The sequence below is a fragment of the Channa argus genome, chromosome 3, assembly GCF_033026475.1.
Source record: "Channa argus isolate prfri chromosome 3, Channa argus male v1.0, whole genome shotgun sequence".
Classification (NCBI taxonomy): domain Eukaryota; kingdom Metazoa; phylum Chordata; class Actinopteri; order Anabantiformes; family Channidae; genus Channa; species Channa argus.
This window is the reverse complement of record NC_090199.1, coordinates 25,756,570-25,828,658: the sequence shown is the minus strand read 5'-3', so window position 1 is coordinate 25,828,658 and position 72,089 is coordinate 25,756,570.

Sequence of the window (72,089 nt, the reverse complement as noted above, 5' to 3'; positions counted from 1 at the left end):
CAGCAAATTAACAGTTATTCTGTCTTGTTGCTACAAATGAAACCCAAGAACCAGCTCTGGGAATGTGGGAATATTAACTAAATCATCAAATGTTAGTGTTAACATGGAATTTGTTTCTTTAAGCTACTCAGTATTGCTTTTAGCCTGTAAATATTAGGCTGACAGGAATCTTTGCAGCCGTGGTCACACGCTGCCTGACTTCAACTGTGTTTCTCTCTGTCTCTCCACCTTTTGTTCTCACCCTCTGGGTTTCAGTCAGAGTTCAAGCAGGTCATTAGCAGAGTGATTACAGTGGGAGAGATGGCACCCATTAAGGAAATGTGAGTGTGTGTGTGATCACCATGTAAATGTGTGCATGCATGTGTGTGCCAAACTATGATCACAATGTGTGTGTGTGTGTGTGTGTGTGTGTGTGTGTGTGTATCAATCACTCTAGTGTGGGTGATGACGAGGAGCTGTTTGTCTTTCTCATAAAAGGGAGAGGGATCAAAAGGCCTGCTCTACCAGCTGGACCTTCAATCACTCTGGGACAGCGTGACTTTAGAACCCTGGGCAGCTGGAGCTCTGGGGACTAATGGTGTGTGTGTATGTTTTGAATCATTTTAATCAGATTCTCTGCACAATTGCTTTTTAAAATTCCATGTTTTAAGACAATTGCAGTTGTTTGGATCTTTATACTTTTTTCTATTAAAGAAACTCATTAAATTGTGCATTAATGAAGCAAATGCTAAGATCTGGGAACACTGTAAAACTGCTACAATGAAGTCTGATACATCAGGAAATATATCAAGCAAACAGGTAGTACTACTGTATGCACTAATACATCTGAAAATTCAATGTTTTTTGTTATTATTTAATAAATCAACAGTGTTCTTATTAAATTAATTAATCTGATGAACATAAAAATGTTTACTCAACTGAAATTGAAAAAAAAAAAAAAGATTTCAATGTATAAAAGCAGCCAGTTTTTTGATATTGACAGGTTTGTTTTTTGTGTCCTGAAAGGACAGGATTTGTCCCATCAGACCCCCTTATGTTACCGCATTCCCAGATCTCAGCAATGAACCTCTGCGAGCACAAAGTCACAGTTACTGTAACTGATAGAGATCATTAAAACACAAACTACACAGACTACAGCGCAGATCCAAATAAACACACATTACTTTGCAATTCTAACAGGTAAATGAGGTGAATTTACAGAATAGTAAAGTGATGAGCAGTGTGGTGACTGCATTCCTGCCCCTCTTAAACTTCTTCAAAGATGGTAGAGAGATTGACGCAACATCTAAATGTTTGTGTTTATATAAGCAGCTCTGTTGATACCTTGTACGTGCAGTTCTAGTGGAGGATCGAAGGGTTATAAAGCCTTCTACGGATTTGGAACATGTTTGAAGCCAAGAATCAAGAGAAACGTTTCAAAGCCAATTTCAAAACTGCATGGTCACCAAAGTAAAACTTAGAATAGTAAGAAGTTGGTGAAAGCCTTTTGACCCTGCAGCAGTGATAGCTAAATGCATGGAAGCAGCTTGGGAATGGTTTCAGACACATTCTTTAGACAGCCTCAAAAAAGGTTGCCTCTTTTTTTTTTTTTAGTTCCTTTGGAATCTGAATGATATTTCAGTCAAAAGGCAAGAGCAAAAGCCTGTGGTTGTGTGGGTGAAATCCAGATACCATCCAACGTTCAAAGCCTTGAAATACATATGCCACACAATGTTAAAGCATTCCTTTTCACAATTTACAATGCATAAACATGATGGTTTACAGAGGCCCAGGGTGATTATTTGCACAGAGGTCTAGTTTCAGCTATTTCAGGTTTTCTTGAGCCTGTCCCGCAAAGTGATTCTTGAAAGTGTTAAACCGCAGGCCCCCCAGCCTTGGTGAAAACAAAACACTGACTGTTTAGATTTGAAATATCCAATGAAGATTGTCCAGACAGTACAAGCTACAAACAGAAACTCACGCCTTTACACAGCAAAAATTGTGGAGTGTGGAAATTCCAGGGTTAAATGTTTCCGAGTGGATTCGAACTCCCAAAGAGACATTTTAGACCATTCAGAGTGATGTCTTTGATGTTGGACTTTTTGGACGGAGTCGATCATGTCAGTGTTAGCTCAACTTTTTAGAAATGTAATTAAACAGCCCTTAACAAGGTTTTAACGCCAGCTTGAACATTAAGTGAAATTGATCATTATAACGGATGCTGTGATTTCAGCAACTGAACAGACTCTTACAACAACGCTGATATTTCCTTACCAAGTCTCTAGAGAGAACCAGCTTTTGGCTCGTCCATTCAGGGGTCGCCAGATTGAGTTTATAAGCCAGATGCCATTCCTGCTGCAACCCTCCCATTTTATATCCAGGCTCCGGATGAGCACCAAGGTCACTTGATGGCTGTTGGGGGGGCGGATTCAAACCCGCAGCTCTCTGTATCCCAACCAATGCTCTACCACTAAGCTACCAGACCCTCCGTCTCTAGAAATCTCATAATAACCATGTTTCAGATTTGTTGGTTGCATGAAGCACAGTGGTGGTAGTGCTACTGCGTAGAGGCTACAAGGTCCCTGGTTAAAATCCACCTGCTGGCTGGCAGGGAGTTTGGATGTTCCCCTTTATAGAGAGTCAAAGTAACACGTAGTACAACAGAATTGTCACCAGTGGTATTTTTCCAAATCCCTTTCGGTGTTACTTCAAAAGACTAGTGAGTAATAGTCATGCAGCTAATTAAGACTTCTGGTCACTACATTTTTTTTTAATGTTTTCTACTAGAGGGCCACAGTTTACAGCCATCATTCTGTCTAAAAACTGCACTTCAAAATCCACCTGGGGCTCATGAAATTTAGTCATCACGTCATCTTTCCCTTCACTGCTATGACACAGGAACACAGTCACGGAAGTCACGGCTCTGTTTGTTGTTGTTACAGTGACCAGCTTCCTCGGCTTCAAGAGTTAACTTTGAAGGTTTGAATTTTCACTGTTTCATAAGTGGAAGAAGAATTTCCATTGAACTATTTTGAAAATGTTAATTTAACTCTAGAGAGAGTGGTGCTATGAAACCTGAAAGAAATGTTGAAATCAACCCTGGGAGTCAACATTGGACTTTTGCTGTGAAATTATAAAGACGTTTATGCAATGAGTGACTCTGTCCCTTTTACACATTTCTGATTTTTATGAATGAAAGAAGTCTGCTTGATATAAAAATGTAGGCATTTTCTGACAGCAATACTCCATTTCTCATCACAAAGACAGCATGTGAATCCCATACTGTGAAACGTGAAGTCTGACAAGTTTCACCTTCAAATTCAACTCTGCTCTGGGGTCATGTATTCATGGCATCATCTTTATGCATACACAGAACATGAACTTACTGTCAGCAGCTCTGATAACACAAGAGAGAATGCGCCAATTTCTAATTTTTCAAAAGCTGTGAAAAACCTAAGCAGAGCAGCATCTCCACAAGGGCCCCACTGATGTATCTTGAAAGGCTGTGACTTCTCAGTTTGCATTTGATTCGGTGTCTTTTTAGCAGCCACGCGAGAAAGCCAGTTATGGGAAAACTGCAAAAGGGAGAGACAGGACGAGCTCGTGGTCCTTCAGAAGTCTTGTCAAAAGCCTTTCCTTTCTATGCTTTGTCCCACCGATATTCATCTTGCCAGTTGAAAAGTGAAGATGGCAAAAACTTTTGGCTTAAAAAGAACTTTGCAACTTCTAAGAGACACCTCGCAAAAGGATTGAGTATTTGAAAAAAAAAAAAAAGAAAGATTGAAAAGAACCTGAAACAGTAGGAATGGATGGGAGTTCCAGACTGAGAGCTGTGTTGAAGAATCAGATCCTGCTTTTTGGAAAATGGAGCATAGATGAATATGGCATTGTCGTCTGTTGAAAAGAGAAGCCAGGAACATACAGCATGTATTGATTCTTGCATACTTTGTGTGCCCACATCCCTCAAATCAATTTGATGCATCCTAATAAACATATACTTTCCGTATATCCTCCATCTGCATGTGCCCTGTGGCCTGCTGTGTAGGAAATGAAATGGAAAACTCAGTGTCACCTTGTGTTTTCAATGTGTAACTCACATGGCTGCAGGTACTGTCATACTGAAAGATTCTGCATGTTTGCACAGCAGATTCCTGGCTGGAAAACTTTACTCACAACATTTATATCACAATTTTTGAGCTTTATTTCAACTATTTAAATTGTCTATGAATATTCTCGAGTGCTATTCTAGAAATTCCCAATTTTATTGAATACTCTCATGTTTTCCATACATTTTTCTCACATACCTCCTAAACAGGAAAGAATCCCTGTGTGTGGGTGTGTGTAAGACATACAGAGATACATATAATAGAATGAGAGATACTGTGTGTGTATATATGTGTGTGTATGTGTGGTGATGTGCTTATGTTTATGCATTACCTACAACCATCAGCCTCAACACCTTGTTAGACAGAATTCTTTTCTCAACTGTCATCCTGCAGCGCGCTGTTAAAAGAAAAGTTTAATAAAGTTTGAACGCCATTTATTTTATCTCACAGATCACTGGGGCCTTTCAAATTTTACCGAGCAAAAACTTTCACTCCACATCTTTTTTACCTCAACTCTACTTGTCTCTCAAAAGAAAGCTGACTTCATCACCGCACCTCCAGAGTTTGACGAAAATGAACGCTAAGCTCTCGAATTCCTTTCTTTCTCTTGCTCAATGGCAAAATGAATAAATGATATTCCTTTCTTTAATCGACACACTCAGCAATAACAAAGAGACTTTGAGACACTTTGAGGACACCTAACGATCAGAAGCATCAGGAGGTGCTCTTGGTTTTTGGTTGACGGACAGGCAGATCAAAAAGCGAGCCCCTTAAATGCTTACCCACTTTAGAATCATCTTGCTTTTTCCCTCTTTTCAGCGCAAAGTGGGAAGAGAGAATAATTGTTTCATCTTCACTCTCTTCTCCAGTTTCAAAGTTATATTGCCCGTGATAAAACGCTCTGTATTGACGACTTCGAAGGTGCCTTGTCTCTTGAAAGAAGTGACATTTTATCTATATATAGTGTTAGAGTGTGCTTCAATTTAACTTTGTCTGGCGCAGAGCGCGTCTTCTGTTGATGTGGCTGACAGCTGCAGGTTGAAAGACATGGGGAAACTACTAAAGATTCAAATGAAGTTTTGCCATGACGACAAGGGCTTGATGTATGATAATCAATCGATTGGGTAGAAAATATGCTTGCTGGTGGAGAGAGAAAAAGAAAAAAGTATGAGTGACAGAAACTTGTCAGACAGCACTCCTAGAGACATAAAAAAGTCACAAAGTTTGCGTTGCCACACAAGAGCCCAAATCGCATGTGGTATATGCTACAAAAGGGTTGACTTGAAACGCGCTGCATTTGATATAAAGGAAAAGAAATTGGGACAATTCTCCATATGGTGTGGCAGCAAGCGACAATCTTCTTTTTTTTTGACAAGGGAGGGGGGCGAGCTTTGTCTCTGTGACACCTACAGTGAATTCCTGAGCAAATTCTCCTGTCTGAGCCTCTTCCATCCTTCAAAGGACAGGGGCCATAGGACGCTGAATTTACATCATAAAAGAGCCTGAACTGTCTCAGCAAGTTAAGGTATAAGGTGATCAAAGAGAGACATCAGATCTAACAAATCAAACATCAATATCTAATAGAGCAGATTGTGAAAGACAAGACATCTGCTAAAAATATTCCTTCACTATAGTTTATCAGACGTGCAAGTTTACCACCTTGAAGCTGCTCTCTAGGCTACCTGACATGGAGAGTTTGCGTAAAACCACAACAACAACAACAGGGGCTCCTCATTTTAGCTTTTAGCTCCACATATGAAGCTTTCGAAACGCAGTAAAAAAAAAAAAAAAAATCAATTCCAGATGTGGATCCCTATGGAATTCCAGCAAACACACACTACCACTCAACCATGTGGAAGTCTCATATCTGTCAAAAACAACAGGTTAAGATGAGTAAGAGAGCAAATTCAATCACCAGTGAAAAAAAAAAAAACATAATCCCCACTACTAGAAACACTTTCATCTCCTAAATTTGCAATTGTTATTAAGTATTTCTGGGCTCTACTCTATACACAAGCTCTTAATTACATGCTGTTAATGCGCTACACTTGAAGATTTTAATCGTGTGCCTCTCTGTTAACCAAAAGAGATCCGCATCATTAAGACTAAACAAACATGGGAGTGTCATAAAAATTTAAAGCTCGCAGAGGAAGCTGATGAGGCACAGATGCCTTTTATGTTGACCATCAGAGCCACTTTTGAACTCAGTGTTAGAACAATAAATCCATATATACTAACAATCACGCTCATGTATACAATCTCTGACTCATATTTACACACACAGACGAGATGTGCTCACGCTGACACACACAAGGAGCCACGTTATCAGCAAATGTGATTAACGCTGTAAAACGATTAACATCAGGGTTATTTATTCAAATCTAGACATCAAACACATTCTTTCCCCGTTTTAATCTCCACAGATCACACAAGTTACTGTCAGGGGAGAAAGGCGCCTTCCGATCAGCTCAGCGTCCAGAGCCAAACAAGGCCCCGGCTTTTAGCAAAGCTCTCTCGCTCTCTTTCATCATTTACAGATGGAGCGTGCCACGCCGGCACCATCCTCCGCATGAACAAGGCCGCTCACTGTCAGGGCGACAATGGACAGTAGTGGCAGAGTCGGCAGTGGACTCATTGTGATGGATGATGTCACTGACATCAGACCCTGACGCTGCCAGACACCAAGCTGAGGGTCAGCAGGTCGAGAGTAAGGGGCGGATGGCACAATGGTAACAGTGAAATGGGGCCGTGGGGGTCGAGGAGCTGAGGGCACATGAATGCGGCCAGTGTGTCTGTGTGTGTAGACCTGAAGGAGACGCACACCCATAGATAAGCAAAATATACACAGTCATGCATCGAAAACTATGAAGACTAGAGCTTTTCAATTACTGTCTCATGGTGATGGTGTCTGATAAAGCAGTCATGTGGCTTTTAATCACTGTATAACATTTTCTTTCTGCACAACCATGCAACAACATTATTGTCACCTTATTTTACTCTCACCTTGAACAAAAGCCACTGTCATAACCATGAGCTATTCAATATATTTATTAATAACACATACACATTCATGTAGTGATAAAACCGTGCAACAGATATTTTCATGTATTTATTGGCTTTACCATTGTTTACACACAGTACAGAAAAAAAACAAGATGATTTTTCCTTCCCTCTGTTTCTTGGAGAAGACACAATTTAATCTTGATTTTGAGTTTCCTTTTGAAAAAGTGTCAAATGCTCTTTTTAAGTCAGTAAGGGGCCTCCCCTGTGATCCAGGCCCCCTAGTGGCATTTTACTCCATTCTGCATTTCTGAGCGAGTTTGAAAGTTGGTAATTTAGCTTTTCCTCGAGCAAGATTTTACAAAAATCCTTTACTTTTTACTGTATTATGTTTACATTTTTATGTTGAAAGTATAAACTGGTTTAACCTAATCGGGCTATGTTTTTGTTTTGTACCTAATAAGGTATTTTAATGAACTTTTTTCTAGAATACAATAATAGTAATTTTTACTTACAGAATACTTGAAGAGTTGATTTTTACCTGAGAATAATATAACAGTCCCCCCCTACAAATTGTATCCACCAAAATTGTTCGGATGGTGGCAGCTTTCCATAACATGAACAATAGAGTTCCTTAACTCTATAGTAACTAAACAAGTACGTCTACTGTTGCTTGGGTCAAGGGGTCAGGGAGTTTTGTGTCAAGTGTAAGAAAACAAGCCATGTCAATGTCACACTTATGTAATCAAAGAAAATTAGGGACTTGATAAATGTTGCAGAGAAAATCAACGATACAACCTGGGAGCCTGGGGTTTAAACTTTAACTCAAAATATTCAAATAACATACGACGGGCTACGATGAAAAGGCAACTTTGGATTCCATTATGGAACTTGTAGGAGCTTTGCTCATATAAGGATTCAAAGTTTATTACTACATTTGAAGCATTATTTTATGCCAGATGTGAGCCCCACAGATTTATAGAAGTGAAATACTAAAAGCAGTTGGCCCAGATGTTAAATAGACTTTACCCTCTGAGCTCCCTAGAACAAAGTCCATGTAATGTCTGATTGAGCCCATGTGTGACCAAAGCAGGAAATTGTCTTGAGAATTCCCAGCATGAAAGTTGGCATGTCGAATATGTTTGTTTTAAGCAAATGACACTTTTTCAAGTACTCAAAACAGAAGACTTTGATTTCAAGACTTTTTGTTTCATGTCATGCGTCCTACATGCTCTAACCAGGCGCCACACCATTCCTAATCCAAAAAAAGCGTTGGAACAGGTGAGACCAAGTCTGACAGAGCCCTTCTCATGGGGGAAATGTACAGTATATAAAAGTGAAGTCCAGATTATATGTGGACCTGATTTCAACTGAAAAAATTACTTTGGACACCATCCCTTCAGAATCAAGAACTAATTTTGACGCTTGTTTGCTGATTGTCCTCTGTTGGATTAACTATGTATATGTAAACCTGTCATTTTCTGCTTAAATCTAGTATGTAACTTTTCAAAAATCTGTACATGCTCCAAAGCTTGTCTTAATAAGATGCTGTGACCTTTTGAATAATCACTGGCAGCAGTGCAGTGGTACTTGCAACTTATAGTTATATACTTTTTTTGTAATGTAAAGTTTGTGTATAACAGAGTGTAGCAGTACAGGAAGATTGATTTTGGTTTCCATGTTAGCTTTGGTTATTGTAGCTTTAAATAAAATACTGTATTAGCTAAGTGAGGCGATTCTAATTGAGTTTTCTTTCCACCCATGTTCAGTAACGACATTCTGCTGTGCTCAAGCCACCAAAGGCCATAGATCCCCTCAAGATGTGAAACAGTCTTTTTCTTCTGTATCTTCTGATTTATAAATTGTGAGAGACGCTTCTGAAGATGTTGTCAACACTACAAATAAAATACAGAGTGTTTCTGCAGGCTACCTGTCTGGAGAAGGCAAGGCACAACATATCCAACCACCCACTCACTCTAAACCATCCTCCCTCCTTCCTGTGCTCTGCTAGGGCTGCATAATATGGAAAAAACTACACCAGCCACAACATTAATACCACCGGATGATTTTAGTATAAAAATATGCTTATGGGTTTACCGCCTGTCCACCTACAATTATTAAAATCAGCTCCACCTTTAAACCTTTTTTTCAAATTAAATACTGTACATGTTTTGCCACGGGGGGCTGGTGGCTCATTGGTAGAGCTTTGGGTTTGGATGCAGAAGGCCGCTGGTTTGAATCCCACTCGACTGGGTGTGGCCTCGCCCAGGCACCAAGGGGCACCTTGTAGTGCACCAAAGGGCACGAGTCCAGACAAAATGGAAGGGTTGCAGCAGGAAGGGCATCTGGTCTAAAAAGCCGCTGTGCACATTTTGCTAAAATAAGCACTGTTTTAAAAAAACATTTGTACTTTAAGTAAAATGTAAAAAATCTGTTTAATACTTTTATTTTAGTGAAAGGTTTGAAGTGGTACTAGTAAGGGGGATTTTCTTTGGCCAATACTGATAGCACTGTTACTTGAGTATTAGGTCTGTGTACTTTTACAATCTCTGCACACAGTGTATCAAACTTTGCTGTGTATGGGGCTGCTCTGAGTGGCCATGCTGACCCGGAGCCTTTGTAAAAGGAAAAAGATATAAAACACTGCCACTTCATCCAGTGTGACAATGAGTCTTCTCACAGTTAAAAAAAAAAGTCATTTCAGCAAATCAGCCTAAAAAACAGGTTTATGTAAAAAAAAAAAGATAATTCTTGTCAATTAGGAATAAAAAAGGAAGTAGTGTCACTTACTGTAGCTTTATAAGCTTTATAAGTTCCATACAAATAACTAGGTACTGGAACATGTGACTGACAAGTGTTTCTTGTTACTCAGGTGTGTCCTGTAGGATTTATTGTTCAAATAGTTACTAACTCTAAACCTAATAGATAACTCTTAATAACTCTAGTTTTAGGTAACTCTAGCCTTAGGGTTTATCTGTGAAGACTGCATTTGTTTAAAAAAGATAACAACATGAAGAGCACAGAGTCTGTTTGTGGGAGAGAAAAGAGAGCAAAACAAGGCATTGCACAAACATTGAGCATAGACAATACAACAATTTTAACATCGTGAAAAAGAAAGAAACCAGTACAAAAACCCGCTTTCTCGTCCCCCCAAAAAACATGATGACAGAAGCATTATTAGAGTGGATAAAACCCCGAAGGAATCAGTAAAGTCACCAACAACCTCCACAGCAAAGTCATCAACACTGACTGTTCAAATACTTTTGGAAGTAACTGTAGCTGCTACAAAAGTCTTCATTCCAATCATGTATCTTATTTTATATTCAACTGCTTCAGCTGTACAAGGTATCTCAGCTAAGGAAGCACTATGTGTACGTGTGTGTGTGTGTGTGTGTGTGGGGGGGGAACATCAAAACAGTTTTAATTGTGGCTAATCCTGGACTCACATTATGTTCTAATGAGAAATCTTTGGTGGAGATGCTCCAACCCAATTTCCATATGTGATCATTGAACTCTTTTCTTCACGGGCTCATATCTCTGTGTGAATAATCAGCTTTTAGTGTTTTGGCTTGCCAATAAAAAATAAATAAAAAACAGAAATATGATATATATGGTCTAAACACATGGTGAACACCCCCACATGCACACATACACACATGCACTTGTTTATTTATTGTAATATGGTGATACTGTATCCTTCCTCAGTGTAATCTAATGTGAATTTAAGATGTGTTCTTTGCTTTTTTTTTTTTTTTTTTATCTGCTATTTTGATTTTTTGAAAAGGAACATGAGGCCTAGGACGCCCATGTAGGTCAAAAACAAATCCTGTGCCTCAAGCTGGGAAGCCAAAAACTTCTTTGAGCATCTGAGGGAGAGGAGCAGGAGCACTGAGTTTCTTCCAGGTGCTGCTTTTCACAGTGGTAATCCTGCCACGGCGTGACTGTGATTTTTACAGAAAATCTCTCCAAACAGGGCCCAGATGGTGGGAGGTAAAAGCACACACATACACATAAAACATATTCATTCACAGATACACGCACACACACACATGCACACATACACACATGCATGCACACACACACAAACACACATACAAGTGTATACAGACACACTTTTGCCTAAGTACAAAGCTTGCACACACAAAAACACTCAGACTAAAGGTGAGAACTGACTTGTAGCTCTTGGGTGGTCTCTGGGTAACGACGAGGGCAGGCGGGAATAAAGCCCGTTGGTTACGTCGAGGCACAAGTTTGGGACTGTTTCATTATGTTCCTCATTTATACACATGTGGAATTTCTGTGGCTAAATAAGAACTTGTTCCTTTCTAAGTTTAGCTCCCATAGCTTACAGAGGCCTTTCTTAATGACAATGAGTCAGGACTGTAGCTATATAAACCACCTCCTCAGCTCGGTTCCTACTCTCATTTGCTCTGTTTGTGGAGGAGTTATCCAGTACGTGTCCTAATACACGAGACACCTCTGCTTTGTAGTGGTGTTGGTCCAGCATGAAGATCCTGGCTGTGGTTAGCAATGTGGAGGATGTGGATATGGAGGACGTTTGAAATAAAGAGATAAAAGAGTTAATCTTTTTGCCGTTTCTAAACCGATTCTCTCCATAGCGCCCTGTTTATGTACAAAGAAAGAAAGGAAAAAAAAACTTGCTCCATCTCTTCCAGCCTTTCTCCATCTCTCCCTTTGTGTTTAATGTGGTTACTGGAACAACAATGTACATTCTGAGTGCTAGGCCTTTGATGTTGTTGCATTCACCGAGCCGTCTTAAACTGGAGGAAAAAAGAGAGGGCGAAAAAGGCGCAGGAGAGATTCTGTGGTGTGCTTTTGCTCTCTCTCTCTTTCTTTCTCTCTCTTTCTCTTCTCTCTCCCTCTTTCCATCTCCCTCTCTCACTGGCAAGGCATCTGACATCTCCCGGCAAAAGACAAATTCTGTTTCGCCTGTTAAGTCGTCAGTCAAAGATGTTTTTTCTTTCTTGCTCCCTCTCTCTCTCTCTCTCTCTCTCTCTCTCTCTCTCTGCCACTTTCTCTCCCTCCCTCTCTCTCTGTGTCTTTGCTTCATTTCCGTGGATGCAGTGTTGTGAAGGCCGCTTACACGCTTTTCAAACAATAACAGTTCATCTCCCTCCCACCGCAAGTTTCCTCTCTGCCAGAACCCTACACATGCCAGCACATCCTTTGGAGAGCCTTGAACCGACAACAAACGCTAAGCATTTTCACTGCTGAGAGAAAAGAGGGGCCCATCTGCAAGCCCCTGTGTAATTAAACTAGATCTAATACTGTTATATGTTTCTCTTAGTGAGAAGGAGCATTTCAGGGGCCTCTTTCTCACAGCAGTGAATAGCTGTTTCCAGGTCAGCACAATGCTGTGAATAGAGAGGAATAAAGCTATAGGAAGAAGACAGAGTTTTCTAAACTAGCTTTTGTGGGCCTGTTGTGTGCAAAGCCCTCAAAAACTGTCATAATGAACTTTATCCTGCCTTTGGGCTTTGGCCGCCTCTTAGGGCCATGACACATTAAGCCAACAGTCCTTCTAGTGCCTCCATTTATAACCTTTGCAGAAGCACATCCTATCTCAATCTCTCTCCACTGCGGTAGTCCGCTCTGCCCCTTTGCATTGCTACTTACACTGAGGGCAAGAGGAGAACATGAAAGAGACAATCAAACACGAGGTATCAGAGCTGTCACCGGCGCCTGCAGAATGCAAAGTGTTATCAGAAATCCAGCTGAACCTGATCCCTGGGTGCTCCGTCCTTCCCACAGGCAAAGTTATCCTTTCAACTCACTGTGGCTTTTAATAACACACAAACAAAAACATAATGCCACCATCGTCAACTTCAGTCACGGCCGACTGATTATTCCGACACAACATGAAAATACTGCTAATGGTGTGATTTCTCATATATGTCTGAGTTAGGCTGCTAAGAATTTAAAAACAGGAACAACCATGGTTAGGATTTTGTATTTTTCCCATTAAAGCACCACTCAGGGCTGCTTTTTAGTCAAATCCTTGTTAATTTCAGCTTTTAGAAGCATCCAAGTCATGATAACACTCGTAAAGGGCAATGGAGTGACCTGAAGTCGTCCACTGTGCAGCAGGCCTATACCTTCTTACGCTCTAACACTGAACACAGTGGCGCTATTGTCACAGTAAAGGGGAGGTGTGAGGATGTGCAGAAAGAATACCCAGAAGCCTCAAATACCCCACCGTCGCTGCAGATGAAAGGGCCCCACGAAGCCAAATCACTTTATCAGCCTGAACAGCCTCTCTTATTGTGGGATGCCTCTTAGACGTTGGGTGCTGAGATGTCACACCGCTAATTGAGAGTCACTACAAGGACCCTTGTCTGGCCTGCTCCACCGGTTGTGTATAGCTACTGTAATCACCACAATAATTTGGCTCCCCAGAACATCAAATGGCAGTGTGGAAGCTGCAGGAATTTGCATTGCACCCTTTGATCTAGGAAATTTAAACAAAGCGAGCTCTTACTTTGCAAAACAGCGTGAAGGTTACAACGTCCTGGCCTCCCTTTTCTGTCTGTCATTTTTGCTGCTGACTAAATCACCCCTATTGTTGGATTTCTTCTGGCTACAAACGAAACAGAGCAATACAATTCACACGTTGAAACAAACTTAACCCATGACTGACCTCGGGGCTTGTTTATGTGTTACACAAAAACAGAGACAGACCATTTTACCGATGATGGTGGTTCAAATTTCACTGGAGCAGGAACTGTTGGCTCAGTACATTAGTGTGGAGACAAAAGTGCAAAAAAGGGGTAAGAGCATACATCTGCTCTTCATGCAGCAGAGGTAATTGAGACAGTGTAAATATTCCACAAAGACTATATCAGACTGATAGAAACTACTATAAAATGTATTAGACATATTAGACTGTCTCACAATCCTTTCATTTTTATACTGTCCACACTGCTGGTAAGTGAACACAACCTGGTTGTGTAAGTCACCAGCTTTTGTCTGGAAAAACTAAATAATACACAACAGTGACTAACACATTAAACAGAACCAGCATCTATGGATGCACAATGACATTTAGTGCAGGTTCTTTAACAACTCAACAAAGTGCTTATTATTTATTAGTGTTTTTGCTGATAAGCGCTAATTACAACTTTACAGCTGAGGCACATGCGATTGACATTCAGTGTGCTGGTTATTTGGATTGTGAATAACCATTGTAAATAAAAATACTGGACAGGGTGCAGATAGTATGAAATGATGTTACAGTATAAAAATCAGTGGATTGTGAAAGTGGATTCATCCTGAGGGGAACACGACTATTAGTGCCTAATTTCATGGAACTCCAACTAATAGCTCTTCAGATATTTCACTCAAATCTGCAACTGTCCACTCTGTGGGCTCCATGATCATGTGAGGATGCAAATGTCTGAGCGAGACACTCCCAACACGATCCATCCTTATCACTCAAGCCCCCAGTACAATGTCCATATTATGTTTGTGAGTTGGTGTGTTCAGCCCGCTGCTCTGTCCTGAATTGTTGAGAGGATTTTAAAGTGAGCAACTGGGTGTGTTGATGACATTTCTATCACTCAACTGCAGTTGTAGTTGAGTTTTCTATCATGTTGTTCCTCCTGAAATCAAGCAGAGTTTCTGGCTTCTCTTGTAAAGGCGCTTCTCCTGCTGTCTTTTACATGTGTGAAACGCAACTGATACTGTCCAGAGTTCATAGGTATAACAAGCTTAGGAGCTATGCAAGTGAAAACAGCCTGTTGGTGGTGCTAGAGCTAGAGAACCAACAATAATCATTTGCTTTCATCCTCTGGGGACTGTGGGCATCTGTAGTTAATGTTTTATTGCAACCCATTCGGTGCTTGTAAAGAAGTGTCATCAACTATATAAAAGTTCCATAATGACTCACCGTACAAAATGTCATGTCCACCCTTCCAATATGGATGGGTAACAAGCTCAAAGCGTGGGGTGACAGATTAACAGACCACTCCTAGAAAGCTAGAAATCCATAGATAAGTCATTACAGCTACAGTATGTAGCCTTTTTTAAAAAACAGAAATAGGCTCCTAACTGTGTTTTACTGTAGACTTCTGTGACACAGACCCACTGAACAGCTGTGCAGAAGTGCCACAATATTCCCTTGTAAATGTTTGCCTCTTAACAAGGTTTGCCTCTAACCAATCAGCACATTAAAATGATTTCTACTCGACTAGCGCATTTTGTGGCATATTTACTCATGACTAATATCTGAAAGAGCAGAGGGGCTACCACTAGCTTCATTATTGTTTCTTTGACTAAAAACGAAATAAACAACAAAAATAGTCCAAAATATTCAATTCTTACTTTGTCACCAAAGTTCCTTTCTTTTTTTGGCCTGGTGAACCGCTCCTGCCCACGCACCACAACATAATGCGCGAGCTACACTAATGACACTCAGCAGCAGATAAAAGACATCTACATTTTGCCTCATCGAAATTCCTTATCTGCGTTTTCCACCAGGGAGACTAAGTGAGGAGGAACACTTGACACTGATTTCACATCATTGTGTGTGAGCGACATCTTCCTTTGCTCTCCTCTCCCTGTGGCCCTCACAGGGAGATCTGTGTGCACACTCAGCCATGCGTACTGACGTCTAATCAACAGCAATTAACCCTGGCCTCGATCACGGGCCGCCGAGCTAGGAGATAATGAAGACACCACAGTGTTTTCCCTTTTTGTGTGTGTGTGTACTTTTTTTACACCCTGCTTTTGTCACCGCTCCCTCTCATGGCTGACTGACAATGGAATGGGATCGACCAACTCCGGGAAAGTCTCCCCTCAATATTGCTGCGGCTGCTGGGTCAGTGCAAGCAATGATGTGATGCAGGAAATAAGATACCATACAAAGTGGAGTCCTGGTTTGAATAGCAGAGTGGATTTTGTGAAGCGTAAGATGTCTACTATACATAGGGGAGGGACAGAGTAAGAGCTGCTGGTGTGTGACTGACCTTGTTTTGTGTGCTTTAATTCCATTTCTCATGCCTTATTGCTGATATAATGGAGTCCCTGGCCGATCCTTCCACTGGATTTCTGGTCTTGCACCAATCTCACCGTCAGACTGTAGGCTGACCTAGAAAACAAATGGGCACAGGACACATCCACGCACTGTTACGGCCTTCAATTTGAGAGAAAGGTACTTTGCATAACAGAGTGAGCGGGCAGATGTCAGAGTTTTGGTAAACCACCTTACTTCAAGTGTCAGTCAATCTCCCCTGTGAAACGCAGACAGGTTCGTTGGAGCCTTCGATGCAAAAATAGCGCGGGAGATGGAGGACGCACCTTCTCTACCCCCACAACTGACCTTTGGCCTTTTGAAGAGAAATGTCTACATCAAAAACTCTGAATTATGTATTCAAATGCCTGGAAACAATCTTTGGACAATGACACATCAATCAGATGTTCCCTGAACCCGGGGGTGGTTGTTTATATAAACACTGTCCATCTGGGGGAGAGATCTCAGCAACGTTACATCTCTTGTTCTGTGGGGAGATTGCAGAAAAAAAAAAAGAAACAAGGAAGTTCATAGAAAAAACTTAAAAATCTGCTTTTTTTCTCTCTTCTCTTCTCCTTTTTTTTTTTTCCCTCAAATCCCAGCGTGAATGTGTCGGCGAGCTCGTGGTATGCACCAAGATGAAAAGTAGAGGCCATCCCTTTGAAATCCTCCTCAAGTCAAAATTACCATTTCATTTCAACTCCAGCCAGGAAACGGAGAGCGGGGCCACTGCTAACTGCTTTGGGCATATCGTTATTTATTGTGTGTAAACTTTGGAGGAACATTGTTGCCTGGGAAAATGTGTTGTGTGGGTGGTGGAAGTGAGCAGTTGGAGCAACCACAAAGGGAGAGATCAGGCCTATTTTCTCTGTAGGAGGAACACATAAAAGTGAAAATAATGCCCATTATTACAGAAAAACAACATCAGACTTCTTTGCTCATAATTTTTCTAATAGCCAAAAAGTTACCACTAAAACTAAACGAACAACCAGTTGACCCTATTTAGGTAATGGCATTATCATTTTGTTCCTGCTCATTTAATTAGTAAGCTTTCTGTGTTAAGTGGGCCATTATCTTAGTTGGAACCAACAACTTTTTCCGTAGCGGTCACATTAAGTGTGTCCTGTCCTTTTATTGAGTTGGCTTTATCTACCTCTCCACAGCAGGGTTGTACATTACCTTAATAATACAGAGTGGACGTAATCACACAATTATATGCATGCTGCTCTTGGGCCAAATCTTTTGAAGCAAAGCCTCGGTAAACTATCAACTTATATTTAGAAGAATCTATCAAACTTTTGGCCGTGTTGTATTTTTCGCCATTCAATACCCCCCGATCCTTGTCAGCTTGAAAGGTGGTGGTAATAAGATTGTTAAGCTGCTGCTTTATGGAGCACGGAGGCTGAAGTCAGCATTGATTGGTGTTCTTTCAAATGGATTTTAATAGAGACGGGTTTCAACAACGGAATAAATAACACGACATAAACATGTTTTACTCCACGTCTGCAGCACTATGTGCTCATCTCTCCCACACAACTAAAGTCAAACTAAAGTACATGTATGTGTTGCATCGCACATTTTAGGTCAACTTGAGGTTCAGCGGTCACTCACTAATGCTGCCCACTCACTAAACAACAAAACTAAAGGGCAACAACCACAGCCGATGCATGACACGCATTAAAAGACTTGCAGCCATTGATTTCTATGTAAGCCTACACACAGATGGTGAACTGACATCCCCGTGTCCGTATATAGTCTTGTCTTATTTTCTGAGCTTTAACACGACTCAGTTCTCAAGGATAACATCGTTTAAAACAGGAGACAGTGTAAAGTGAAAGGAGTTTGTGGGGTGGGGTCTGTTTGAGGGGTGGAAAACCCTCCGACTTTACCATTTTAAACCAGTAGTCATTCATTTTTCTGTGTTTATAATCAGAGTGGGTCATGCTAAAACTGTGAGAGTGAGCAAAACGTTCTTCAACTTATGAATCTTTGGGGAAACCCCCCAAGATGTATGATTTTAGACAGTGCCTTCTCATGAGATATTCCTGTTAACCAAAAGCAGCACCAGACTGTACCGTAGAAATACTTCATTACAAGTAAAAGCCATGAATTTCTCTTCTAATTACCAAAAATAATTCATTACCACTGAATTATTGATAATTGTATAAAGAGTCATCTTCCTTTTTTAAATCAAATGTTAAAGTACTCATTATACAGTAAGTATTAAAATGCATGTTGAAGCATGTTGTAGCTGGTGGAGGTGGAGCTGGCTTTACTTACCAAAGAGCAAAAAGTTCAAACTTATCCCGTTGAAGGCCACATGTCCAGAAAAAAATGTAATAAAATCTGATTTGCATCATACCAAAAGGTTTGTTGTTCTGTTTCACACATGCAATGGATGTTATCATACTGTTTAATAGAATTAAGACCACAAGGAGAGGGTGTGGACGGAGCCCAGTTGATTCATGGGGAAGCAGCAGAACGTTTGGTGACTGTGTTCTCATCTGACAAAAGAGTACATCTAATGTTAAACATATGGCTGAAGCCGGAGATTCTTGCATGACAGCAGTGTGGAAAAATACAGTTTTTTTTCATTCTCCTAAAGATTTACATCTGTTCCTTTACATCTTGGGTTTATTTCTTTTATTTTATTTTTGCTGGTTTGGAACCTTTGTACATTTCACAAACTTTGTGCCGTATAATTTTGACTTTAATCATTTAAACATCTTGTACCTGTAGTCACATATTTTGTTAACTCATTTTTCTGTTTGTAGCTTTAATCAAACAAGAGTATCTGCTAAATTCATGAATCAACTTGACCAAAGCAATGGAAAATCTCAACAGTAAGAGTAAGTTCTCAAATGCAGAGTACTTAGAAGCTTCCTTTAGAGGAATGTAAGGAATGAGGAAAGGAAAGACTTGTATGCACAAGCATATTAAGGAGGAAACACAGCTGTATGGGTGTATAACTGTGTGGTCCTCAAGCCACTGAAAGGGCTCCAAATCTAATACGACATTACCATATTAATGATCCCACTATGGTATTTCCACAGAGTGTCTTATAATTAAAGCCACATAATTAAAGCCACACTTTGCAAAAATAATTATAACAATATACAGCGGGTGTCATCCACGTACTCCGCTGCATATGTAAACACTGTATCTAAGATAATGAAGCTAATAATCAAGGTCCTACTGTGATGGCGTTTCTGTGTATGGAAAACAATCTGAGGAGGGAACGTGGACCTGGTTTTGGTCAGGGAAAAGCCAACTGCTTATGCTGACTTTACAAAGAGGACTTTACTTGCAGTGTTTAATGCTGCATTCCTATTGGTTGTTAGTACAACGAAACAAAACAATTTAAGGCAACAGTTCACGTCACACTTTTTGAGTTTGGCAATGTTTGCCAATGTGAAATTGGAAGCAACAAACCACATTACCTCGAGGCACTTAGCGTTTCTGCTGGAATTAAATGCATTTTTATTTACCATCCATCTCAATTACTTCCATTATATACAAATGTTTTTAAGAACACTACTCAAAAAAATTAAGTTGCTGCAATTATCTTTCCATAGAACACACAGAGCTCTAACACATATTTCCTCTCCCTAGCTTTGCAAATTTCACAAAAGGAACTTTATTAACCTCATCCACAGACACAAAGCAAGGACGGCCAGTTTACAGGGCTAAATACAACCAGCACTATATGTAGGACAACAGATTGTTAGTCAGTGTTGTCCTTAATCCATTAGTCCACTAGAACTAATGGCTATAAGACACAATCAGAGAATTTAATTTTAAAGCAAATTATTTTCACTTTTGTAAACATCATTTATATCTCGGTGCCATGTACAGCAGCTTTTGCAATACACAGTCTCTATCTGTTTTGTATTAAGTAGATGGAGCAAGGGACCAAATTGAGTTACTAAGTCTATTTTATGAAGTTACCACAACTTCATTTTTATTTTACAGAAATCTGGAGCCATTTGACTTTGTACATGACACACACAAATCAGTTGCTGTAATCACCAACATTAATATTTAAACATGAAAGTAAGCTTTCATATTAAAAAGTGTATCTTAATCTGTAAAAAATGTATTTTTATCTTAGAAATATGCATTTAATTAAGTGACGTTAACAGCTCCCTTCTTATTAATTTTGAGTAGACACTGGTCGTAACAGCAGTCAAAGTTGTCCTAAATTTCAGACACTGTCAGGAAACTGTCTCAGGCTTTGCTTCCAGAGACATCACTACGGATGTGTTTGAATCTTTCTCACTGTGCGATCACAGTATTAGAGCCACAACCCAAGACATCACCGCGTTTACTTATCTTTCCTTTGGGACAGCTCAAAATTGTCCATTGTGTACCCACAATCCTGTTTTGACTGGGCTGTCCTCAAAGAAATTCTGCAAACATGTCAGTTGAAGGAGTTGAAAAGCATACTGGGTGTTGCATATATATTTGGACTACAAGGGCTTGTAAATTTATTTTATCTATCCCACTTTTTGTGCCCTCTACCTCAATTTATTTGTACTGGCCGTAGCCATATCTGACTTGGCTGCAGCACTTATATATTTAAACAAGGGCTGTTGAGAGTAGAGGGAAGTGTTCGACTAAACTCGAGTCAGGTCTTCTCAAACATTTAAACAAGGCTTTCTCCGTGGGGGAAAGATGTTTACCTCAGCTGGTTCTGTTCCCCCTGCACAGGCCGCCGGCGTTTCTCTGCACTCTGGAACAGACAAGAGGAACACGGAGAGTCTGAGAAGATTGGTGTAGAAAGAAACAATGACAGGGCAGTTGCAGGAAGTAAACAAACTGACAGAGAGAAACACAAGCACAAGGAGAAGAGAGATGGAAACAAAAGGGAGTCAGTCACACATGACTGGATCATCTTACAGGAAGCAAAAGCTCTAATGCATCAGCCACTGACCTCTTGCATACAGGAGTAGGGGGTGGAGGCGACAAGGGCTTCGCAGGCCCCATCTGTATGGCTTGTCCCTGGCTATGTGGCCATGTGCAGCACCTGGCCCCACGCCACCACCCAACGCCCCTTTGTGATGGCCAGAGTGGCTGGTTGGGGTCTGCCTTTGATCCCAGGCCAACTATTCATCTGTAAAGGAAGAGGAAGAGCAAGACAAAAAAGAGAGAGAAAAAAAGAAGGGGGGTGGGGATTGGACAAAAAAAAGTCAACCTGTGCTGCCAATTATTGGAAAAACATTAAGATTTTTTGTGTTTGTGTAAACAGAAAGATGAGGGAAGAGAGAAGGGGAGGTAGATGAAGAGATGGCCATTTGATGGCTGGGCCCAGTGTTAGTTGGAGGATTGTGGTGAGTTGAGGCAGAAGCTGACCTGCAGGAGGTAATTACAGGTAGAGAGTTTATGTCTGCATGCTGAGACTCTTTCAATTTTTGGTGTGTTTCCAATTTTTTTTCTTGCATACTTTTTAAATCTTTGCCTCCTTTACTCTCTCCCTCAGGCTCCTTCTCATCTTCTTGTTGTTGCCATCCTTATCTGAGCTTGTCTTTCTGTTACCACCATGTGCTGTTGAGCCAGTTCACAAAGACAAATAAAGGTCATGTTTTTGAACCCCAACATGCCCCATTTACTCTGTCCTGACAAACAAATCCTAAAACGAAACAAAGACATATGTATAAATAAATGTATAAAGAATTATTTTTACCACAATGGAAAAGTGAAGAATGTAAGTAATTATTGTTATTAAGTAATTATGAAGGCATTTAAACACTTGAGTCATTGTTCAACTCAAATTGTAACACTATTATCAAATGCGCATCAGTGCACCTGTAGATAAATCTCGGACATAGCTGCAGGTCTGGGTCAACTGACTTCCTGCAATTGGTCCTCTGCTTCTTCAAATGTGGTGTTAGTAGCACCAACAACTCCTGAAAACTGTCCCACGGACATCCTGATGTACGTCCCAAAGCAACTGGTAAAGGTTCAACGTCTGCACCAAGTAATAACATTGTCCACATTCAGAATCAGCACCATGTCACTATTGCCATTTACAATTACAATTAGTCATTTAGCAGATGCTTTTATCCAAAACAACTTACAATTAGTCCCCTCTAGGGACAACTTGGGGGTTCTGTTCACTTCAACTTGCAGCCAGGAGGACGGGGAGTCAAACCACTGACCCTGTGGTTTATGGACAACTGTTCTACCTGTAAAGCTACATTTGTAGTGTGACTATATTTCACCCTCACACATATTCACTTCATGTTTTATTTGAATGTTAATGGTGCTTTTAATTGACTTTTTGAAATGTTCGACTCTTCGTATCGTTTATTGGTGGCATCTCTAAGGCTGCGAGTCCCATCACAGCTTGGCCAAAATGTCAATAATTTTTCCTGTGTTTTTCCTCCCCCCCAAGGATGTGTTGAACAAACCAAATTAGATTTGTTACCAATCAGATCTGGGCTGTTGTCTTATGTGGTCCAAGATTTGATTTATATGCAATTTTTGATAATCTAACTGTTCCCAGAATGGTCAGATTGGAACTCATGTGTCCCTGCTGTGCATATGTGCAATCAGTGTTGGCATCTCACTGGAAAGAGCAACAACAGAGACAGATGTTACTGGAGAGATGAGAATGCTTCAGATTTCTTGGACATTTATGGAGAAGCTACTTTTCATGCCAAACTGAAAGGAACATATAATAGAGTAGGACGTTGTTCTTGTACAAATGATGTTATTATTCTGTACACATGGCTTACATTCCACTTAAATTTGGAGATTTGTGGTCATATAGAACCACAACAGTGTTCAAAACAAGAGCTGGATACTTGTCCCAAACATGAACGTTTTCCCTTCAAAGGAATAATCCGACCTTACATGGCATATAAACATATCAACAAATACAAATAAACTATGAAAAGAAATGAAATGCGAAGGTCGGGTACAGTGCATTAGTATAGACAATCTCTTACCTCAAGTTACTTTTTACTTTTCAGTATTTTCTCAAATAAATGTTCAGTATGCTCCCGTTTAGCTAATCGATCCTTTCACCTACACACACATCTAAACGTGTTATATCTGTGCAAAAACTAAGTAAAGTAAATGACAATTCATTATAACTGCAGATAGCAGTTGCCATTCGCAAAGAACAAAAATCAGTGTACACATAGGAAATGTGTAAACATGATATATACAGAAAACAAAACCCATAGTAAGTATTACAATAATTACCAAATGTTGTATAGACAAGTTCACACAAATAGTGCACAGTACTATAATGACTTGATATAGTTTCATAAAACATTTTGTTTTTGTTCAGTAATATAAGTTGAACATATACATCAAAATTTGCCTAAAGAAATACGATTTGGATTTATTAAACTTTTTTGAGTGAGAATCAGAGTTTCTAGGATTTCTACTAAGGTTTGTCTCATTCTCTTTTAAACTCCAATTATTCTCCTGCGTTCTGCGTGGACATGGAGGTGTGCTGGTTACTTTTGGAGGTGTTCACACATGTTTTCTTATTTAGTTCAGGTTTTGTTTTCAATGTAAAATATTAATTCCAGTTTATATGATTTTCAGTTTCACAATCAAATGGCACTGCCTCGTCACTGATTAATTCTTCCCTCTGAGTTGTTACCAATATAAATGATGTGACTGACTGAACTAAATCCTCACTCTATAGAACCCTGAGCCAAACAGAACGCTGGGAGATACTTATTAAACTGCCCTTGTGTTTCCCGACACATACATGGATTTGGTCTAAATCGAAACAGAATATCACTAATCGTCTCCTCTCCCCTGCAATATACAGTGGTTAGACAACAACTGCATTAGGGGATGTTTAACACACACACTGATCTCCAAAGCACCAGCTGGGGACCAATAATAAACATTATGAATATTCGTATTTGGCACTGTAATGTGTGATGAGCTTGTTTTCACCTTTAATTTCAGTTTAACAACTTAACAAACCTGCAGGAGTTGAGACGTCATGACAAATTTGAGTCAGTTGGTGTGACTTGCAGTCAGTATAAAGCTTGCATATTTAAATGTAAAGCAGAAACATAAAGCGTCAGTCTTGTCAAAATACACATTTTTATGGACTTGCATTTAAACATGCTCTTGTGGCGTGAGGAGGTGAATTTTCTTTATAGATATACTTTAGGCTGTTTACACACCAGCCTCAACTTGTGGGTGTCCACAGGAAGAGTGACAGTAATTAAAAACATTAATACTTTTATAATAATCATCTGCTTACAGCTGCATTATGCCGGGTTGAAATTATACTAAAGACACACGGCTCACAATGGTTTAAAGTCGGTGTTAATTATCGTTAGAATGCAGTTAAAAAAATATATTAATATAATGGTTACTCCAAATGAAGCAATGGCTTAACATGTTTGCAGCCTGGCATGACACTTTGTCTCTTCAGCATGTCTTACCAATTGGACAAGTCCAGTGGATCAGTTTGGTTTTAATGTTATTCAACAACACTGTGGAGGCCATTGATATATATTCTTTTTACTGCTTATTATTGTTTAATACTACTGAATATAACAGGGGTTCTCAATCCTCATTCTCACGGATCCTGTTCTGCTTGTTTTCCAACTAACCCTGCAGTAGCCACTGCTGATTGCCCGGATCTTGTGTCAATGATGTGCAATAGCTGTACACTACAGTGTCCAGAGTAATGCTGCAAGTGGATCTAATCAGGACAGAAAACACAATTGAAGGCCTCTGTACACATCTGCCCAAGAAGAGAAGTACTTACAAGGTGCCTCCGTAAAAAGCAGACGCCTCAATGTTCCTTAATTGGCTGCAGCGCTGAATAAAACAAGAGGGGAACCAGTGTGCACAGACACTGTGCATAGGAGGCTCAGGTCAGTTTGATTCATGGTTAGAGTTGCCAAGAAAACACAGTTAAGGTTGGCAAATTGTAAGAAAAAGGTTGCAGTGGCCCAAGATGTATAAACCACTGACTTTAGATGGCTGGTGCAAAGTTGTGTGGGTTAATGAGTCAAAGTTTGAGGTGTTTGGATCCAAGTGCAAAACCAGATGATAAAAAGATGATAGATTCCTGCTTAACACCATCCGTGAAGCATTGAGGTGGATCCGTGATGATCTGGGGACACTTGTTGCAACAGAAGAGTAAGTGATCTGCATCATGTGCAAGGTATTTTCAATCAGAATGGAGATCCCTTAAATTCTAATGCAACCCTCCCCAATTTCTTCTGGGCTTGGGACCGGGCACTGTGCGGCTGGAGACTGGATTATGGTGTTGGGGTTCAGTGTCTAGCCCGGGGACACTTCCACGTGTGATCGGGCATAAACCTCCGACCCTATGGTCGCTGGGCGGCCACTCTATTAACTGGTGCAGGGGATGAAGAACAGGAAGAACAGGGGTCATCATGGCTGGACTGAGCAGTCTGCAGCTACACAGCCCGTTATACAGCAAAGGTGCTAGGAGTACACATATTCAATAAGTAAAAAAGTAAAAATGCAAGTATTGCCCTTAATAATTCTCCATCAGATACACAAAAAATGTCCAGTTGCATTACCACACACTTCCACTAGATGTAACATAGAGTACACACAGATTCACACATACATAGATTTTGAGACAGGAGCCATTTCAGAGCCATTTCTGATCAATTGATTTTGAATTGATTTTACAGAAATCTAATTGAAAACAGCTACCCCCAATCGACTGGTTTGTATTCCGGAATCTGTCAGAAAGGTAACCTTAGTCAACACACACACACACACACACACACACACACAATGTATGTGTACAATATTGTCACCAAAGCAGAAGTAGCCATAACCGAGACCCTGTACACAGAAACAAACATGCAAGAAAAATTATGAAGTTATCATGACAACAAACAGGGAGAGGATCACGATGTTGTCATTAAGCAAGACACATTTTAAAGCCTGTGAGGAGCAGACATAATCACATAAATTATGGATGTTTTACTTCCACAATATCTCTAACTTGGCCTAACAGGCTCAAAGCTTTATTATATTCCTTGTATTTTTTTTAATGGGAAGGAGTTTGGCTGTCTGTACATGTTCGTTTTAAGAAAAAGAAAATCTTTCACATGGAAACTCAAAGCACATTTGATCAATATTGTATTTTTAAAGGTTGAATGATTTTTGCAGTGTTTTTACAGAAGGAGAAAGTGTTAACTCTAGTCCCAACCTTTTAACCCATAGCCTGTAAATGGTGGGACAGCTTAAAGTTGAAAATGCTTTATTACAGTTTTGGTCTCTGTATATGTTTTTTTTTTTTACCAACTGCTTCATACTTGAATAAGTTTAACAACAGTAAAGCTATTCTAGGGATTTGGTTAACTAAAGCTACTTAGTAATTCAACCAACTTTGTAAAAATTAAATCAATTTGACAATGTCTATGTGATATGAAATTATAAAATATAGGACAAAAAAGTCACATGTTAGCAATAAATGGCATCTGACTTAATGGTATAAAGTCTAAAGTAAACTATATATCATTTTCATTTACTGACCTTAGTTCTGTGTTGGTTCATTTAATGTGAAGAAACTGTTAATAAAGTCTGTACCAAAATCAGTGCAAAGACAACATCCAAGGCTGCTCCAGGTGACTTTGTTGCCAGGGCTAAATTCAGCAGTAATGCTTCTCATAGTGGGCATAATTGTTAATATTATGATAAGAAATCTTTGCCATCTAATAAATTGATTTCAAAAATTCCAAAAAATTCATTTCAAATTAAAAGTCAGAACAGCACAGGTTTGGAAGCCGCAAAGTTCTCTGAAAATAAAAACTAGACATTTTTAGTTCAATCAACATAAAATTGCATGTAGTTGAACAAGCTACTACAAATGTACCTGAACTAATAGTTGGATTATATGCTGTTTACTACTTCCAGTACTGCGTATACATATTTAAGGTACATCTCAAGATTCCATGCTTATCATAAAACTTAAAGGATCACTAGATTCTGATCAGGCAGACTGTCAACCAACCCACTGTTTAGGTAGATCACTCCAATCAACCACAACCTAATACCATCTGGTGCTTTTGATATAAAAATATGATCTACTGTACTTTTTATTTAATGCTCTTATGAACTAATACATGCTGAGGTATCATTATGGCTTAAACAATTGTCAGCACATGTTTGGTAGGCGACACAGTAAAATCACTCTTGAAAGGGGGTATAGGTCCAACCTAGCATCACATGTATGATGCTGGGTGTGGGTAACTGGACGTTAAAGTTTGCATATACATATATATGAAAATGTGCTGTGTTTGTATAACAGCGACACACTTCCATCTTTTCCACATTCAGCTTGTGTTCAGGCATAAAACTTTATTTAAAGTTGTGTATGAAATATTTGCCATAGGTTTCACATAAGTTCTCCGTAGCTGTGGATCTTGCACAGACCCCTGGCTAACACACCAATGCAGACCGTAACAAACCACACAGACCATCTCCTCTGACCTCTGTTCTCTTGTCTGCAATGCAGTAATTTCAGTAAAAGTAACTGCTAACATCCATTAGCTGCATTCACTTTCAGTTACAGTATTGTTTCACAGATGTTTGCAGAATGCTGAAAAACTCAACACAGTGGTAACGAAACAACATGTTGCCACAGAAACCTCCCTGCCACACTTTTGGTGGTATAACTGCAGTGTGGCACAGACTCACCAGCACACAAGTATAAATTATCATAATGGCATAGACTCTAATCTAATCTCTGCATAGATTTGACACAAGTATAAATCAGGACTAAGGGCCAAAAACACTTTTTGTACGCATCACATGCCTGCTCCCCCGCCTTCGTCCTTGTGGACAAAGAAACAGCGGAGACAATAGAACATGCAGTGATCACCAAGGACGAGTTTCTATTGCTCTCTCTCTCCCTCTCCCTCCGTTTTTCTCTCAAAATTTTCTTTCATGGCTGTTTTTCCTACTGTCTCCTGAGACCTTCTCAGTCGACAAGAGAAGACACACAGTGAACATTAAAACGCCCTGCAGCCTTTTAAACACTTGTCATTTGTCCTTTGTACAAATCATAGTTAGAGTTGCTATAGAGCCTATGCTCTTTGTTGTTTTGTGTTTATATATATAAATATACGTATATATATATAAGAAAAATTAAGAAAAAGAAAGAAGAAGGAGACAGTAAACCACAGTCAATTATGAGTTTGCGGGAACGATCAAATACGAGCTGTTTAAAAATCCAATTTGCCTTGGGGGTGGAAGATGAGGGATCAGTGAAGGACAGTCAATGTGCTGCAGATCTCTGTGGACATATTGACCAACATAAAGCACTTTTTTTCTGAGAGAAATCAGATGAAAGGGAGGAATTTGCTCCACAGTTTAATCAGAGGAAGGTTATTTTTCTATAATTCCAGTGTGGCTGTTTATTACATGTATGCATATTTCTTGTGTCATGTTTGTATGAATGGCTGTGTGTGTGTGTGTGTGTGTGTGTGTGTGTTCATTAGATTGTCAGTACCTGCGCCCAGCCATGGGCATTTAATTCAGTGAGCAGGCAGAGGCATTATCACACACCACCATCACTAATCCCCGTGGAATGAAACACCGACACTTTGATGTCTGCCAAAGAACACTGCTGTAGTATTTGCAAGCGAGGGCTGTGCATCACGCACAAACCATAATTAACAATCTATAGCTGGACTGGAGCCAGGCAGAGCAGTGGAGGTGCGAGGAGGGTGGGAGAAAAAAGAGACAAAGAAGAAAGAGAGACAGACACTGGTGGTATAGAGCCAGAGGGAAAACGGTAAAGCTTGAAAGGAGGTGCTATATGTGCGTAGAAATGTACATATATGGGGGTTGAAGTAACTTGAGCACATACCATCAGTCCCTACCAATGTGGAAGTGTTTCTTCAGTGATCAGTGCAGGACTAACACTGACAAACACACACACACACTCACACATCTGCTGTAACAACAGCATTGTTGTTTGAGGAACAACCTGCCCAGAGCTCAAAGGAAAAAAAAAAAAAGCACAGGATAGTGAAGTAAATCCTGGACAACAAAATGAGGCTGAGCGGCCTTTGGGTAGAACACAAACTACTGGACTGTTGTACTTGATGAGTATGTGGAATGAAAAATTCAGGCCCTCCAACGCTGACTGGCAATGCAAAAAGTCCCGCACACACACACACACACACACGCACACACACATGCACGCACGCACACATGCACGCACGCACACACACACACACGCACACACACAAAGCAAGAGTCCTCATGCCACCTACACACATTCTGTTGAGAAAACGGTATCAGTTTGTACCAGTGTTCATCACAACACGTGTGAGCGCGCGTGGACAAGTGTGCGTCACACAGACACACACAGCCTAGAATACATACACCTTGTGTAAGAGGATAAAACACAAAAAACCCCAAAGTCTTTCATCAAAGCATGTGAGAAAGGATGTCAGAGATTTTTTCTAAAGATGAAAGCGAGGGATATTCTCTCATTTCAGCTCATCGTTCTCTCTCTTTCTGTCTCTCTCTTTCAAAATCCTTAAAGTATCATCTGCGTTTCTATGACGAAGAGAAACGGGGGTGGGGTGGGGGGGTGGGGGGTGGGGGTAAAAAGTTATTTACGTCCCACGCTGTGTTATGTGGTCTGTCACTTCTCATTTTCTCCCGGGCCTGTCCAACTGGAAGACTTCAGTCAACTCTCTCTCCAAGCCTGTATTTGCTGAGGTAATTACAAAGTGACAGCTTCAAATCCTCTGCCACACACACACACACACACACACACACACATATATGCAGCAAAATATGGGTAAACATGGGAATATGACTTTGTGTGTGAATTTGACTTATGTTACTGATTCTGAACTGACTTAAGTGAGGTAAGTGAGGCGGGCATCTTTCCATTAACTCACTCAACATCCAACACAGCTGCATAAAGAACTTTAAATGTTCTAGCGATCAGTTCTGATAACTATATATTACAATATAATAAGGGCCAGAAATTGGGCATGATGTCACAGAAAGCATTTTTGTTGGGTATCTGCATTCCCCGTAAAACACACACACACACGCATCCAAGCACACACACACACACACACACACACACACACACACAAACAGTCCACCTCCCATATCCACTTAGAGGTGATTGTAAGAACATCTTTGATCTTTTTTTTCCCCTTTCTTCTTCAAGGAGATGCATTGCCTGTACACATAATCCATGACAGACATAATGTGATTTGGTAGTATCTCTAAATGGCAGGGAAAACCAGCTGACAGAAATTAATAAGTTACTGCAGCAATGAAGGAAGTGGAGGATGTGGGGCTGGGAGGAGATGGGTGAAGGTGGTGCAGTAACCTGGCAGCAAAACACACAAATCTCTAAATTATCTTTTGAGGCATATCATCATGGTGAAAGTCACACACGCGCTGTGTGCTCAGCCTGCCCTATCAGCAGCCGCACACGACGCCACTCTGTCGTCTCCAGTTTGGATCATTACTCAAAAAAAAAAAAAAAAAAGAGGGTGGTAGAAGTCACAGGCTCAGTGTTATGAAAAAAGCCGGAGTCCTGTGGGGACGCTCATACCTCATTCCCGTCAGTTTAGTACAGGTCCACAGAAGCAAGGCCTTCGCTTAAAGGGCATTGTCACAGACTTTCAGCTTGCTACTCACACCCTCCTGCCTTTCTTGAATGAAAAACAAATCTTCAGTCATGAAAATCTGTAAAACTGTTCTTCAATGCTCAGGTTTTGGAAATGAATATTTATGTATAGATAGTTTGTGCTGACACAAACTGCAGGGTCATGAAAAAACTCCATCTCCTACAAATTACATGCAACTGAATTCTAAGTGCTTTATGCTGGTTTTCCAAAGGTAATCACTGAATTTTTAATGCACTGATGCAATGTATCTTCTTTCAAAGAATGAAGCACAACATTCATTAAAGCTACAGAATGTATCTTTTTCAAATACCTTTTCACTATAAATACAATAAATGCTTTTCTCCTAATGTGCAGAGGTCCAGTAAAAGCATCCTGGGACAAAGACTGGCACTGGCAGAAGTGGATATACATTCTCTTCTAAACATTTTTTTTAAATGCACAAAATTCTCACCAGTCTTAAATTTTTACCTTGATTAGTACATTTGATGCATTCGTATGTGTAATTTATGTAATTTCAGAAGGATGTCTGATTGGCAGGTCTAGGTAGAGCACAGCACACAGCAGACCCTAGTCCCATGCTAGTCTTAGCTTAAGTTGCTTTGTAACTTTGAAAGAAAGGGAATTGCAAGCAGGTGGTTGGGGTGTACAGTGTTTAGTTTATTTAACAATGCTGTTGTCAGGCAAATTAGATGTAGTATTGAAAGTATATTGTTTAAGAACATGTTATTGATATGCTTAGTATTAACCTATGTGCAACCTGCCATTTATGTTAATTAATGTCAACATGTCCTCATCAGAAAATATAATCCAATTCCAATGACAGTCCCTAGTAAAACCTATATATTTGCAGTTTAGCTGTATACAAAAGTCATTTTTAGGAGACAGAATTGCATAGCAACACACATTTAAATGTCTAAGTGTGTGAACTGTGTACTGTATGTGTGTTTTACGGAAACTTTAACATTTGTAGTTCATTCTAAAGACAGGCTTTAATGACGTCATTATAAAAGACATCTGTGGTACAAGTAGTTGCATTAGGTGGAAAAACGTAGACTTTGAGAGACACGTTCCTTTTTCTCACCTCTGACACTGGAAGGGTGTTTTTACTGCAGATTTCAGAAAGTTTGAAAATTACTCTGAACCATAATGAACCGTTGAGGGTCTGTGTCACACCCAAATTTATAGCAGCAAAACTTCAGAGCAAGATGAGTTTTCTAAGAGAAGCACCAGAATCAGTGGATTCCCCCCCCTCAAGCCAAAGCAAATACACACAGTTTGGTTTGGTTTGGCTAATTTGGCAGAGGTGCCCTTTCTGAGGAAGCAGATCCCTGTAGAGTCCAATATGCTGCGTCAAAGAATGCAGTTTATATAACTTGATCCGCTGGAGTATAAACCGATCTAAATGTTGACACAGTTTGCAGTCATGTGACAGCTTTGGTGTGTTAAAGCTGAACATAACACTAAATTTTTCTGATTCAAGCAGCAACAATTCAAGGGAAACTTTATTATTCAAGAACTTCATAGTGAAAACGTCTTCATCCCTAATTAATTCCTCCTGAGCCACAGCCACTAATAGGTTAATACACATACACTAATTGTATGTGTAATTCCCCTTCAGGTGTAATACACAATACTGCATGTTTTTTCCAAACCAGTCTACGTAAACAACATGCCATAGATCATTTAGTTTCTGTTAGACAGTGTAGATAGTGTCTATAACATAACTAGAGATGAGCAGAGAATAACTTTTCCAGACTTGATGCCATAATATACTTTTGACTTGGACAGTAACTCAGTGTCATTCTTTAATGCGACATCCGGCTGGTCAGTCATGCATGTGTGGCTCCATCCACCCCTGCACAGCGCTTCACTTCTCCCTGCGTAGGCCAACATTGTTTCTTGGCAACAGCTGTAAACAGCTCCACTTTGATACAGAAAGCATTACGTAAATGTACCACAAATCGGAACAACAGTAAACAAGTGTGAAAGCAGGGCAGAATGAGGGGGATAATCAATCTGTGGTTCTGTGTATAGAGCATATTTCTCCAACGTGTATGTACAGTGTAACACTTTTATGTACGTGCATTTAGGTCAGCCACTGTGGGTGACATCAATACTCCCTGCACGAATCCCAGCATCTGGATTTGATCTTCTGTCTGATATGTATAAAGACACAGAAATAATAATATACAGTACTAATGATATGACAAACTTTATCTGTAGAAAAAAGAGAAAAAGGAAACATTGCACAGGCAGAAATGTGAGATCGCTGCCAAAGTGATGCGGATAAAGGAAGAGATTTTCAAGGTGGCAGTGTTGTTCATGTCCAGTGGGGCGATCTGGGCCAGATGTAGCTTCATGTGATGCTGTTGGCTTGGATATGTGTGTTTGTGTGTGTGTGTGTGAGTACAAGAGAGAAAGCACAAAAAGAAGACTGACTGACAAACAGACAGAAGGACAGGGACGGAAAGGAGGGTGGGAGGTATGTCACACTCGCCAAATCACTCAGCAAGACCCTGATTTATTTGGCAACTGCTAGATGTACATGAGGCCACCTACACCGGTGTCTGACCTCTGACCTGCTTTAGCTTCTGAAATGAACTCAGCTGTCCTTGATAAATCTACATGCAGACAAGAGCTGAACACACACACACACACACACATATAACCACAAAGACGCACATGCTTGCATTTACCAGAAACATGTACAGGTGTGTGTGTGTGTGCATGGATCCAATGACCCATATAACCACATGTGTGAATACAATACTTCAAAGAGGAGAAATAGAAAGGAGAAATAAGTGGGTCCTAATAACTGTATTGAACACAAAGACACGTTTAAAGGTCTGCACATATAAAAACAAAACTATCTAAACCTTTTATAATTTAGGTGAATTGACCCTTTAATGTGATTTAGATTTGTGTCCTTCTGCTTTCTCTTTATCCCCCATCTCTCCTTTTCCCCTTTCCCCCTACAGATGGTTCTGGGCTGTGACCTTGGACACACACTTACAAACACACACTCACACATCCATCTGCTTGCACTTAGATTAGTGTAACTCATGTTTTTTCTCTCTCTCTCTCTCACACACACACAAACAAACTCTTATCCCTCTCCCCCTAGGTTCTCATCTCTTCCTCTCTTTGTTGTCCCTATTGTTGTTTCCATGCCTTTGAAACTTAAAAATATCCCACCCTGATTGTGTTCTGTACATTTTGTTACCATGGTGATTTCCATGTCGAGAAGCACAAGGTGTGTGTGTGTGTTTGTGTATGCATGTGTAATGTGTGTTCCTGTGCCAGTAGCAGTGCTATCAGCCAAATACAGAGTCTAAAGCTATTTTCTAAGGAGACAACAATAAAGAGAGAAACACCCACCATCCCCTCTCTTTGGTCTTACTTCCCCCTTTTCTCTGCTTCTCATCTTTCTCAGTCTCCATCTTTACTTTTCTTTTTATGTCCCTCCTGCGTCTCCATCATTCCTGTTTCTCCAATGCCCCATTCCTTTCTCTCTTTTTCTGACATTTTCCAGCCTCTCCCTCTCCGCACCAGCCTTCAAACACCCACCGTCACCCTCCCGCACCCCATGGCAACAGCCAAGCAAGGAAGCAAGGAGAAGAAAGACAGACGCAGATTGACAAGTGATGTTTCTTGTGGGGAGTTCAACTGTATGCTGTCATACTGAGCAAATGGAGGCCCTAATCTGGCCTGCACATTGCAGCCCTCTGACGACAGCACCATCATGGCATCAAGGTGTCTGGTTACACCCCACTACCACCAGTGGCCTGAGAAACCAATGCACACCACACTGCGGAACTGGCTTTAATAAAGGAAACCCCTCTGTATGTGTGTGTATCGGTCATGCTTACTCCAATTTTTTTGCCTTTTCAGTGTGTTTATTTGTGATGCCAAGGAATTTTAGATTTTGATGATGTCTCTCTCTGAAATATGTGCCTGTGTAACAGTTTGGCAATGTCTTTGCACACATGCCTCAGTAAGTATTTGCACACATTTAATGATGAACAGATATTTCAGTTTGTGTGTATTTTGATGTTTCATCAAATTAGGTTCATATTATTCTGCCACGTGATGATCCCTCCTGTTTTGTGTACATGTAATCATGCATGTATGCTCTCTGTGCGTTTGTGTATGTTTAAAGCCATGCAAGAGTTCACTCCCGCTGATCAAGGGAGAAATCGGCTCTTTTAATCCAGGGGTGGTCCTCATGTGCATCCACCACCCTGGGCTGATCAAGGGCAAAGCAGCCACGGGAGGAGCAGCCAAAAGGCCTGGTGGGTATGTTCATCTGACTGAGTCAGCTTGTGGAAAAGGTGGATCTCAGCAGTCTATTACACACAGGCAGGGATTACTGGAACCACAGAATGACATTGATTGATAAATTTCTTCCTGGTTTCAGCCTGTTAGGCGATGATATACACCCTCAGGGAGGCATTTGAGACAGATAACAAAGTGCTGAAACGGACAGGGAGAGAGAGGCATCTGCCAAAATACAGGATCTGATGTTACTGCCCTATGGTAAAATACCTACCTAGACACTTGGCTTAGGTGTGTGAGGGATAATTCTAGTTCATTATAATTTAGCTATAATGTTTTATTTTATTTATTAAAACAGTCACCAAATTGGTGAATTCTGGAAACCTGCAGGCATTGTCTGACAACAAGGAAACATGGTGGTGAGATGATCAATTTTGATAAAAAGCCAATAGTTAAACCACATTTACTCAAAAGTGTGATAACTGAATAATAACTCGAAATTTTTCAAAAATGATTTCTCTCTTAGCTTCATTTCCCTTCTATTTAAGCCTGTGATAAAAGCAATAGTATGCCAGCTAACCTAGCAATGGCACACGATATTTTTATTTATTTTCCAGTTAGAGCTACACTCTGCAAATTCAAAGACTTAAAATCAACCAACTCTGCACCATCTAATGCTAACTCTCTCTGCTCTGCTACACTCCACCACCTACCACCCAGGTAGCCACATAGTTGTCGTTATGAAATTATTACAGGAATAAATGGGAGGGGTGTGGCCGACAGGGCATCCGGCATAAAAACTCATGCCAAATCAACATGTGAAACAAGTTCCACTGTTGCGGCCCTTGAAGGGACCAGCTGACAGCTGTTGATTTTGAGTTGAGGGAAACAGGAAACTCCTTTGTCTTTAGCAACAACTTCTATTATAAGAGCTGGCACTTTTCTAAGTGTTATTATAAAAATATTGATTGTTGCAGAAGGATGAAACAGTAGGACTCAGTGATTGTAAAGAATAAAAAATCTGGTACCCCAGATACAGAGAGGGATACAGATGGATAATGTAGCTCTGTGTTGTCAGTCCCAGCTTGCCAGTCCCATTTAAGACACTGCACAGTGTGTGTATTCTGATAAGCTTCTTCCAGGAAGTCCTGTCTTTCCTTGGTTGGTAATTACCTCTCCTGGAGACTGACCAGGCCAAAAAATAAATCTAAATGTCCATGGACTGGATAATGGGAGATCTGGAGGAAAGGGCTAGTGGTAAAGGTAACACACACACACACACACACAAACATGAACACACATACACATACACATAGAAACAATGTTCCTCAACAAACGTGGCATCAACCATAGAGGGATTTGAGACTGAAGGGATTTCTCCTTTTTCCTGATAAATTCTTGCATTCAAATAAAGTCTCTAGCCTGTGTCTATCCTACATCTCATGTAATGCATCCTCATTCCCTGCCACGCTAACACTTTTAGTGTTGAGCAGCCATTAAGCTATTTCTGATACTCCATCTATTTCCTTCACCATCTCAATCCCTGCACACAAACGTCTTTTAATGAAAATACATTCCTGAGTGCGGCGGATTTAGAGGAGTTTATTCTCACTCTCATCTCTACTTCCCTATCCAGGATTTTTTCAGGGGGTGGGGAATGCCAAAGCTCAAGCTGGAACAGAGGTGGCAGCAGCACATTTGAAGAAGTGCTGACGCCAGACCACAGAGCATGAATGTATCTCCAACCAGAATGGAGAGAAGTAGATAGATGGGGGAGAGGTGCTGTAAGTAGGATTATGCAGAGAAAGCAAGAAGATAGAAGGAAAGACAAGAGGTAAGAAAGAAGTAATGAAGACTCCATGTCAGTCCATATATTGTACCTTCATTATCAAAGCAGCAATTATTGCAAACATGTAGGCAGGTTATATTTTAATATTTCTGATTTTTTTTTATCAAGGCCGAGAAAAAATACTGTACATCCTAATTTTATAGAATGTTCTGTAAAAACAGTGAGGACATATGCCTTGTGGATCACTCAACGTATCACACTTTTTCAGAGTATGAGGGGTGACATATGGTGACAAAATGGTGGGGGCCAGATCAACTCTCAGACATTCCCAGACCACAATAATTCACAGCAGATGATGCCTGACACACACATGTGCTCCATGAAGACAGTGGCTTTGATGGAAACCATTGCAACCACATAGCCATGACCATTATTTCCTGCACACTGATTTAATGTACCCACGTCTGTGATGTATGTGCAATTTCTGCTATCATGGAGTGCAACTGACCCCTTCCTAAATCTGCTTTGAAAGAATGTAAAATGCATCTAGTACGCATTTTGTTTAAAACTCAGAAAAATAAAACGTCACATCATCAGCCAATTGGCAATAATATTACTTCTGGTCGATTATTGCAAAGAGTGACAGCAGCTACGGAAACAACGATGTGTCAGGCCAAACCACAGCTCTCTCTCTCTCACTCACAGCTGGTAATCACAGTCTCTCACAGAACTTCAGCGAATTTCACAGGATTCATCCATCCATACATCAGCACATGCCAATCCTCAAAACCTTATTTAAAGGAATCGACATGCTAAAGAGTTGAACTTCCACTCCTACTGTGAGAAGTGGCGGAATCCCTGTCCATCACCGTGTTAAACCTGAGAGACCAGCTGTCTGTAAGGACAATGGCATGAAGAATAGAACATCACTGATAAGACTTGTTGTGCTAATTGAAAGCAAGAGGTCCACAAAAGAAGGAATAGTGTGGGATCAGTTTTACAATTAAGTCTCAAATGAAAACATCAATAAAATGAAAATGAGCAACTGGCGCCAAAGGAAAAATAGATCGGTCAAGTGAAGAGACGCATACTTAAAGTAGACATTTACAGTATACACATAATACATACATAGAAAACACAGGTGCAAAACAGACTTGAAATGAGTCTTATTGTTGCAAATGGGAAAGGAGAAGCTATTAAATATCATTTAGTGTATCTCACTGTTGACTGTAGTCTATTGTGACTGTTCAGACAGAGAAGAGTCTTCCTTGTCTCCAGCTGTCCCATGTCATTCTTTAGTGTCCTTGGCTCTCCACCCCAGGCAGGTTTTACCCTCATGGGAACCCTGGGCGCTGCCAACCGAGCAACCTCGTCGACAGCTCTTTCCCATGGCTGACCACAGATGCCTTGCTTTGTAACCTGGAACAGACAGGAAGATCACATCGCCCCTGAAGGTAAGCATGAGAACATTTCATCATGGGCACCACAGGTGACAACAGTGGTCGAAAACAGGTAGATATATTCTATTATTCACAGCCCAGCAAGGGTTTCAGATCTCCCTGGCGATCGCTACAGAGGCCGATGTCAGAGGTGACATCAAACAGACAAGGTCTCGGTGACAGCCGCAGACTACGCCACCGTCAAGGTAATTCCCAGGTGTCCCAGCAAGGGTCCCTACTTTGGAGGGGCCAGTGGGATCATGAAAGGTCACCTGGCAACACCGGTCAAAGCTTTGATCCAATCAGAGCAAAATCGAGCAGGGAAGGGCTTATATGAGTGAGGGGTAGGGGGAAATAGTTGTCTGTCATTTTGTATTTCAGAGGCAAGTCATGCAGCCAACAAAAAGCAGGCAGCACCAGCAGCACCAGCCCCATCATTATTTAATATGCATCTCACTTTAGATGCTTCTAGACTAAAACACAAGGTGAAAACAAAAAAGGGCCCATGATACCCCTTATTATTAAACTGCATATTTTATGAGGCCCCTCCCGATTAGAAAGTCAAATGCCGGTTATGTATTCACGCAGGCAGTGAAAAGGCACTGAGAGAGTGACCTTCAAGCTTGACCTCATACGCTTTGAACTTTTTGTACTCAGCTGCCCCCCCCCACCCCCATTCCCTGCTCTCCCTTTCTCTTTCTCTTTCTCCCTGTCTTTCTGGCTGCACTTGGTCCCCGAGAATGAATGCTTTGATTTGTGCCGTCCAGCTGCATAAGTAAACCACATTACATTTTAGGAATGTAAATAGTAGAAGTAGTATGCTTTTGTGAAAAATTCATTGGATGCTCCGGGCTGGACCACATAATTATTTAGAGAGCATATGTAAATACCTCTTCTAATTATGGAGAAATGTATGCAATTTCCCTTTCGATTTCCTAACCAGTCATTTGGTCTGGAGATGGGAGACAATGCGGGAAACTATAGAAAAGTTGTGTACCCTGGCAATGAATCGTGGTGAGGGAGTTGATTTGTTCAAGACAGCCAAGTACTCTTTGGACCCTAAACAAGAGCCAGTGTCCATTACTTGAGTATTATATACATCCACAGAATTCCTCAGAATACCTAAATGCTCCAGGCTGACACAGCTGCAGACATGCTATGAAATTACTGCAACTTAACACCATTTGTCAGGGTTTTAACAAATAATTTGTCGGAACTGACGGCAGAAGACATCGTCATCCCCCATCACTGGCAAAGGCAGGCATGTTAGGCTGGAAAACAGGCATAGGTTTGTGGGTTTGTTCATGCCACTTAGATTACAATCCCTAACAATATAACTCTGATAGACAGGTGATACACTGCGCTGTGTTTCACAGAGATCAAGTGTGTATACACTGCACTTCACATCTGCCATAGTAGAAACATGGCTGAGCTCAGATCAACCAACATTGCTCATCATTTCCTCCTCTCTGCGAACCTCACACACACACTGAGCTGACTTTCTGTCTGTTTGGAAGATTGTCAGTCTCTGGGGAAAGGGACATGTCTCTGGAATGACAGGACTTTTCAGTGTGTGTGTGTGTGTGTGTGTGTGTGTGTGTTTATGGGTAAGTAATCTAGCACAAGTGAAATACACAACGATTCTGTTTTGCCACATACCAACACTTTTGTGATATCAAGCAGAATCTCTTCCCATGTCCTCCTCATGTCCTCTACAATATATTGTGTTGTTATGGAAAAGTATACAGTCTAAATTTCAACCCTTCCTGTCCCGTGATCAAATGCAAAAACACCTGACAACCACACATCTCCTCAGTCAACACACAACATCCCCACAGGTAGGCTGATATGATATAAGTAAAACTGTGAATAGCTGTGATCCCTTTCTCTGTCAAACATCAGTGTCTTCTCTCAAGACAAGACTGTTGACAAGACACAGAAACACACCCAAACAATAAGTGATGTTAGTGAGAAGGTTATTGAGGAATTACAATTAATCATGAGCATGCATCAGGACAAAGATGCTCTCTAAAGACTAGCCTGCTGTCCCCCAAGGGACAGAATGGGGCTTCAATTAACTGACAGGCGGACGCATTAGAATTTCTATCATGGGCCTTGGTGGGCTAGTGAGATGCAGGACTACAATGCTTTGAAAACCAGTGTGGTTTCCCCATCAAACATGTCCTCTGGGTCCTTTGATCTGCTGGGTGGTATGTGTCCTTGGAGATATGTGTCTACTTCCTCAAAGCTCTTTGTTGCCAGGACCTCATTTTCCTGTGCTGAGTTGTTTTAGTGCTACAGCAACAGCAGACAGCTGCATTCATTCCTAGATGACAGGAGGGGCACGTCCTCGTCATGTGACACAAGGTGAGTTTTAGTTATGCCGTATCCTGATTACAGTAGGGTCATGTGTACCACACAACCAAGCAACTCATAATACAAATGATTTGATCCAGCACTGGATGCAGACAAATTTAAATCACTTTCAAATAAACACACCGTTTGTTATAGTTCCTCACCAAGTGTCTTTTTTTTCCTGCCTGCTATTGCCACTAACTATCTTCGGTACGAACTTTTCAAAAAGGTCCCATCCAAGCCTCCGGTGACCCAGACTCATTGATCAGCACTGGCAGGATCGTGGGGAGACTCACTTCTAACCTATAACAACACAACATTACCTGAAACAGTGGTCAGATTATGCTGGAGCCTAGCAGAGTGTAGCAGAGCAGCATTGATTTTGAGACTTATTCCAACATTAGCATTTGCTCAAGTTGCATGTTATAGCTTTAACACTGAATGGTATTTTCTTCACTTAACTAGCTGCAAGTCACACCCCTGAAAAACAGCTATAGGTAAAACCGTCACACAGCTGTACAGGTTATTCAGGTGATTCATCTTTAGGAACTACAACCCCAAATCAGAAAAGGTTAGGATGATGTGTAAAACATAAATAAAAACAGAATGCAATAATTTACAAATCTCTACCCATATTTTATTCACAATAGATCATAAACAACACATTAGATGTTGAAACTGAGACATTTTACCATTTCATGGAAAATATTAGTAAATTTTGAATTTGGTGGCAGCAACACATCTAAAAATGTTGGTCTCTATGTATCTCTATCCGTCATGGTAAAATAAAGTTACGTCTCTGGTTGGATTACTTTTGTTCCAAAAGCATCAAGTACTACAGCACATTGGACATAGCACATAGTTTGTGCATCATAAACCAATGTTAACCCTGCCACACTCAGCTAAAAAGTATCAGGTGTGATAGCTTATGTGGCAAAAGCCAAGCAGTCTTTGCCAGAACCCCCCACATGATCACTGACGTCAGTAAGCGTTCTCAGCGTTCGACTTTCCGTTGAACTGCTGGGTCAGTTTCCTGTTAGGCCATGACACAATATGCATGGATGCTCCATCTCACAGCGCTGCCTCCCTGTGAAGTGGTGCTCAGGTTACATTCCTCTCAGCTAAAGCCCTGGGCCCTCCCCAGCCACAGCAGATCTGTAAACTGTTTACACTTCACTTCCCACACCTGGAAGAAGGCCAAGGCAAACCTGGAACAAGGCCCACAAGAAGGAACCAACAGATAGCCCCTTAGATTGCAGCAGGAGAGGAGTGATTGTATCTTGGGCTGGAGTGGAGTATTGACTCACCAGCAACACCAACCCCACTCTCTTTTTCTCTCTCCTGAAGGGAAAGTACACGAGGAAGTTTAAACTGGAAACAGATCCATGGTGTTCGACAGTCTGCTGGCACACAAAACTAAGGTGCAGTGTGCTCTGATAACATAAATATCTCCTCACATTAAGTTTCCTCTTACACTATTTTTTCTGATGTACTATGACTAAACAGGTTACATAGGGACATTTTGCTCATACTTACTGGTGTGTTTGTCTGTTGTGTTGTTTTTTTTCTTCCCCGCATGCTTAAACACTCAAACTGCACTTGTATACAACATTTTCCCCCCACCAGCATGTCTCCAGCAAATGTGATTAATGTTTCTTTTAAATCACAGTAGCAAATCCACTGCTGACGTGCAGGTGCTCTGGTGTACGTCATCGCCTGGGTCCCACTGAGGATATTGTAGCTAACTAGTGCTTAAGCCCCACATCGCTTCTGCCATGTCAGTTTTCATGCAGGCTACACCTCATGTAAATGCAAGTCCAATCCCTGACATATTCTGCAAGCGTGATGTAAGTCTAAGACAGAAAGAAGTCCTCCTTTCCCCTGGTGCTCAGAGTGAAACTCTCAGAATAAGGAAAACAGGCAACTGAAAGAATTAGGGAGGGTCCACCGTACGTGTTGACAGAGTAGGGCACACACAGTATGTATGGAAAACATGCAAAAGTGTTTGCTGGATCGTGGGAGAAAAATATATACATTAAATACATTGTGGGACAATGAGGGAAACTGTACCATTATATATCCAGGATAAAAAAAGATGGGTCTGTTTCCAGTAACATCCACATACTGTAGCCTTTTACCAGGCAGTCAGGGGAAGGGTCACATCTAATGTAGTTGACAATCTGAAAGCCAGGCTACTTAATAGAACAAAAATGGAAAAACTATGTCAACCACATTTACAGTACAAGCTTGGCCTGGCCTATTAATTGCCTCTGTGTCCAATTTGCTGTCGTCTTTGTAAGTGACAGTGGCAAAGAAACATCAATTTCTATGGCTGGAATTAGGAGGGGATGAGCGAGGGAAACAAACAGAAGAAGAAGAAGACGAGAGAGAGAGAGAGAGAGAGAGAGTAAATCCAAAGCCCCAAACTGGCATGTCCTGCAGTGACATGTATATTGAATACCAATCAGAGACATGAGGCTTGCTAGCCCCAGTGCAGCACTCATTTCTAATGCACACACTGTAGCTCAATCAGTAGGGCCCTTGCAGATAAAAAGGGATCGCTTGCCTGACTCTCTAAATATTAGCTAATGCCACATTTGCATGTCTTCAAGAGCAAAGAGAGAGTGGGAGGGTGTGGGGGGCTAAAGAGTGAGAGATGAGGGTGATATCGGGGGATGGAAAAACAGGGGGATGTGAGAAGGGCAACACAATAGGGAAGAGAAGGAGGAGAGAAACAAAACTGTGCTCTGTCTGGGACTGTGGAAAAAAAAGAGATTATTTCTTGCAAAAAAACAAAACAAAAAAAAAGCTGTGAATGGCTTTGTAGTGCAGAAGTGATGGAAGTGATGCCTAGATGGGGATTACGCTCTTTTCATCATAAAGCCCCATCTGGTATACTAGCAAGACCACGTCTGTCCAGGCCTCTCGCCCTTTAAAGTGCCGGCTTGGGTTACACATCAATCCAGTCCTATTGCAGCTGTGCCGGGGAAAATAAGGCAGAGCAATTCTACACAAACACGGCAAAGTGCACACTAACATCCACACAAAGAAAAGCTCATCAGTTACAAAAAATGTGTAAAGACATGCAAATACACAGATGGATGAACAGGCAGGGGAAAGTAAAAAACAGACAGAAAGATTTCACGCACACATATGTACCCCTGCCCCCATGTGCAAAGTCCCACAGAAACAATGATAAAACACAGAAAGGACAGCTCGGTTTTTGAAGCATGCCTATCTGAACTTGAAAGAGCCAACTATAATTAAAACCAATGGGCAGCAATGCGAGATAAATGAATAGCAGAGCCTTCACCAGACCCCTCCTCATCTTTTAACTAAACCACTGTCCAGTGTCTGACAGATGTTCCAGCTCCATTTGATGTGTGCCTGTGTGTGTGTGTGTGTTTTCTATGAGTCTGTCTGTCTGCACTGATTGGCAGGGCATTATCATTTGTCATTTCCTTCTTTGTCGTCTTTAGCGGATCCATCATGACCGCTTACACACATAAACCCATCATGAGCTCAAATGTTTTATCAGGACCAGATTTGCCTTTACTCTAGTGGCTGTTTGTGCAACACATGCAGTCACACTGAGTGAGAGAGGATGCACTATCTAGGGATCTACTTAAAACACATAAACATACATTCAGCCTTTAATAATGTCATCATTTGCCAATACCATGTACAAACACATTTCTTGAGGCTGCTGATGCATGACACATTACATTTGTTTCGTGAAACCATCAGCTGGAGCCATTTGATTGTTTGATTGTTCTTCTGCACTGTCACAATACAGAGCTAAAAACTAAACCATGTCATTAAAATAGTTTCACAGCTTAATCCTAACCAATAATGAAGGTAGATTTAAATCACACTTGCACCGCAAATCCTGCTCTTCCCACACATTAAAGGAGATGAGATTGAACTGATCGGTCACATTTCTCCTGCAGAAGTACAATTACTCTCCTTTTTAAAAAACAGACATCTGCCTTTTAGCCACAAATGATATTAGATGTCACACATTAACTTGAAGGACACGATTCACTTGCTGACTATTAATTCTCCTGTCTAAATTGGCTGGGGAGGACGGTGCTTCATCTTCAGACCGTGTCATCCTCACTCTGGGTCTCATCGCTGGAAGAAAAGACCCACCATCATTATCTCCTGATCTGCCTATTCCAACTAACTCGCAGACCAATAGGACATGAACAAAGAGGATAATATTACAACCGGATAAAGATAAATGAAACTCAATTTCATTCACATTAAAATCAGCTTTTGATTTATTTAAAAAAAAAAAGAAAAAAGAAACGATAATAAGGGATTCAATTTGATTTGTGAGCCTTTAAAGGTAGTTTGAGCTCTCCTTTAACAATTCTGCTTGAAAAATGAGTGTAGCTTCTCCTATACTGCCTTCAAAATAATGAACAATGGTAGACAGAGAAACAGAGAGGCCAAGGTAGGAAGGGTTATGTGAGTTGTGAGTCTTGAAAATTGAGCTGTTAATAAATTGGTGGGTCTCAGCTGTTCTTGAAGACTTCCGCCTCCAGGTGCAGTTGTCTGCCTGTTTGTCAGTCTCTCTCTTCATTGCAGCTCTTCTTTCAATGTCGGACTTTCAGCTGTATCCGGACAGCCGAAATGACAACGCTGACGGCAAAAGAGAGGTAGTTGACGGGGGAGAAGTGAATAAAGGAGCCCAAATCACTGCTCAACCCCCACCACCCCATCTCCTCGCCTTTCCCCCTCCTCCTCCTCTGTCAGCCGGCCTGGACAGCCCTGAGGAGATCAAACCTGTTTGTAATCCCGCTCTACCTCCTCATGTCTGTGTGTTTACAACCTGACCGCATTGCTGCTGTTCGCTCTCTTACAGTTCTGTTTGTGGTCTACGTCTTTGTCTATTAAATCAAATGTTGGAAGGTGGGGAAAAAATGGGGAGCGTGCATTGTCCTTGGCTGACAGCTTCTCAGAGACAGTTGCACAGGGCTGTTTTTCCTGCCCTGACAAGTGATGAGCAATTAATTTGCACTGACTGCTCCCCCCATCTTCATATGGTCATAATAGACCATAATAGACAGCCTGGGGTCTGCTGTATGACTGTCATCAGATGGTTTGTTCTACTTATGGCACTTTATTAGGAGGAATGCAGGCTAACTGTATGGAATGACATTTTCCTCCAGAGCAGTCCTTGGGCTTCTCTTTTGTCCTCGTTCAGGTTCTTTTCAAACACAGTAATTTCTGGAAGGGGACCCCAGCCATAGATCACAGGCTCTGGTTCTGTGGGGTTGGTGAGCAGGGGGAATGGCCTTTGGGTTGCAACCCTGGAACTTCTTCAATGGAAACCGCATGGCTTTTTAATGGGCAACCTCTGGGTGGTCCAATCAACCTCAAGATGACATTTACTGACATATGTGTCTCCAGTAATTGATTTCAGCCAATGAAACATCAGCTTTTTATCCCTGTTTTTGGTTTTTGTGATATAGCTGCACAACAGCAGCGGTTTATTGTACCATGTCATAAATAAGTTCAAGCAGGTTGCATTGAGTTTCCCAAGGGGGTATTTGTGGCTTTATTGACATTTTCATCAAACTTGCTATTATAGAACTTTAGGCCTTTGAAAAAAGATTATTCTAAAGACCCGAGAAAGAATCTAACAAACACCTATGACATTCCTAACAAAAGTTTTAATTTCAGTCATCATGTCTTGAATTGAAACTGTTCTTCGTTGACAGTCAACATACTGCTGTTAAAATCTCCCTAAGCCTCAAGGTCAAAAAGTAAACAGCACGGCGCAGAGCTCACCACATCTGACCCCAGTCACCAAAATGTTACTAATCTGCATCACAAGAACAGCAATCATCTCACTTCAGTGGTTTTCCTGCTACAAGCCCTCTTGCCCTGGAACAATCTGACATCATTGTCCGCAAACTCTCCAGAATATTTGTGGTGTGTAATTTCAAAGGAATGGGAAAACCCCTTCTCTTAAACTCAGAACTGACCGTGAGTAAGCAGCTTTTCACTAAGTTGCCCGTTTTTTTTACATGTAAAAGACCATTTCCCTGGGAAAACAGTGTCCACACCCATTGGCTTCCTTTAATGTACGAAGTGTGGCTCAGAATGGTTGATGCTAAGCTTCAAACAATAACATAACATCTGGTTAAAGGTCTATGACTTTATAAAACTAAATTTTGACTCACCGCCTGTGTTCTCAAGGTAAAATCAGCAGTTGATTCCACATCCTAGCAGCCATTAGCTTGGCTGCTTGACTTGGGGTTGCAGCAAGGTTCAACAAGTAAGGCATGTTTTCCTCTGTGCCTGTGGCACTGCTGATTGCCATCACAAATGACATAATAGTCCGGCAATCAGCTTTGTAGTGATGAGCTGCTTTTTGGCATCTTTGCCTAAATCCAGTTTCCCATTATTGAGCTAAAGCATACAGTTTTGTCTACAGCCAAATGGCTTCAATATCTCATATCAAACTCAATGACCAGGCCTTAAATGGAGTCCTTTCATGTAAGATGAGAGCATGTGCATGTGTTTGGGTTGGATTAAAAATGCTAAGATGGAGTTAACTGCTTGCTTGTGTCTTACTTAAAGCCTGGCTTTACTGTTGCTGGGGCCTACATTAAGAATCTAAAACTCTTAGTTTACGGTTTCACTTTCTGAATGGCATCACTTTACCCTAAATCCACCCCTGACTCCTCATTACCACATAACGGAAAGTTTCTATTGCATAAAAACAATTATACGGTTGAAGCTTTATTCCACTGTTAGCAGCTAAAATATCCACAAATAGCAACAAAAAAAAAAAACAACAGTGCATAAATAATTTTATCATGTGTGTCCACTGTCACCAAGGCCCACAGATGTCAAAGACTGTGACCTAAATGTTGTAAATAACTTAAAAAATGGTTTGAGACAGCGTATGAGATACACCAAACGTACTAAAAGTATGATATATGGCTGTATAATTTCATATGGAACTGGTCTTCAGTATAAAAGAAACTAGTGTTTCACCAGTTCTTTGACCGACACAATGACCAAGACATCCCGCTGAGCTGATCATCTTACTGTGGAGCACCCACTTCCTTAAAACGCCCAACTGAAGGGAACAAAAAAAAGAAAAAAAAACTGATTTCCAGCCAGGAGCTAATAAAGGTGGTTTTGCTATGCTGACAAACTACATTTGATCCTCAAGTTTGAAGAGTCAAACACAACCACTACTGGGGGGCTCAGTCTGTTGAATGGAGTCCCACAGAGACCCCATGATAGAGGGACTGGAACGGAGCAAGGAACGGGGTAAATAGAGGAATATGAGAGGTTTGGTACTCAAATACACTGCTAAAAGAATTGGAAGCCAAACATTTTGTGGACAGGCCAGTGTCTGAAATGATCTTGAAAATTACAAGGACAGAGTTAGAGTTCGATAAGTTGTAATAATTGGCTTAAGAAGACGATAACCGTAATGGCTACCTGCAGTGCTCGGAAAAAAACCAGAGTGCGCCCCCACCAAGCCCTCCATCTTTCACAGAGCTACAAACAGCCCCAGCTTCTCCTTTGGTCATCAAGCAGCAAAATGAAAAGAAAAATCCTCCCCAGGGTTTGGAATAAAAGGCCTGAATCAAACTAACACTAGGAGAGTTTTTTGTTCACTTTGCTACCTGCAGTTTCTGCATATTAGCCTCTTCTACTCTTGATCCACATCCCGCAGTGAAATGAATACAAAATTACATTAAAGTTAATGCTACATGACATTTCCTCTCCTTTCACGGGGTTTCTTTTGCTCTTTTCATTGTGCTTCTTGCAGTTTTTGCACATTTGTAAAAACCACCTGCAGGAGTGATTTGCTTTTGGACAAAGTGCACCTGGATTGGTCGGATGGCTACAACCAACGTCCCAAAACACCATAAAAGCAACATTAAGGGTAATCTTCAACAGCCGCGTGCCAACAGTGAAAATAAATAATGCATTAATACATTGTCTTAATAGCGGCAAATAAATCAAACATGATAGAGACCCCCTACCTGGCAGACCCTGTATCCACGACCCCCGCTGTTTGTGTATTGTCGAACCATGGCGGCCCCTTGACAGCCTCCCCCGGTTTGCCAATTTCCCGTTGGTGGTCCAGAGTTTCGCCTGTCCTTTCTCAGCATTGTGCAACTGGAATAGGTGCGTCCTCCCCTGTTCACGCTGCGGTTGTTGCTTCACGATCTGATTGGACAGCGAGGAGTGAGACTTCATCAGCAGAACATCCCTGTCGTCATGACAACTTGCCAATATCCCAACAGGGGTGTGTTTGTGGGAGGGTGGGGTGGCAGGGCATGGTTGCTCTCTTGCCTCCGACGGGAAAACGACAGCGATTCATCACTGGTACCTCACTGCTCACTTTCCCTCCCTCCGACGTAGCAGGCTAAGCTAATTTGTCCAGTCTGCGATCTCGGACGACGTATGGGCCACTCTGCTCCTACCAGCTGTCCCATCAGGATTTCTTTACCCAATGTTTCGCACCACAGGATGCCAAATCAGCTTAAAATGATGGTTGTAATCATTGTCCGTCACATTAGATCCAGGATGGCGATATCAAGTCCAGAGAGGGAACTTTAACTCTAACAAAAAACTTTGTTCTTCAGATGTCCGATTTTTTAATTCCAGCCACACACACACAAATTAAAAAAGAAAAGATTTTAAGGCAAATGGAATTTGTTTGAAGCCTTTGAGAAAAGCATTTCACTTCCTCTCTTCTAAAAGCCTTTGTCATTCTACTTTACCGGTGCTTACCCACAACCTTCCCATGATCATTTCAGGCATCTTGCACCAGACATAAAGGACAATTGTAGCAGTTTTTCGTTCTGCTAAGTCAGCAAACAGTTTAGTTCAAAGAAAGGGAAACCAATTCCCACACACTCGGGCTGGAACAGAGCAAAAGAGATTAACAAAGGATGAGAAGAAGACGGGAAAAGCAGGGGAAAGTGAAGGAAAAATAAGAGCAAGGCATTATCTTGTTGTCAGCCATGCTATCCGCGGCACAAACAAATGAATGTTTGGTGGATGAGACACCTGCTGTGCTGCTAGCCTGCTAGCCCGCGATTAGCACAGAGCAGGCGGCTGTTTCCCAGGGTTCTTTCCCACTTACCTCCTGCCGAGCTGAAGACGATGACCTTGGCCGCTGATGGAGCTCTCCTCCCCTGCTAGGAGTGAATGGCAGGCCAGGACGGAGGGCCCTAGCCTCCACACTCCTTTGATTACTAATCCCCCAAACATTGTCCACCACCCGGCACCCTACCTGGCGTGGTAGCTCTAGGCAGCTTGGCGTTGGCCATTGAAAGCAGGTGATGAATGGGGTAGAGCTGCTTGAAGCCAGGCTCCCTGGGTAGTAGAGGAGCTCCGCGATCCCACAAAGCTGCTTAAATAGAGGCCAGTGTGGTTCTCATCTGCTCTAGTGGATTTCTGAAGGGAAAAAAGGATTCCCCTGCTTACTCCTAATTACTTCGAGTCTTGATGAGTGGACAGCATTTTTTCAAAAATATCCATATAGATTTAGTGTTGAGTATTCACAAAACCTAAACAGCACCACTCAAAAACCTCAAAAGGCCAGAGTGTACTATGTAATGTCAACATGTGAAGCAGGTCCACACACAACTACTACGCACAGAAAAACAGAAGCTGAAAACTTGATAAAAAAAATATTATGAAACTGCCGCTAACCAGAGGAGCCGTCAAAACATGATCGAGCGTGGTTTGAGCCCATAGATATTTTAAAGTGATAGCTCCCTTTTTCTCTGACTACCACACAGCGTGGGTTAGAGATGCGCGTAAACCCCGTGTCAGTGCAATGATAGTGTGTCAACATTTTATTCTTTGTGTAAAATCAGTGAAAGGCTTGGCTATAGTGATTGCTGAAGGATAAAACCTTCCGAAAGTCCAACTGGCATATGTAGATTTCACTTTAACTTCTTCAAAATGTTCCTCAGGACCGACTAAGAAAAGTCAGATATTATAAGGAATCCCCATGAAAAACAGGAGACACCAAAACAATGATAATTCTAACAGGGCAGTGGCGGTGAACACTCGACTGTGCTAATTTAGATGCCCCGATGCCCCAGTGACATGGAATATCCCACATCATTCCCAAATGTTGGAAACAGCGGCAAAAAAAAAAAAAAAAAAAAATTATACAATGAAGTGAAAAATGAAAACACAAACCTTCTCATTGTAACGTCAGCAGCAGGTTCAGGAGAGACTGCTGGATGCCAGACTTTTGAGGGGACCGGAGCTGAATTCAATGCCTCTTGTCAGGGAAGCTTGATGTGATTATCGCCCCCTGCTAGGGTAGGGATAGTGAAGTTGTCTGGTGCTGGCAAAGACGCTCACACAGCACTGTTAGATGCCCCTCTCGCTGTCCCCACTCCAGGAGCATCGCTGTGGATGCAACAGGGGGTGGGAGGCATCAACCATCTTTACCAAAGAGTCTGTTTGTGTGTGTGTGTGTGTGTGTGTACAAGCGTGCATATGTGAATTCAGGTTGTTTCATTGATCTGCAGTTTTTCAATGATAATACTGCTGATTCTGTTGAAACAAATGTGTTGTTGAGCTGGAATGGGCCCATTTACTGCTGCAAAAACTTGTGTTCAGGGTCAAGTTGCTGCTGACTGGCCACTTATTGGCTTGTTGCCTTTTAATGCGTTATGCTTCAGTGTGTGAACCACTTTAAGGAAGTCCCTATTGTGTGTGCATATTTGTGTTTTGCCTGTGAGTTAATAAAAATCATTGGTCTGTCTAAGCAGCATTCCCCTTAACAATTCTCTCCACTGAGGAGTCTGTTGCTCCCAGCTCATATCGACAGACCCTCTGCTCACTATTGATCTATGAATTTGTGCAATATCATAACAACAATGTCTTCTTCAGTAGTGGAATTGAAATGCGTTCACACTTTTCATTTACTATGCATTTTTTTTAAAAAAGCTTGTGCAAATAAAACAGAGAATGCATTTAAAGACTAGAAACTTAGAGACCAAACAACAGAGAGGTGTTGTTAAAATGTTGCCTGGCCTCAAAGATATAATAGGTGGACACCTGATTAACACCTGTCACAGTACTGCAATGCTGTTCAACAGCGTCACAAACTACATATATTAAAATGAGTATTGTGTTGAATCAACACTTTCCTAAAACGTTTTCACTCTCAGAAAGGAGAAATTATTGCACGACTGAAACAAATTTGACTGCATTTGTTTTAGCTTGATGTATCTAAGAAACTTTGTAGAGAGCCCATGGCCACAGAGCCATGCACTTTGTGTTGTCCCCTGTTGACCATGGACAGCATTGTAATTTCCCATGCTGGCTCCTGTCACCCACAAGATTAAACATTTTTAATGTTGTGCTTGATCGGTGTAAATAAACCTTAGTGTAATAGAGGCCTCAGGGTATTGAAAGTGTCTCCTTAAGACATATTAATGTATGCAGAAACAAAACTCCCATATCATAGTTGGTATAAAAATTTCAAATCCTGCTACCCACATGTACCCATGCAATATGTGACACAGTGACACAAATTCCAGACCTGGATGGTGATTTATTTCTAGTATGTGCTTTGACCACCCAGGCACAAGATCGTGAGTACAGTGCCTTTTAGGTTATCGGGGCATTGCGGCAGATTTCCCCACATCGTACCACCCCGCTCCATACACACAAACACACACACACACACACACACCCTCCTTTGCTTTCTGTGCTGTCCCCCTGGAGGCAAAAGGGGTAAAATAAGACTTCAAAGCAATTCCAAAATAGTCCTGACACAAACTCATTTCCTCATGTTACATGAAGGGGGCTGGCAGGCTTGCTAGACTGCTCTGACTCTGGTATGTCTCAGCCTCCTGCTCTGTGCTACCTCATAACAAGCAGTAGTGACGGGATGCCATTTTGACAGAGCGATTGTGGACAGTCTTGACATATACTTAAAAGGAGCCAGATGAGGCGGGGAATTTACAAGGGCCTATCTGTGAGTCATGCTGGGCTCCAATGAGATGAGGAAATGGAAGCTCATTTAGGGGGAGGCTATTAGCAGTGAAGAACCACAAATGACTGCAGCTTGGAACTATATTAGGATGGAGCAGCAAAAGCTTGGGAAAGCCCGGACATTAAGCTGTTAAACCTGTTTTCAGTCTGACCACCAGACTTGCTATGTTGAGAGAACTGGTGTTTGCACCAAAACCAGCAGGTGCTCACCCGTTGAGAAGATCACTTTGGTTTTATGGACAAAGGGTTTCAGATATCTAAAATTTGTGTTCTTTTAAAGACATGTCATGTTTTCTTCTTCATTTCTTCACCTAATTTTATTCTCCTCTTTTACAGAGTGCATTAGAACATTGAGTAACAAACGATGAAGTACCCGTACCCACAAGACAAAAATGTGAATTTAAATAATAAAATGGTTGTATAAAATTTAAAATCATCATCATATGTCAAAGACCGTATGTGATCGATTCACAGTTTGTTTAAAGTATATACACTGAAACTACAAAATAAAAAAATACAAACTCACACATGGCCCAAAAAGCACAACAGATTTCCTGCACTTGCAGTCAAAGAAAAAATTCTTACACTTGTTTCTATAGAAACCTTAGGATCTTAAGTATAATTTGGAAAGAGACTCATCCTTGGTCCATCTTCCCATCAAAGTGACTTCCTCCTTTATAAGTTACTAAATATTTTTACTTGTTCAATTTCGCAGAGTCTATGTGGCAGTGGCAATGTCGTGTACTCGATGGTTAGGAATCTGCAGTTTGGAACAGATGCTAGCAGTATTTGGCCAACAGGTAACCAGCTGTTGCTATGGACTCCCTCCTGCTGCAGTGCTGTGATGGTGATTGGTCAATGCATTTGATCCAGTGAGGATGGGGGTGCTGCATTGTATACATGGCTAATGACACAGACACTGAGATAAAGCTTCAGGTAGGATTTTAATAAGGAATTCTTTCATCAAAAGAAACCATTTCCCCCCCGAACAAAAGATCAGTTTCTGCATAAATTACACAAAGTCATCTGCAATATATATTTCAATCACAGAGCAAAATGAGGTAAGATTATTAATCAAGATTAGCTGATACTAATATCAGATAAGTCCAGGATGTAATGAAAGTAGTAATGAAGCTGTGTAAATTCATAGGAGAATAATTGGCACTATAGTACTCAGAAAATTGATGCCGTCATATTATCATCAACAGCTCCACCTTCACCACTGCCTCCCACACATAAATACATGTAGATCCATAAAAACACTCTGGATGCCTGAGTTAAATATAAAAATTCACAAAGTACTAACAGATTTATAATTCCTTCAGCAATAGTTCACGAAGTAATGAAATATGAATAAATGGATGTGGAAAAATTGATCTATGTGCTAAATTGCAGCCGGTCAGAACTGAGAATCTCTACATCACCCCACACTAAATATAGATTCTTTGAAAGCTATTGACTTTTTTATATTGCTTGGGGATACATTGATTTTTCTCTTTGATTGTATTTTCCACAGACACAGGAAGAGGAAAAGCAGCTTCGAACTGATGAGCAGATAGCACAGACGTTTCCACAAAGAAAGAATCCAAAAAACACATACCTAGCAGGGTGGAGCAGCCAAGGACACTTGGCAAAAAGCTGCAGAGTTACAGGACTGACACAAACCTGTTGAGCGACTCGTCCTCCCTCCTGCTCAGCTGCTGCGGGGAGGACACTTGTTTCATGCGCACAGGGGTTTTGATCTCTTTGCATTGGCATCCGGTTCCTCAATCTACAAAGGCCATGAAAGAGAATGAGTAATTCATCTATCTGTGTGCATGTGAGTGTGCTTGACCTATTTCTGCTGCACTGACATGAGGTTGGCATTTCAGCCTCACAAGTACAGCTGAAACACAACAGGTTTTAAACAGAATTCAGCTTATTCATCCAGTCCACCTCAAATATGAAAGGATTGGTTTTTGCTGTAAGTAATTAAGAATAATGATTTATGCAATTTATCTATTTTCAATGAATATATTTTTATTTCCGCTTTCCAAAGTTTTAAAAGGAACAAAATTTGAAGAAGGGACGTAAAAAAAATAAGTATAAATACGAAACAGGCTCCTAAACAAAATCAAAGAGAAAGTCAAATTGAAATAGTGGATGTACAGGCCCCATAAAAAGTCTTTTATCTTTTATTTTTTACAACACTGAATCATGGTTGATTTAATCTGGCTTGTTTTGTTTACACAGATCAACAGTTTATCCTGATCTCTACAAATCTAGATGTTGAGTCATAGCCGCTGGACTTTTTTGCTCGTCAGTTTGAAACATTTCACCACTCTTCCATGCAGCAAAAAGCACCTTGAAGGATATTTTTGAAAAATTCCCAACCAACTTTTCTTAAACTGAAGAAGCTGAGCAGTGACACCGAACCTCCACCACTGACAGATCTCCACACAGTAATCTAAATGTATTCAATTAAACTGAAATATATAGAGCTCATTACTGAACGTGAGAGTATTCACAAGTTACAGTCATATATTTTTTAAACTTTTTAATACTGTTACTGATTTTTGTAAAACAAGGTCAAATTGTTTTGTGGTTTCAGTTTAATATTAAGTATTTGAGCAACACTCACCCTTCTAACCTGTCAGACGATTTCTATTAGTTCTGCTTGATTAAAAGGTTTTGCTGCTTTTTTAACTTGATAATGACTAATACCTGAAGGGCTCTGAAGAGCATAGTAGCATGAAGCAAAAGAGCAGCAGAGTCAGCTGGAGCAGAGTGATTGATATCAAACTATGGTACTATAGCTTATATTGTAAATTATAACTTCATGTTAGTATTTAGCAGATTGGCAGCAGTTTCAGCACTGAGTCTGTGTGAATTGGCCTCAATCAGCTTTAAACATCTGGACACTGCACGTTTTTTTCCTATTGTTTTTTGCTAAACTACTGAAGTTCTGTCAGGAGTGAACAGTTCTTTTGAAGTCCAGCCACAAGTTCTCAGTTGGATTGAGGTCGGGGATCTGACTCAGCCACAGAAGATGTTAACCTTGTTGTACCATTGTTAACTGTACACCAAGGGATATCAGCAACTTGGAAATGTTCCTGTGGTGTTTAAATGAGTTCAGATTAAATGATATACAGCATCTCCCTTAACTGGTTTTTAAAACATGGAGATTCTCATTATTTCCACTCTAAGAGAAACCATTTCAGCTGTGGTTGTTTAATGGCATAATCCTTTGTTTGCTGACATCATGGTTTGGAGTCTCACAGACCCTTACTACTATGTGTGTGTGTTTGTGTGTGTGTGTGTGTAAAACCAGTAATTGTTAAAAGAACCTGGCTTTTGTAATAATTTTTTTCTATCATATCAAAGCACAAAATGTACTGAAAATGAGTTGTAACTATTAATGTCTTTAATATGCCATAAACTTGACCTATTTAAACATTTAAATTAAACAATAGTTAAACAATACTTATCAGGCCAAATAGGGAAATAGCCTCATATAAATGGTAAATGGTCTCCACTTATATAGCGCTTTTCTACCTATTGCCACTCAAAGCGCTTTACACTGCTTCTTATTCACCCATTCACACTCACAATCACACACACACTCATACACCAATGGGGGAGCTGCTATGCAGCTGGCCAACACTCACCGGGAGCAACTAAGTTGGGGTTCAGTGTCTTGCTCAAGGACATGTGCCACAAGTCGCCTCATACACATTTTCATGTAGTAACATTCCATATGATCTCAAATCTTCGAAAGATAAATTGAAATTGAAAACATTTTTATATTTTTTTTAAATCTGTCACACATCAGATAAAATTAGTAGTGTACCATTCTATAAAATAATGAAACACATAGATAGATAGATAGATAGATAGATAGATAGATAGATAGATAGATAGATACTTTATTCATGGGAAATTCACACTTGTTAATGGTCAAGCTTACACATCTAAATGGATGGTAGAACTACAAAAATTCTGTCAACACCAATTACTTTTCCTGGTTAAGGGTCACATGGGTGCTGGAATCTGTCATTGGGTACAAGTGGGGTACACCCCGTTACACAGGTCACACAATGCTTTGTATCCCACCATGTCTTTTGTTTCCTCAGATAAAAATCATGCTGATAACCAAATCTTCAAGGTCTCCATGACCTCAAAAATGTTGGGGTTAAATTCTTCAGAAACACATTTGTCAGCCAAGGACAAAACAAAAATATATGAGGAAACAATTCCCCAGCTTTTTTTGTTACAAAGGAAGTAATGATTAATAACAGGCAGATAGACTGTAAGTTCATGCATTGCTTATCTCCATTTTATACACACAAAAGCACACGTAGCCAGCACTTCACCTTGAGAAAAGGAAAGAGGAAGCCTCTATCAAAGCTTTGATGTAGAACTGGAGACTGAGAGAAGTTCAAAGGTCAGAGTGAGGAAGAGAGAAACAGAGGGAATGAGCGAGAGATGGGAAGGAGGATGTGACAAGGGAAGACTTTCACCAGGATACTTCAGGGGAAGAGCAAGGAGACTCTTAATAAGGACACCAGCTAATGAGGTCTGAGGACATTTGATATACAAGTGCTCTAAAGATTCTCCGTAACTGTCCGTGTTCCTACTTCACCATCACAAGCTGAACGACTTGTTCTTCGTGATCTTATGAAAAACAGGTTCTGGACTGGAAAGAAAGGCCGCTAATAGGAAAAGCAGGGCCATGTGAGGGGAATGTTGTTTACCAGCATGTAGTTTCCTTCATAGAACAATTTTATTCAAAACAGGATGCTTTTTGAAATAATTACGCAGGGATGTTTGCAATTTCATCAGGCCATACAAAAAACAATCCTTCTTTACAACCAGATGGAGCATATCAGAAAGCTTAAGGATGGAAAATTCACTGTCCAGTTTCTTTTTTTTTTTTTTTTTGTACTATTGCTGCAGTAAAGGCGTGGAACATGTGTGTACATGATCAAAAACTGAAATGCGAAGCCACGCTAGATCCTCAGCTCTGGTAGAAAATAATATCTTTTTTATGATTTTGCTAATGATTGAGTTCAGGTTATATATGCATTTTCAGACTGTGGTCGCAAGAGATGGAAAATGATTAAAAGATCCCATTGTTTCATTCTTATTGTGAAAAAGACCACGAGGGAAAAAGGTGTGGGGTGAGACCCGACATTCCTACATGTACTGTAGCCCTCATTAAGCCAAGTGTAGAGAGGGAAAAGACTGGTTTAGATTCATGGCCATTCCCAACCTCAGCTCAATTGGTGCATCTGAAAAGACCTTGTGATCGAAACAGCATGCGGCAGGAAATTGAATGCAGCTGGATCCCTGTTGTTTGTTTCTGTATCATAGCTCTTTTTTTTCTTCTTCACTGCTTCATCACACGTTTTCCAGGAAATTAAGAAGAATTAAGACCTTTATCTGGTACCACCAAAACCCTGGGTTGAAGTAAAGGCTTTTCTGCATATACAGTATTCATTTTAGGAATCTCATTGGATGGCATCATCTGCCCTCCCCCCCCACCACCTTGAGGTCTCTGTGGGACTTTGGCAGAATGTCTTCGTCAGCCTTTGCAGGGAAAACCTGATATTTCGCAATCACAAATCCTTCTTTGGAAGTGGATGTCAGCCTCGCAGTCAATCACTGGTGCCTCAGTTTGATCTTATGGGGCAGCTTCAGAGAGTGACTAAGGCTGCTGACACATTTCCTCTTTGCCCCGATTTTATCTAAACCAAACCACTGGAAGTCGACTTGTTTATGTCAAACTTCACAAGTGGAATCTTTTCTCCAGTATCTCTATCTTCTTCCTCTTTCTTAGCAGAAACAGATGATGTTTGAAAAACAATAATTTAAAAGAAGTTGGATATCACCTCTTTCCATTTATCAAATACACTTTCACATTACTTTGTATTTTGGTTTTCCACTAAAAAATATGTTTGTTACTTTACCAGGTTGTTTGAGCTCCAGTGTGTACATGCAGATTTCTATTCTAAAAGACTGTTTTTGGATTCATCTGATGAAGGGGAATGTTTCTCTGTGGTCCATTAAATCCTTCATTTGTAGGCAGTACTGAGAGGAACAGGTCCTTAAACCCAGAAATCAGAGATCAGAAAAGCATTTTTACACTGCAGTTCATTTGTACCAAAATCTAAGCGTTTTCAAATAGGTTTTTAGTTACAGTAGATGCATTAAATGAAGTCTGAGGTTAAAAGATCACATTTTATTAAATACAGTATCACTTATGTTTAGGTTGGGAAGGATGAAAACAGTTCCTGTTCCACTCACACAGTCGTCCAAGATGGTGGTCATTGTTACACTGTGCTGTGCTGTTGCTGCTACTGATGTAGCTGAAATTACAAGGCAACAGACAGATGCTATTACTTAGCTACATTGTTCTGATTATTATAATATACAGTACATGAATATTTAGGTGTTATTCTTTTTAATGTATATTTATGATGGCAGATTTGCAGCCCCTTCAACCTACTATATTTGCTCCTCTGGTCAGAAATGACATAGATCTCTGTGCTGGAATTACAAATGTGACACAACATTCACACACGCACAGAAAAATCTGGTAGCATACACCCACTGACAATGGACCTGTAATTGAAGCAAAGGATACTGATCTGCAGTTCAATTTTAAAAAATGAACTGGAATTACAGCATTGTGGTTTTAGGCTCCACAAAGCAGCTAAGTTTCAGTTTACACTCATATTTTTGAGTACAAGTGGACATTGGTGCTAGATAAATAATAACATTCCCTGTGGGCACGTCTGAAAGAATTTTCATATTCAAACTCTAAAAAAATGATCAGTAGTCAGACAGCTGAGGTTGAAGTCCTTTGTCTCATTGAAGACAGTGAAGAGAAAGGATTTATGGATGCAGTCCTGATATGTGCAAATGGAGAACAGGTAATACCAGCAGGATATTAAATTGAGGATAATTATGTTTTCGCTTTTACATTAAGTTGTCAGGAGTCCACAAAAGGACACAAGTTGCCAAGTTGTGAGAGTCCATGAGAGTCCATGATCTATCCGACTGCAACCTTCCTGTCAGAGTCTGAACCTTCTTCTTTCCCACCTGCTGCTGCTTGTCAGCTCCCTCCCTCACTGCCCAGCACACACACGCCTGCTCCATGCGGTTTCACGGCTGCTCCTACCTGCTGAGCGAACAGCTGCCCACGCCGCCTATAAACCCAGTTACTTCCCATCAATGCTGCTACCTAACGTCAGCCCCGTGACTCGGGGGGGGGGGTGCATCACATAAGCAAGCCTGGAGCACTTTATTTGAGAATTTATTTCTGGAATTAGCTGCCTTCTCAGCAGTGTCCGACTGCAGAGACAGCACTGAAATTTCAAGCTGCATTAATGGAACGTCTGTTACTTTCCAACACCATTTTCACAACTGCTTATCAAATTTCACTAAATAAATTCTCCAAATGCTCCAAACTGTACTAGTTAAGCAGAAATCAAGGAAATTCTCTGGTTGATTAGAAGGTCAATTTTGGACAACAAACAAAAATAAAAACCATATATTCATTTTAACCGGACCTCACTTAAATTAGAGCCACAATACAGTTGTTTCACAAAATGAATGCAAAAAGAAAAAAACAAAACAACTTTGAGTAAAGGTGTTAAGTACAAGTATCACGTTAGACTAAATACTGTGTTTAGCAGCCACTGAATTCAATCAAGTCGATGATGAACCCTTTCAACTCAGTCACAGATGACAATCAGATGGATGCCATATGACAGGATGTTCCAATGTATTTATACCGTTGTTTTCTCCAAAACAAACAAATATAGTAAACAAACACAAGACACGTCCAAACTGTCACAGCCGCTCCAGATGGCTGTTTTCAGCAAATACTGTATGCGATGACACACCAACATCCGTCGAACAGGCAGCTCGCTGCCACAACTTAAGTAAAATGCAGGTTCTCCTCGGTGTCGCTTTAGCTTCTGACACCTCAGTTCCTGTCGTCACAGTTAAAGCGCACAGTGTAACACTGCCGAGCATTTCTTTCAAGCTAAAAAGAAGAAGTCTTTCCATACTGACACCTGTCAGATTCACTGCTGTATGTTCACAATGTCAGCAGTGGAGAAGGTAAGAGTGCAGCAGGTTTAACACTCTTAGTGCTTCTACTCCCATCTGGAATCTGATTTGGATTACGATTATGAACATGTTGAAAGTGTATACAGTATATTAGAAACTGCATCAGAAAATGTGGATTTCAACTCTAAATATCTGCCTTTCACACTTTGTGGGCCAGTGGTTTATTTCACCTTCACTGTCACTACTACTGAGTAATGTCCTGACTACTGCCATATCCTTTAACTACATTCCTATATTGTCATAAAATAATCATCAAATTTGGTTGCAGTCAAAGATGTGAAAGACTGAAGAAGTCCAGTTGTCAGGATTAAATCTTTTGATAACCAAACCTGGATGACTGAGAATCCTCACCGACAAAAAAAAACGTTTTAATTTTAATGCATTAATTTCAAGACAAGGTCTAAGGTAAGAATAGAAAAGTAACTGAGTTGTTTTTTTGTTTTTTTTTTACATTGTGAGAAAAAACACTGTAAGAAAAAAACAAATAACAGTTGGGATAGGCCCAGCACCTTTACCAGCGTGAGCAGGAATAAAGTTAAGATAATGGACAAAACAATTCATATTGAATTAAATGCAGTGTTGAGGCAATTACTGTCCACATTTATATGAATGTTAAAGTCACCAACTATAATGACTTTTGTATTTGGTTATGGACGTTAACACTAAGGTTCCCAATTGGCTGATCATTAAGCCTGAGTGGAAGATTGTTCATCATGTGTTCAAAATGTGATAAATACTTTGACTGGGAAAGTCTTCACTTGTATTCATTCCCTATGATAATTTCCCTTGTGTTGACTTTCGACTTATATTGGTTGGGGAGAAACCATTCTATGGTACGATGGATGCCGTTTCTCCTAAGCAGTCTAGGTTTTCCCCAAAACATTTCCAGTTATTTGCATAGCCCACATTTCTTGCTGGACACCACTAGTGTGGTTACTGTTATACTGTGGCCACAAAAGCGCTTGGAGCCTTCAGTAGACTTCATCACCAGGCTTGATTACAGGTATGTATGCATTGGCTATATTTGAGGCCAGGCATTGTCATTTCCATCTGCGTACAAGTGTGAATCATGTTTGAGGCCTGACACACATCCTGCAGTGTGTGGAATGATCCAGCTAAGCATTTCAATTTACTGTATTATTTTTGTGTAAAATTATATTCATGACTTTTACTCGATGGTGCAGTGTAATCACTGTCTCTCTCTCAAAGTGAGTGAAGGGAGAAATGTATACTTCAGCTCAGTCCAGGATTATATTCTCTGACAGAAACTAAAATATTAAAATCCCACTAACCCTGAGCTTGTGTACTGAGTTTGGCTGTGTCCAAAAAAAAATCACCTCTTACTTGTTATATAGTGTGTTGGCCATTTTGTAGCAGTGTGCAAATGTTCAGCTATAAAGCACCATCAAAGTATCCCACAAATTACCATCTCGCAGCTCGGACAGTGATGGTAAAGTCTTAATGATGATGCAATATGAGCAATGACAATAAGTGTCCAAAATCTCAAGCGGCTGCTCACTGTTGGGCGAAGTATTTAGTGTACGTTATAGAGGGAGTACAGAATGAGTGAATAGGAAGGGATTTCAAATGGTCATAAACAAATTATAAACACACACAGAGAGAATTAAAAATCGATCTTCAGTAGGGATAAGCTAAATTATAACTTCAGTGTACATCATGATACATTGTTATCTATTTATTTAGTTATGAAAGTGAAAGTGAAAGTTCTACTGCTGGTACCTAACACCTTGTCACTCTGGATGGGATTGGCATCTGGGATGGCCACTCAAACTGTGGAGTTGGCCAGTGCCACTCCGCTCGCCCCGCCCTGCTTTGTACCCACAAGCATTTCTTTTATAAGTAAGTAACCTAGTACCAATGTGGATTGACTCCCCAAAGATGTCTGTCAGCTGACTCATTACAATAATTTTGTTGTGAATTAATGCATGCTAGGTATTGGATAATGGATGTTACATCAGCTACACCAGGACGACGATTTATGAAAGAAACACAACGTCGATAAACCCAAATTAGGGGCTGGCTTTGGCCAGAAGGGATTTTCAAGATCTACAGGAAACATGTTTGAACTTTAGTTGTGGTTGTGGTCACTTTGTTTGCGATTTGTTGATATTCAGTTAATATCGTTATTAAAAGCAGATAGTAATCATGTGTGTTTAAAGTACTGCCTGAGGCCAGTCACTTTGTGTTACAGCATATTTTTAAAAATGTGGATTGGTTTTATAATATACACAACATGAGAGGCCGTAAATTGTCATTCCAATGATCCAGGCTTTTTTCAGTCATGGGGAGTTTCATAGCGAAGCACAGAAAAATGAACCTTTCAATTACAGTCCATAATCATAACTCATGGCAGCGACAACTCTACCATCCTATATTTGGCCATGGTTTGTATTTATCCTAATTCCACACAAAATAAACCGGCATCACATGGGTTTATTGATGTGCCCAACATGTAAACAGATTAAGCAAAATCCTACGAAACTTTATATATATTTAGCTCCGTGTCATTTTCTGTGACGTTGACACCAAAAACAGTTGTCATGCAACTTCTCAAATGTGGCCCTAAAGGGGCAGGCGTCTCTTTCTTTAAAGTGCATCTTAATGTTTTTTTATGCATTGCAACACAGTAGAAAAGCAACAATAACAGGAAATACTGCCAAAGGACAGGGACACAGAAAGAAAGACAATCTTTCAAGACCTTTCCTCGTCATCTTTTTTTCCTTTGTAATTTTGGTTTCTCTCATGTTTGACATCAAAGATGTTTAAATTGTCTTCCCCAATGTTGTGTACTCTGTAATTATTAATCTGCCTTGCAAGACAACTGCCTTTGGGGAAAAGTCAGACACAAAAGGCCTCTCTCTGGATATCTGATGTGGAGCAACATACAAGGAAGAAAGGAAGAAAAAAGAAAAAAGGGAGAAGAAAAGAAAAATGTGCAATGCTGCCACCAAACTAAAAGTGTGAACTTTCAGACAACAGTTGTAAACTTTGAAAGACAGAGAAACAAAGTGCCACAGAAGGCTGAAAAATGAAAAGCACAAAGTGAGACACACAGAAGTGTTGCTATGACAGGGCCACGTGAAGCAACCGCGACCAGATCCAGTAATGAGCTACTCTTTTCTTTTAGTCTACACTCATTTTAGCACCTTGAGCCATTCAGAAAACATCAGTCTGTGGGTTTTGTAGACATGTCTGAAAGACTGTGGCAGTTTTACAAGGAAATACTGTATTTAATGGCTCTAATGTAATTGCAACCGAATTAAATTTTTTATGAGCACGCATGGCATAGCCACCAGAATTACAGTGACTCACTCATCGGTTTGGATAATATTTCTAGTGATCACAGATTTTGGAATGAATAAATGTGCCACCCAGTGAAGCAGTGCGTCTGTACGGGGAAGTATAGGGCAAAGACAAACGAGCTTATCCAGGCTGCTGACTGACAACTAACCACACATGATTAGAGGAGATTTAATGCTGGTTGGAGCCAAGATTAATTTTGCAATATATACTGTAGGCACTTGTTGTCTACAGCACTGTTACACATTTTGCTCTCAAACACTGTCTCACACCCAACAAACAAATTTAGAATGCAGGTCTTTTTCTTATGGATCATTATGTGGACTATACAGTATGTGACCATCACACAGTAAGCAGCATGTAGTTCATTGTGAGTTTGTGTGTGGGTGTGTGTGTGTGTGTGGGGTGGGGGGGGGGTGGGGGGGAATGAATGGCTATTGGGCTCCTGAATGAATGTGAGATGTGCTGCTGACAGTTATTGAGAATCATTGGCCAATTATGTTATAATTACACATAGATGCACAAAGAATGAAACGGACAAAAAAGAAAACGCTGTATGTTTCTTGATGTGTGGTGTTATTGACAGCAGACTTGGAAAGAGCTGCATGCTAACAATTAAAATAACAGCAAATACAAGACACTTGGTTTTATGAAGGCTGCCTATTTATTGTTTACACTTAAACTGGCCCTGAAAATACAGTCAAGTGCTCCAGAGTTTTTTACTTTGTACTGGATTTTCCTAACAGCTACAGGGTACTTTCCTGTTCAGGATAACACAACTAACAACAATCTTTGTTGACCAGTGTTAGTCACCTCAAACTGTGGAGGTGGACAGAAACACATTTTGGAATTCTTAACAAACAAAACTAAAAGCTGTTGCAGCATCTTACAGTACATGTGATAAACCGCAACACAATGACAAAGGTTGTTGTGTAGTTTGTTTTTGCTGCAATGTAGTGAAAAATGAATTAGGGGAGAACAGCACGCATGAGGTGTGTTTTTGCTGCGGCTCAGAACCACAAATAGCATTCACATACTGTCCATCCCTCATTTATCAGCCTCACCTGGTTGAAGACGTTCCTGTGCTGAAATACAGTCCTAACATTTAAGTAGTGAACAATGTCTTCTTTCATTGGATAAAATGTAGTGCATGTCTGTTTTATTGTCTTAGAGAGGAAATGATGCAGACAGGGATAATCTAGAGTGATCAGGGTGTACGGGAGTGTCAAGTGTGGAGGCGTCATTGATTTTATGCCACTACTGGATATTGTTTCTGGTAGCTAGTAAATAATTAATATTACAAATCAAAGAAAAACAATTCATAGAGTCAAAGAAAAACAGTGGCTGTACTTTTGTCTGGGCAGAAAGTCTGAATGTCGTGATGCTTTAGAAGATGGTGCTGATCCAAGTCGCACCATGGTATTCACAAATCTCAGCTACAGTCGGGTACAGGCAAAAATTGAACCCCCACCCCCAGTTCCTGCACTCACCAAAGCTTGTTTACAGAGATAATACTATTTACTATCCCCTCAGGTTTCACTCTAAAGATCTGTGTTTAACAGAATGCTTTAAAAATGTGATAGCTGAATAATGAAATACAGTACAGCTCTTGGAGAGCTCCTCGTCCTCTTTGTCTTCTTTCTTTGCCTTTCTCTTTTGAAATATATGGTCTGGACAATGTCTGGAGTTGTTTTAGACATTTACCACACAGAGGGGCAAATTGTCCAAGGCAGAAATGTTGTCACGTGCAGATGGGAGTTGTGACGACATGGAGAAACATGTTGTGTTCCCACCACGCTACTGGTCAGAGTGTGCAGGAGGCAACAAGTGATAGGAAACGTACGTTGTGCGAAACTGTGTTTTGTCTTTAAAACGTTGTCATTGCAGTTAAAAAAGAAAGAAAAAAAACAAGACGTTCTGGTCCATAAACATTAATGTGCCCAATGTGTCGATTGTTTTAAATCTTCCAGACATTTTGCTGCTCAGGCCACACATGGGCTCACTTGGTCACCTGGATTCATGTAGATAACACTACCAAGTGGGGGCCCCCTAGTAAGCCATGGGGTCCCAAACCACCACCTACTTTGCCTCATTTGCCTGCTTTGCCTACAAGCGTTAGGAAGACTTCAGTCAAAGGGAACAGCTAACATTAGCTTAGCCCTCGTAACCAACCACATGCAGCATGTAAGGGCATCGCTTTTCTTTTCATAGACGCCAACCACTTTGTCTTAACCCTGCATCAAGCCGACACGTCCTGCAGCAGTCTATCCAGTCCAAAGCACACAGAAACACTTGATGCCCATTCACAGTGGTAACACAGAAAATTCTGCTGGTCAGGTTGTTGTTGGATATGAGGACCTTGACAATTCCTTCACATGTTGGTTTATTTCGGGGCCCCCAGTAACTCCAATACCTCTGACTCACTATTTGCTTTATAGTGTCTGTTTTGAAAAGTGCATTATGTTGTGCTGGATATCTTATGCCTTTCACAGTCAGTCTTTAGGAATCCATGCCGAGCAGTCTTACCTTCCTTGACTGCGTACTGCTACGGAGGTGGGAGAGCTGACATGGTGGCTACACTGAGGTACTGATAGTGAAATCCCATTAGCTGCCCTCCCACTGACGCCAAACTGACATCAATAAGGAGAGAGCCAGAGGAGGTGGGTGGTCTGTCACTCTCCCAGCGCTCACTGGCAGAACAACCTGCTCGTATGCTCGCACCACTGGGAGAGCACTAACACATGGCTGCTGTTGTGTTGTGCATGTCACTGATAGTGTCTGTGTAGAGTGGCGCTGACGGTGGTGGGGTTTTGTGTTTGTGCATGAATGATTTAATACGATGGACAATACAGAGCAGAAATAATTTGCTTTCTTGTTTAGCGCAAGACACAAGTGGAAAGAGACACGTAGAAATAAAAGAGAAAGTAAATAAACTGTTAAAAAAGGAGGAAAAGGGGAATGCCAGCTTCTACGTGGCCACCAACTTAAAATGGTTTTTGGTCAGGGGAAGTGGCAGGAGTGGATGCCCAAATTAGAGAGGTCCCGGTCAGATCTTAGGAAGCCCTGTTATCCTCAGCGTGCTGGCATTCCAGCTAGCAGGAGCATGGGAGCAGGAGCCACCCGGACAATGTTTGGTTCAGACGAGATGGGAGGGCCCCGCTTCGTGGCAGATTTTCCGAACCTCCGAAACCACAAGGCACTTGGGAAGACAGGGGCTGGGAGTCTATCGATCATAGCCAGGGCTGTTTGCTGTTTGCTGTCAAACATGCTGCCAGGGAGGTCCCTGTCAACAGTTGAATGTAAATGTCGCTCAAAGAAGATGAGTACACTTCTCGCCCCTGTAAAGCTTTTGATGTGCGTTCACACAGATTGTAAATGAAACACTGCAGGGCTTGGATTGTTTTCTTTGGAGGACTGCATACTTTCAGTCCAGGGTGACAGTTTCAATTGCACAATAAAATCAACAGAGGTTGTGAAGATATATGAATATATGAATCTTTCTTGCCTCATATTATAGTGTCATAATAAATAGTCCTACCCTGTGTTGAAGCAGAACTACTTTTGTTTTAGCTGAGCCCCATATTAGGCCACTGAATAGAAATAAAAGAGCATCTGTTTTTCTTTGTTAGACACAGTGTTGATATGACTACACTGCTTTTCATAGTGAGTAAGTGGGAGTGAAATGTATGTGATTTAAAGTAAAGCACACAAACATATGGATTTTGTGGAAAAAATGCCTTTATTTAAGTGTTTGTGGAGGGAGATTCATCCAGTGTGAACTCATCCAGATGGTATGACATTCAAACCAAAGCCAGATCAAAGACACTAAAGGAAAGAGAGACTAAAGGCAGACAGCTGCAGGAGAGAAAAAAGAAGAAAAGTGAAAAATAATATAAACATTATGTATTCATCACCATCAAAACAGACTTCTTTCTTCCACCCTGTGAGACTAGCGACTACCACTGTCAGCTCTGTAAGGCTTTTGCTTCAAGGGCCACGTGTATATATGCACGCATATATTAGCCAAATGACAATCACAAGTCTGAAAGGTACAGAACAACAACCACCTCTTATTGCACAGCCGACAGCGAAGGTCACAAAGGTCAAGATGAAATATGATGCAAGCGTAAAGCGACGAGACAGCTCGCCACAGATATTACGTATCAGATGTAGAGCCGTGGACAGAAAACAACTCCTCTTGTAATGAACCAAATCTTTTTCCTCTTGTTTACAGCTGAGGGGCCTTGATTTACCAGCGGAGGGGGATGAGGGTTGATAATGGCAAGGAGGGGGGTCAGACGGGTGGATTGGGACGGGGGTGGGCAGCGAAGGGGGGGGCTTATGTTATCTGTTAGGCTTTGCCTGTCCAGTGCATTACGAGTCCTGCGTCGCTCATTTCATGGCAAGTGTACTGGAACAGATTATCGCTGGCTGGAGAGACAGAGAGAGAGAGAGCGAGAAAAAGGGGTGGCCAGTCTGGTTTTGTAGTCAGAGGATGAGCAGTAGAGTGAGCAGCCTCCAAATCCCTGATTATGCACACCCTTACAATTGCTTCACATTATCCACCGATTTATTTACTTTATTTACTCTGGCATTCAGCAAGTTTCTCTCTTTACACTGTCTGTATGCTCCAAAATCATTTCTCCAGCTGTGCTTCACCGCCCCCCCCCCCCCCCAAAAAAAAAGAAAAAGTTTTTTGTCAGAATAAGCTATCTAACTTTTCTAAACACACACTATCAGAACCACTAACACTGAGGTATTTCCTTACATTTTGGAGCTGCAGCAGTAACACACTTATCTGTAAAGTCATCTTGTGGCTGTGTCCACATCACACGTCACTGATTGCCTCCAAGTCGTTCCTCAAGTAGATAGTTTTACTGAGGCACAACCTCAAAGTGCCAGAGAACATGATATTGTGCTGTGTTGTTTTGGGGCTCAGAGGCCACATGGCCAGCTCAGGAGGAAGCCATTTTGTAGCTTTCCCTGCATCTGTTGATCCCTGTGGTTACTTCCTGCCTTTTATCATGAATTGTGTTCTATGAAAGATGAGATGACTGCGGGCCACCGGGTGAGACAGGATGCCTTTGCCCCTAGGGGAAGCAACAACTGGAGTCATCTGGTGGCCTAAACTTGGCCGAAGGACCTGAAGAGGATATACAGTTGTTTTGGGGCAAAGGCAAGGATGACCTCTCACTCTGTGGCCACTCTCATTTAGTTTCTCAGAAAACATTATGCGTTTTTATTGCTAAAGAAAATGTTCAGGTAACATTGAAGATATCAAGTGCCCATATATTAATACCATGGGGTAGCTTCGACTCAGAAGTATAAGAATTAAGTAGTCTCCATAGTTTTGACAAAATGGTTTTAAATGTTTGGGTCAGTCCTTACAGTTCCTTGGTGTATTATGATCAAACACTAAAAAGACTTTGATACATTATTCCAATGACGGCCCATTTTACAGTCCTGTCTTTACGTGTTTTGTTGTTTTCTCAACATTTTTTACTTGCAGATTAACTTCTCAGAGACATTTCGGTCAGTCAAAAGAACAAATACGTACTGTATTTGCTTTAAACTAGTGGGTGCTCAGATGACAGGTAAATATTGTTTTTTCCTGCCTTTAATTAATTCACAAATGTTCTATAAAAAGACAGGGTACATTAAAGATGTCCTTAAAATAATTTCACATTTATGTGGTTCAAGAGTTTAGATAAGACAGGCAGGTGGGTGGGTACAGTAGGTACATTAAAGAGATAGATATTAAATAAAAAATACTGTAATAATAAATCCTCAACCACCTCAACATAGTTCCCCATTCTATTAATATAAAACCCATGGCTTATTTCTCTACCTGAAATCCACAACCAACCCCTTGATCTTAGCACTGCGGTGTTGGAGGTGGTTCAGCCTATACCCCTTAAAAGTGTGTCCTGTCCACGATGTCAGAATGATCAGAGACCTTCTGCAGAAGGCAAGACTCTATGTTGTACCAGAAATCTGAGGTGGAGTAAGTACGGTGACGGCACTGTCCCTTCAGGTGCTCCTCATTACGGTTTCTGACTTGCAGCTCTGCAGACTGACATACTACTGCCAACCTGTCAGGTAGTCCAGGATCAAGGACATAGGTGTGGCATCCACCTTCACATCCATGAGCCTAATCCTTCCTTTCCTAATGTTGTTGATAACACTGGAGAAAAAAATAAACGGTGATCGTCAGACTGCTGGTTGACTCTCCCTGGTCAGAGTACACATGGTGGAGCAGGGATATGAAGGTGTTCTCCACACCAGTATCTGGTTAAATGGGGTGAATAGATTTTAACAATGTCTTCAGTTTATCGTGACATCTGAGTTCACCACCTCTGGTCTGGTAAGTGTCTTCTTCAGGATGGGCACCAGACAGTATGTCAGCACAGATACCTGACCCTCTGCAGACTGAGGGTGACAGTGAAGATGTGCTAAAAGGCCACGCAGAGTTGAGTAGCGCAACCTTTAAACATCCTTGAACCTATGCAATCTGGGCCAGCCACTTACTCTGAGCACAGTCTGCTCAGTTCTCTTCTCACTTCATGATTTTCAAATGGTGGACACATCTTGTAATGAATGAGTCTGGACATAGTTCAGTGAATTTGGTAAAACAAAGCTGATGAATGCCAAAGTTTTCATTAAAGTTTTATCGACCTCAGATTGTGCAGCCAACTCTGCAGTGTCAGCATTCTGCTGCATATATGAGTTTAAAGTTGAGTTTGTGGACACACTGGTGAGGGACTAAACAATGTTCAAAAAGATTTTGTTGTCATCGTTAGCTCAGACAAAGTCGTTTATACTGTTGGTGTGTCAATTTCAACAACGCAAGTAACGCATTCATGTTTTTTCCAGCATTACCAATATAGTAACTTTGTTTCTAGATTTAACTCCTATTTGATGAATGATGGTAGGCAGCCACATGTTTATTCAACAAATCAAAAGCAAGACAACAGCATAAATGACCAATCACTGATCCCCTTTGTACCCCAGTTAGGGCAAAGGTGGACCCAAGTGAGGAGACTGTGAGAGGGACTGGACTATCAAACATGGTTATTGATAAAAATTTAATGAAAAAACAGAAAATCGCTCCTAACAGGAGGGTGCAAAGAAAAACATGACAGGTAACAGAAAACACTGGGTTACAAACACACACAGACACCACACGTCTAAAGAACCCTCTAACGCAACCCACTAAACCTAAACTATCAACCCGGCTGAACGCTAGGGAAATTAACTTATAGAAAACAAGACGGCAAACAGATCAAACGCCGACAACAGGAGTGATGCATAGTAAACCCAAATAAACACTAACAGATGTGAAACGTAAACCACTAAACCAGAATGAACACACAGGAAAAGACAAAGGAAACTAACCAACAGAAACACACCAAACCTCAGACCAAAACTTGCTTGAGACCAGAGTCCAGCTCAGAAGAGCCAGGATTACTCAGGTCAGGGAAACCAAGAGCTCAATGTGTTGGCAAGGGGAACAATGAGGACCTGGCAGAGAACTGTAGGGAAGGCTGGACCTAAATACTAAGGGGAACAGGTGCAAACCATAAAGAGGGATATGAAAGGTAAAGTTAAAGGACAGGACTAGGAACAGGAAGTGGGGAAAGGGGGCTACAAAATAAAAGTCCAAAGGCAGAAAGTGTAACTGAAGGCCAGATCATGACACTTTGTTCACCAGGTAACTACTCTCTTGTACAATACTTTAGGTTTTTGATACATTGAGATGCATACTGATGTAATAATAATAGGAGGAAAATAATATTTGATGATAAAGTGAGTGAGAGATAAAGGGAAAGATAAAGATTTTTTTTAACCATAACTCTGGAGCCAAAACTTGATCAGGATCAGTTTTGGACTTTAACGCCTTACTAGAAATTCTTTACTAAAAAATATAACTTTTCCCAGTAACAAGTTGTGTAATATTACAGTTACTCTCTCCAAATACAACAAATACAATTTCAGTGTTGATTGTTTGATTTGAAATCCAAC